The sequence below is a fragment of the Epargyreus clarus genome, unplaced genomic scaffold, assembly GCF_041222505.1.
Source record: "Epargyreus clarus isolate Ecla_fem2 unplaced genomic scaffold, WU_Ecla_fem_2.2 ptg000032l, whole genome shotgun sequence".
In the NCBI taxonomy this organism is placed as follows: Eukaryota; Metazoa; Arthropoda; class Insecta; order Lepidoptera; family Hesperiidae; genus Epargyreus; species Epargyreus clarus.
The window spans coordinates 3861349-3933437 of record NW_027332237.1 but is presented as its reverse complement, the minus strand read 5'-3'; the positions used below and the strand labels follow the sequence as shown (position 1 = coordinate 3933437).

The 72089-nt window shown below is 35.7% G+C and overlaps 3 protein-coding genes and 1 long non-coding RNA gene across 6 annotated transcripts in view; 2 read left to right on the top strand and 2 right to left on the bottom strand.

Moving 5' to 3' along the window:
• The window catches only part of LOC140754932 (uncharacterized), a 15805-nt gene extending 10378 nt beyond the window's left edge, over nucleotides 1–5427 (bottom strand). For both annotated transcript variants that reach the window (XM_073090080.1, XM_073090081.1), the window contains exons 1-5: nucleotides 4751–5427; nucleotides 3366–3513; nucleotides 2651–2780; nucleotides 1501–1676; nucleotides 453–627 (exon numbers count right to left, since the gene is read on the bottom strand). In XM_073090080.1, coding sequence (XP_072946181.1) covers nucleotides 453–627; nucleotides 1501–1676; nucleotides 2651–2780; nucleotides 3366–3513; nucleotides 4751–5037 — 916 coding nt within the window. In that variant the 5' untranslated portion in view covers nucleotides 5038–5427. The remainder of the gene's footprint in view (nucleotides 1–452; nucleotides 628–1500; nucleotides 1677–2650; nucleotides 2781–3365; nucleotides 3514–4750) is intronic.
• A 4970-nt stretch (nucleotides 5428–10397) lies between these two features.
• LOC140755170 (uncharacterized) lies at nucleotides 10398–16743 on the top strand. Of its 2 annotated transcripts, none has more exons than XM_073090380.1 (2): nucleotides 10398–10630; nucleotides 12547–16743. In XM_073090380.1, the coding sequence occupies exon 2, from the start codon at nucleotides 12562–12564 to the stop codon at nucleotides 16078–16080; it is 3519 nt and encodes a 1172-aa protein (XP_072946481.1). In that variant the 5' UTR covers nucleotides 10398–10630; nucleotides 12547–12561; the 3' UTR covers nucleotides 16081–16743. The 2 variants fall into 2 exon arrangements, with proteins under 2 accessions (XP_072946481.1, XP_072946482.1); XM_073090381.1 differs by lacking the exon at nucleotides 10398–10630 and adding an exon at nucleotides 10740–10890.
• Nucleotides 16744–18573: 1830 nt separating this feature from the next.
• Nucleotides 18574–25457, top strand: LOC140755171 (uncharacterized). Its single transcript, XR_012103741.1, has 2 exons — nucleotides 18574–19454; nucleotides 19534–25457. It is a non-coding gene; the product is annotated as an uncharacterized LOC140755171 (long non-coding RNA).
• Nucleotides 25458–30178: 4721 nt separating this feature from the next.
• wwk (anoctamin 8 white walker) lies at nucleotides 30179–62021 on the bottom strand. The gene is made up of 24 exons (XM_073090217.1): nucleotides 61618–62021; nucleotides 60590–60718; nucleotides 55984–56113; nucleotides 55408–55513; nucleotides 50852–50990; nucleotides 50215–50331; nucleotides 49648–49754; nucleotides 48113–48216; nucleotides 47967–48048; nucleotides 47508–47660; nucleotides 46228–46345; nucleotides 44959–45014; nucleotides 43447–43521; nucleotides 43053–43185; nucleotides 42117–42289; nucleotides 40788–40985; nucleotides 37279–37410; nucleotides 36774–36905; nucleotides 36216–36340; nucleotides 32863–32956; nucleotides 32390–32518; nucleotides 31824–31944; nucleotides 31176–31318; nucleotides 30179–30375 (listed from the first exon to the last, which is right to left on the bottom strand). The coding sequence occupies exons 1-24, from the start codon at nucleotides 61736–61738 to the stop codon at nucleotides 30280–30282; spliced, it is 2913 nt and encodes a 970-aa protein (XP_072946318.1). The 5' UTR covers nucleotides 61739–62021; the 3' UTR covers nucleotides 30179–30279.
• Nucleotides 62022–72089: the final 10068 nt, after the last annotated feature.

Genomic DNA, 72089 nt, shown 5'->3' with positions numbered 1-72089 from the left:
TCAGGCTCCATTGAAAAAATAATAATTTAAATGTACACTGTAGTTATTAACAGACTCAAAAGATATTTACATGCAATACAACAATTTATAAAGTACAATCAAACATTGCCCAAAATCATATTGTCCTTTTGAGAGGCCCTCCCTATGCGGTTGGGGCCTAGAATACCCTGTCCTACTCTAAATCCCACGGCGATTACAGCCAGTGGTGCTAGGTTCACAAAATATTATATATAAAAGTAAAAAATTAAGTTAATTAACGTCCACTATGTGTACCCCTACTATGTGTAAGATGCACATCTTTCTTTACTTTAACTGATCTGTTAACATAGTTTTGCGATGCGTATATACATAATTAGATTCATATACATTGACATACAGACAAGCTTTTAATAGTAAAATAAATAATAGTTTTCTACGACTTCCTACTTGTAAAAATTTCAAGCCAAACTCACAATCATCATCAGTATTATCCCCAGAGATAGGCAGGTCCAGATCTTCATCAGGTCCCGGGGAAGGCACGTCCTCGTCTCTCTCGGGGGGCGAAGGCGCCGCGTTCGGCAACGTTGGTATTAACTCGTCTAATTTCCTTTTCAACGCCCGCACTCGGGCTCCGAAATTTTTGTATGCCTGAAAAAAAGAATTAATGACAAAGGCTGATTACACACAATAGTTATTTTCAAATAAATTTAGGGAAAAATAACTGTTATATAGAAATGAATCGTGTCGGCATAATAAATTGTATGACTACTCGCAACAACTTCAGAGCGGACTAGCAGTTTAGCGCGAACTATACTAGCCCGAAATAAACGTAATATGAGCTGGACAGCCTGACTTCAACATAATTAGTATAGTATTTATATGAAAATGAAATGAAATATGTTTTATATATTTTTATACAAACACTTTCTACATCCACAGAATTTCCTGTGACATGGGTGGCATGGATACCTACGTAGTCGAACACACAAACACGCAGACCCAGAACATATCAGCCGGCTAGTGGATGGCCGGGGATCGAACCCGGGACCCTTGACGCACCATAATAGTGTGGAGAAAGATCCGCCACGCGGGTCGTCGAAATACTACAGCGCATTATCAATACGTCTTTCATATAATCACAGGTTAATTGAACTTAATATTACTGCTGACCATTACACCTAATATAAAGCACCTATGGAATGAAAACTATGCATTTTAACAATAATAGCTGACAATGAATATAATCCGATAATGTGTTCGTAAATGCAGAATGGTAGAACATAATTTTAAGGGTTTTATGGAAGTGCATACAAAAATTGTTTGTCAGCATCTTAGGGTGTTCACTACATAGTATTTAAAATAACGCCAATCATAAATTAGCATAAAAATCAAGCATGTACGCAAAATGTCAGCTAATCTTTTGTATTAACCAGTTTAAAATTTCAAGATTTCACATTTGTATACAAATTAACAAAGCAAATTACATGTAAGCCAATTAAATCATCAATACATATTACATACATGTGCAACAACTTTGACTTCTCCCCGTTGCGTTGAGTAGTATTGGTTGGCGGACGTCAGCAGTGCTAATAACGCTTCACGAGCCACTATCTCTCGTTGTAACGCTTGAGTATACCGTTCCACACAGGCAATGCCCTCATTGAGCTCCTTCTCCACGTCATCTTTTAGGCTCCTGTCTGTTGACAAGTATTATTTGTTTGTTATATGCCTATTGGCTATGTTTGAGATAATATAATTGATAAAACAAACATCTCTAAACTTTATTTATTTATGTAGCAGTGACGTCACAAATATCTTAAAGCCTGACCTCACTAGAAGGCGCTAGAAGAAAATCCTGAAGCCGCTTAGTAGTAACCTACCCGTACGTGCATGCTTACTTTTTCATTCATAATGACGCTGGTATGCAAATCTACAATACAATACAACGCTCGGCGACGAGAACTTCAAGCATCGCGACAAGCACGGCGCCAAAATAAGGGTTCTGTTTGGCCAGGCCTCTAGTGTAAGTTTTAAGTTAGACCTTTTTTATACACAACTTGTCAAAAATTCCATTTAAAAAAAATCATAATTCATATTTGTGTTTACATAATGCAATAGTAAAAGAGCTTAACGATGAGTTACCAAAAATAGATCCTTACTAATATTATAAATCCGAAAGTAACTCTGTCTGTCTGTCTCTTCTTTACACCTAAACCACTGAACTTTACAAATTTTAATGAAATATTGTACAAAGATAGTCTGAGACCCGAGAAAGGACATAGGATAGTTTTTATCCCGGAAATCCCACGGGAATTAGGGATGGCGATCTAAGATCGATTAATCGAAATTTAAAAATTGATTTTTTTGGTCCAAAAGATAGATTCTTTTAATCAATATTAGTAAGGATTGACTCGTAAACTATGCATTTGATCAAGTGATGATCTTTAGCAAAGTTGTTGTCCATGAGCCCACGAAGGTTCCAGAGTTGGTACGACCAATTTTCGCCAGATGGTACCGCTGTCATTCCAATGAAGGCACGAATTTTCAGTTTTATGTATGTTAGTATGTCATATTATTTTCTTTTAAACGCGGGCGAAGCCGCGGGCAAATACTAGTAGTTCTTTATATCCATTTTGCTAACGATAATAAAACATGTGATAGTAAACCATACCTTTTAGATTAGAACATAGCGCGTCAGCATCAGACAGTTGCAAGTGGCTGTCATGTATGCACTTTAACCTCATGTCCGTATCTGCTTCCAAAACTGTACATTGCTTTATTTTGTTAACTAGTTGTTGAGGCTGAAACGTACAAAACAATTGTCTATACAACATGACATTAACATAGGAAAACATTAGAAATACAAGTTTGATCATTATGATACATTCGGAAAATTCTCTTATTTTTTTGAGTTTTTTTTTGGTTAATAATGTAAATTAAACAACAAAATTAAAAAAACAGGATTTTCAGATGATAGCAAATCTAATAAATAACAAAGCAAAAGGCTAACATATGCTGGTAACCTAATATTAATGATGGATAGTGATAGTTGATTCTAGAATACAAAATATTGCTAATTAGTAATAATAATTTGATGTATTTATATTTTACAAATAGTTTTAATTAATATGTATCCTTATTCTACACATATTTAATATTTTTATACATAATATGAAAAAATGTTATTGTTCATAGAAATTATTAAAAAAAAATCTCAAAGGTATGTGAAGTTTGCCAATACGCACTAGGCCAACATGGTGGACGATGGTCTAATCCTTCTCATTCTGAGAGGAGACACATGCCCAGCAGTGGGACAGTAATGGGATGATTATGATATTACAACTTTTTTTTCAATGTTTATGAATAATCTTTGTTTCTTAACATACCTGAAAATCCAAAGGATCATCATCAGTCTTTTTAACTGCACCTGCACTGAGCAACCCTGTGAGATCTGATAGGAACTCATCATCGTAAACTGACCTCTGCTCCCAGATTTTGAAAATGCGCAGAATTTTTGACCTTACTTTCTCATCTCTGGAAATATACACATTTATTATTTGAATATTAGAATGAATGGGTGTTTCTTTTAGGGCAAATACACTATATAACCTTACTAATATTACAAATCCGAAAGTAACTCTGTCTGTCTGTCTGTCTCTTCTTCATGCCCAAACCACTGAACCGATTTTAATGAAATTTTGTACAAAGATAGTCTGAGACCCGAGAAAGGACGTAGGATAGTTTTTATCCCAGAAATCCGACAGGAACTAGGGATGGCGATCTAAGATCGATTAATCGGAGAATCTAACTTTTGACTCAAAACATCGATTATTTTAATCAATATTAGTAAGTATTGAATCCTAAACTATGCATTTGATCAAGTGATGATCTTTAGCAAAGTTGAAGGTATGAAATTTCAGTTTTATGTATGTTAGTATGTTATATTATTTTCTTTTAAACGCAGGTGAAGCCGCGGGCAAATACTAGTAAACTATAAAAGTAAATGTTGCATTCCATAATAAACAGGCTTTATTTATAAAATATGTTTCCATTTCTGTTCTTAAACTTTAATAACATTTTTATTAATTCACAATTGAAATATCATCTACATTTTGTATGAAAACAGAAACATTATGGCACATAATTGGAAACAAAGTAATGTTAGTCACTAGTGGGATAAAAATATATATCCAAAAATATTATTAAAGAAATGTAAAGTTGATACATAACTTTAATCAACTCTTAGTTTAAAGGATTACAATTTGATAATATAAAAAAAGGTAAACTGAATATTGTCTCCCAGGATAAGTCAATATTGTCTCCCAAGTGTATACATTTGTCTGACAAACTGCTGTCACAGTTACTCATGGAAGTATACAAACAAACACACAGCAGTGGTACTTAATAACTGCAACTGCAGATAAAATTGCAGCTATGACCAAAACATATTAAGAGTTGCAAAAAACATTCAATCCTTATCCATTCTATATAAATAATATATATTTATTACAAGTATTTTTTTAAAAAGCTTGTTTCATATATTATTTTAGTACGTTTTTTATTAGGTTAATATTGTAAATAATTAAATGTAAATTGTAAATAAATATATTAGTAAATCCTTAATAATATTATCTATAATATCCTATTTAACTTTAAACCTTAGTGTAACTTCCTAGATAGAAGAAATGTAACCAACTACTAGCCTGTTCATTATCTGTCTTATTGGACATAACATATAACCTAAGCACTACAAACGTAAACAACAACTAACCTGACTAGAGGGGTCGCCTTTTGCAAATTAAGACCCCAACTCTCCACAAACTCGTAGTTCTTCCGTTTACTGTACTGAATAACATCGTTCGCTAAATAAAATAGTACTAATCGTTGCTCAACCTTCACTCTCTTCAAAACATTCAACCAACTTGAAACAATCTTCTTATGATACGAACGCTGCTTCAAACACCAAGACGACAACGACTGGATACTCTCCTGCGTATCCTTAAGCTGCATCAACTTCTTCTCGAACGCAAGAGTATTAAATTCTTCCGTTTCTCCCATTGTTATCAAAATAACAAACTCAATAACACATCGTATCGAAACACGTGAAACACAAAGTCACTGGAAATATAACTTTAACGAAACTAAAACTATAAAGAACACCCGGAAAATGTACTAAACATATCAATAACAAACACTAATCACGATATAAAGAAATTCCCAAATAAACGCGGTGCGGCCCGCGATATTTTTATCACTTCAACTACTTTCGTTTTGATGAATTTTCAAATCGTCAATGGTAAAAAATGTGTCAAGACATAGCCAAAGAATAAATTAATGTCTGAATTACAAACATTATAAAAGACACATTTTCATAAACTCTGTAAATAGAATTTAATGGCAAAGTGTATTCCTTATACAACAACCGCCATTTTCTTTACAGCTATGCTTTATGACATGTGTATTGCTGTCAATGATGTGACAAATTAAACTTTTAAAATAGTTCTATCTTGATTAGAACGATATTAAGCCAAAAACTATTATTATGAATAATAATAAAATTTCTATATTTATTTATTTTGAAATAATTCCCCTTCATATTTTGTATTACATAAAATTATTGAGACTAATATGCTAATCGAGACCTTTTAAAATACGTCTTTTTTATAATGCTGATAATAATCGTTCATTGATTTTATGTAATTTTTAAGGACTTTCCTATATGGATTATTATACTCTTTGACTTGGACTATATGTATAGATTACTATACTGTTGGACTTGGAAAAGTATAACATTTAAAATTTAAATTATAAGAGTGTTACAAATGGAAAACTATATAGATGTCACTACTATGTCTAAAATGCTAAGATGGCCGGATAGAAAGAAGAAATGGTTGAGCAAGATGGGACTTCATACCCACCGGTCTCTCACACAGACCTATATCTAAATAGGTGGCATTTGATTTGTATGAAAACCAAGCGTGCCACTTTTTTCCGATTGACTGACACTTGTCCACAGAACACCTATACTCCTAACGGAGCACTTGTCAAGAAGGTTTTAGAGATGATGGACGTAGAATAGGGAATATGCACATTTTTATTTTATTATTTTAAACCACTTATTAAATCGTTTTAACATAGTAAAAAATATAAACAATTTTATTAGTGTTTGAAATATTTTTTTAAAAATTATTTAAAGTATCAATAAAATTTGACACATTTGAACGCCGCCATTTTACGCGCTCTTTGAATGACGTCACGTAGCGTGATTTGTATTGATAATGATGATAACTGTATGCACATAAAGGTATTATGAAACGTTTTCAGGTTTTATCGCTATTTACATCATGGGAAAGGCTAAATGACCACTTTATTAATATTTCCTAGAGTTATTGTGCAAAACCACTACTATAAATACATTATATAGTGTTTTTTCCTTTGCAAAAGATGCGAAAATACGAAAAATGTGGTGCAAGATTATAGGAAACAGATAAAGTATCTCCAAAATCGCATTAACATTTGCATTTACTGTAACAAACAATAATTTTAGGTAAATAATTTTAAAATATTGCATTGATCATCTACTTCGTTAGGTACTTATCGACTTCTACATCAAAGGCTATCATTTGAAACACACAAAATACATTATAATCTATTATAATTTACAATATTATAAAGAACAGAGTGAATCAGTACTTCACTGCGGGGCAACTGCTTCTGCTTTATAAGGCGCAAGTAAGACCCCACATGGAGTACTGCTCACATCTCTAGGCAGGGGCGCCCCAATACCAACTTAACCCACTTGACTCCGTGCAGAAACGCGAAATACGAATCGTCAACGATCCGAGGATCTCCGATCGGCTAGAACCTTTAAGTTTACGGAGGGACATAGGTTCCCTCTGCGTGTTCTACCGGCTTTATAATGGTGAGTGTTCCGAGGAACTATTTAACCTGGTGCCTACGTCACCATTCCTCCATCGCACCACTCGCCGAAGGATGAAGTTCCATCCACACCAACTGGACTCGTGGCGGTCCTCCACGGTTCGGTTTGCACGGACGTTCTTGCCACGGACGTGTAAGATGTGGAATGAGCTTCCTCCCGAGGTATTCCCGGAGCGCTATGACATGGGGCTCTTCAAAAAAGGTGCAAAAAGAGCCCTCCTTCAAAGCCGGCGATGCATTGGCGACTCCTCGGGTGTTGCAAATGTCCATAGGCGACGTTAACTACTTTCCATCAGGTAGCACGTCTGCTTTATCGTCAGGTTCAAATATAAAAAAAAAAAAAAAAGATAGGTGAAGTAAGGTGATAGGCAGTAGCCACTTACCATCAGGTGGACTGTATGCTCGTCTGCTACTCCTATATTATAAATATGAACAAAATAAGTTATGATCAATTAAATATTTCTGAATTAAATAATACCAGTTTATTCATTTTTCATATTTTAGGTGAATAGTCCGATTGTGCTTTGATAAAACTACTTTCAATCATTGTTTTTGATTATTCCTAATAATACTATGTAGAAAAATCGCACTAGGTAATAAATAACACTGTAGGAATATAGACAAAAACAATTTTCCTCTCAAACAGTTTGAATATTGACGCCGATAAACATCGTAACACGCTATGTGACGTCATTTTTCGATTCGACCAATGGGAATGCGTTTTGCAAATTTGAATTACGCGCGCATAATTTACGATTTTTGATTAAAGTTTTAAACAATTTAATACGAAATAAAGAAGAAATAATGGTTTAGATGTAATTTCAGGACCGTAATGTACCAAGGAAAAAAATAACAAGCAAATCTAAATCACATGCATATTCCCTATTCTCCGTCAAAGTCGTGTCGATACTTCTATAAAAATCGATTTTCGAAAAATGTATCGTCTAGATCCGCGTTTCCCAACCTGTGGTCCGCGGACCCCTGGGGGTCCGCGAGTATATCTAAGGGGGTCCGCGGTGTCATCTCCGGACCATACATAAATAGCTCATTAAATGCAAAACAGTCGCTAAACGAAAAATCAGCAAACCAGTTTTATTAGAAAAACGTGATGTGAGCACACGGTATTTTAAAAAAATAAAAAAGATGCATCCAATGATGTATAACACTGTTATAAATCTAAAAAAGAAAAAAAAAACAAAGTAAATAAATCGATCTTTCAAATTATGTTTTGGCGGGGATTGTTTTTTTTTTTTTTTGCTCTTCATTTTATTAAGGGGGTCCGTGAAAAATTTGCTTGATTTCCTAAGGGTCCGTGGACTGAAAAAGGTTGGGAAACGCTGGTCTAGATTTATTTAACTAGTGTCCTGCGAATGTTTTGGTGAAAAATTCGCCGAATCATCATTATCAAAATCTACCGTGTCGTCCATAAATTTAGTCAATAAAAAATATATACGCGACGAATAGATAACCTCTCTTCCTTTGGGAAGTCGGTAAAAAATAAAACAAGATGTCTACAGAAAAAGATTTAATACAAAATAAATATTGCATAAACATTTATTACATACTGGTGTTAAAATTGTCTCTGCATGTCGAAGGACTCCCAGATGCCACGTGTGCGTGCCATGTTATACGAGTAAATGGTTAATAAATAAAAAAATGTTTTTTTTTTCACTTTATCTTATTTTGTACAAAATTGTGGAAGAAAATAGAAAAATCTCTCTAATTACACATTGTAAATAATAAAACCTCACAGTGATTAAGGACTTTGATTTATATAAATTTAATTTACTGATACAAAACATAGATACATCAATACCTTATACAAAGTTGTAAAGATATCGCTATTAGATTGAGATGCGTCGATGTTGCGTTGCAGTACTCGTGATCACGTAACACTTTAAAAATTCCGCCGAAATGACCACGACACTCAGAGGTACCATATTTGATAGTTATGTTTTAAATTAATTGTTTTTTTTATACTAAAAAATAAATCTTCTATCTGACCATGATCCATCCATAATGAATTCATTAAAATGAGCAGAACAAATTCGGTTATATTTGATAGGGAGCAAGGCCTTGGGAGCAATCTTTATGCCCGGTCTTTAATCCATCTCGCTTTAACCTTGGCATCACTTGGAAACCTGTAAATTTAATAGCAAGTATTTTGAAGAAAATAACTAAACATAAACATTATAATTAAAGAATGTAATTAAAAAATACTTAAACGGTACACGTTTAACAATTTAGTTGAATAATTACGAAATCTTTATTAAGCAAACATTATTATTCATTCATTTCCAAAGTTACTCAATTTGAAATCGCTCGCAAGGGTAGGTTCTGCCGTGCCTGGAGACGCTACCGGTTCGACCTAGAGACCAACGCGTACCATGCCGGCGCTGCGTAGAAGAGTCGGGAACGAATATAGGTCTTGTAGATACATAGTTTCGTTCGCAATGGTAACTTGGATGTAAGCACCGGGCGGAACATCGCTCGGGCCACTCGGGCCTTGTGGATCGAGTGCTCCACCTGTAGGGTTATACGCAACGAGCGATCGATGCTACATCCTAGGTATTTAACTTGTGTCTGCCAAGCTACCTCCGTTCCCCGGACCCCTAAGGAAATCCCTTACTCTACCCTGAGAAATTGTTGAGGACCTCCGTAACGATAACAGGAAAGACAGATGAGAGAATGTCTAAAACTATGGCGTGGTTATTGAGAATTGTTTCTTTAGAATTGGCTTATTGTTTATAGAAAAGCGTGTTGGATATGTCAATGTTGTAAAGTACCGCACCATTAAATATTGTTCTGGTTTATGGTCATGTTTCCCCTAATTTATCTTTGATTTTAATAAGATATTTTTGAACCCATAAAAAGCTGTCATCAGTCTGATTATGGTATACGATTATCAAAGGATTATCGTGATCAAAGAGTATAGTAACCTACTGATCATTATATTCACGTCACACACCAATAAAAATAAAAAAATACTAAGCATTTGAGGAGCTTGTCTGTATTAAACAAATTACCGACCATTATTTTGTCAATCATCAATATTTGTGTTTTCTTATCTACTTGATGGAATTTTATAACAAGCAAATTTCGTCAAAGTTGATCCTCAAAGTTGAACCTTGAACTAAGGGTTCGTACACAAAACTGCGATGCGACGTCGCATCGCAAAAATCTGCGAGCTCCCTCGACGCATCGCAAGAACTTGCGAATTGATTCGCATCGCACAGTGGTTGTTGTTGTTCGTCACCCTGAGAGACGCTACGCCGCACGATATCGCATCGCAGCAATTCGCATCGCAATTTTCTGCGTTGCGAATTCGCATCGCGTCGCATCGCAGTTTTGTGTTCGAGCCCTAAGACCTTGAACGAAGCGCATAAACAATACGAAGGAACGCATAGCTATTTTTTAACTTTAGAAAAGATAGTCTGTGTAATTGTGTCAGTAATGTCAGTATTGACAAGTATAAAATGTCAATATTGTCAACGTCAAATTGAAAAGTAAATAATCTTCTATCTTACAAAATGAATAAAATTCGCTCTATGAGTGCGCAAAATTAGGATTAGATTACAGTGAAGTAATGGATTAGACATAGATACGAATATAACACGTATGTTTGTGATAAATATATGGGCGTTGCCCGGTGTTTTTACAAATACAGTAGATATTTCTGAAAAGACTCACAAGTTTCAACATAAACGTTCAGGTATGTGATTAAATATTTTTATATAATCTGTGAGTGTTCGTGAGAATGTGATTCTTAGGGAAGTTTATTTGCATGATCTCATCCAGCGGTTTGATCTTTACCTATCACACTAAACTGTGATTTGAACCTTGCGCCCTCGAATTAAGAATGAGATTTTAATTTGAACGAAACAGTAAAGTGACTGCCATGAGGAAAAACAGTGTGAGCAAAAATGTGGATGAATTGCGACTAATGTTGCACCATGAATAGTTTTACATTTTGTAAGATATGATTTTTTTTTTATAATATAAGAGTAGCAGACGAGCATGCAGTCCACTGATGGTAAGTGGCTACTGCCGCCCATGGACATCTATAATCAACCCCAGATAGGATTAGATATTCCTATTTGAGGTAGGCCACAGATGCGCCGCTACCCATGAGGACTAAGCTGGAACGCCTCGGAAAAGTCTGCCTCACTTACCACACCCTTCAAACCACAACACAGCAGCTCCTAACACTGCTATTATTAGGTAGAAATAGGTGTGCCGCCGGAGTCAAACCACAAAGGGTTCTACCTCCTTCAAAATAAATAAATAAATTACTGAAGGTAAAGGCAGCTATGACCTATTTATGTTTTTTATATATATATTTTATATTGAAATCGCAAATGAGCATGGAGTCCTCCTATTGGCATGTAGCTAAGACTCCCCATGGGCATTTGTATTCAACCCCAGAAAAACTTAGGTTCCTACTTCAGGTTGATCACAGATGCTTTGCTCACCCAAAGGACCGATTCGATATCCAAAGAAACCGATTTTTACGACAAATCAATTAAAAGCCCATATCGTATTGTGTAGAATACTTAATATTTTGTTAACAGATTATTTGTTTAATATCTCTCTAAATCATCTAGTAAAATACAGTAAAAAGGAGAAAAGAAAATAAATTATTTCATAACTTAAAGATTTAATTTCAGAAGTATCAAATTTTTTTTCATTTTATCATTCACTAAGGAACAAAGTCTCGATTATTTTATTGTTGTTATCTTATAAAGGGACAAATAATTAGTGATTGGTAATTCTAAGTTTCGATTATTTAAAAGTTAATCGATTAGGGTTTCTTCCAAATGGTTTGAAGCCGCATGCTGTAGCCGGAAATGAGTGTAAACTTCCAAATTAGTCAAATGATGTAATATTGCAACAACGCCCTATGATAATTTTAACTGAATTAAAATGTGTAATACAATTTATAAATTTTATTAATTATGCTTGTTTACAAATTATTGCGTTATTATATATTTAGAAGAATTTGACTTTCCAATTACATGTTATACGTTCATACAAAGTTAGTTCAAAAATTTTATGGCATTAGGATGGCATAAGTCAAAATGGGCCTATTAAATTGTGACGACTATAGGCAGTAACAGAAGCAGCGGCAGTGACGACAAAGTGTCCTACCACCTTCATTTTACCACTATATACGGAATTAAAACTAAAATTTAATGGAAGAATCTTTTTGCACATTACATATAATTATGTAGTCATTTCTAATATGTCTAAATGATGAGGTTTCTAAAACATAATTGCAGTTTATTTTGCAAAAAAGAAATAGGAAATTATATGTGCTTTTAATTAGTGATACGCATTGATAAGAAAATTGTCAGTAATTCTGAATAATATATATTTTATGGAACTATTCTATTTATTTATCAGAATATCTATGTATTGTTACATAAATTTATGATTATTATATACTTATCGTTGATTAGTATATACTTAACGACTATCTGATTTTGAAATAATTTTCAAGTTTCTTATGCTTATGAGCATATTGATAAACATTTTTAATTGACAACCCTGCTAATTAATAAGCCCTAAAAATAAAAATACATAAATAATAAATTTAATATAATAATGAATTTGTTCAATTTATTACAGAGCAGCATTACCAAGATGGTGGTATTAACAGGAAAGAACTTAGGAGAGAGACATCGAGAGCTTAACTCTAAAGTTGCAGATGTGGTAGCTAACAAACAGGATTTTGGGGATATGAAACACGAAGAAGAGACTACAGATATAGATAAATTGTACAAAATAGATATTGCATCTCAATATAAAGATGTTGATTATATTGTTGAAGTTCTAAAGGCAGGAGACAGTTTATATATTTCAAGAGCTCTCAAATGTGTGTGGTTATATGAAGACACTTACAGTCATGTTATTAATACTGAAAACCTTCATGACAACATTTTTCCTTTCATGTCCTTGAAAATGATAACGAAAACACTATCAACAATATCAATGTATATTAGAAACAAAGATAGAGCTGCTTCCTTTTATACATACTGCATGAACAATAAAATGTCTAGTATGGCTATGAAATTTTTGACTTTCACTTCAGAAGAATTTAAATTAGATACAATAAAAAATCAAGAGGTGAACTTATTTGATTACTTTGATACACAAAAGACTTTAAAAAACTTCATCGGTAATTCTTTTTTGCTGGGTATCAATTACATTGAAGCCAATCAGAGGCAAAAACAATATATTACTCATAACCTGAGATTCTTATACACTGTATGCAATGAAAAGTATTTGGATATCCTGGAAAACTATGAGTCTGTCGATGTAGACAACCCCAATTCGTTAAGTAGGTTTGGAATCAGAATTTCCAAGGATATTATGATGAAACATAAGAACAGAGTTTTGAACAACCCACTACTATATGTAAACAAACTAAACAAGAGCATGTTAACAAAACACAGTACAAGTGATGATGTGAAAAAATTTATACCTCATTTAATGCCTGACAATGTTGCAGAATTTTGGCGAAAAGATTTTTGTGATGCCTATAGTTACGTGTTGGATTTAATTCCAATAAATGAAAAATTTGAATATGTAAAACAAATGTTTAGCTGCAAGTATCCAAATGAAGAATTTGAAATGGCCATCAATTTTTATGACTTAAAGTACTACAATATGTTACCAATAAACGAAAGAGAATTATGGGCTTTTCGTCACATAAACAGCGAAAAAGAGATTCTCGGGAATGGGAATGATTACAATTGGTACAAGTTTGTCGAATTCGACAAAGCTTTCGTAGAAATAAAGAAATGCATCATGATCACACCAGACAAACGTTCAAATATGTTGAACATACTTGTAGAATCCGCTAAAGACCAAAATGATTTGATAAAGTTACTCAACTACTACTATGATAGACACGTAAATGAAAAAAGCTATGAAAAAGAAAATTTTCTAAACAAGGTACTACATAAACATAATGTGTTTGAATTCAATATTGAATGTTGGGAATCACTTAATAAACTTTTCTACAGTTTGAAATTATACAATGTAGGTAACTACAGTAGTAACAAGGTGTTTCAGGCGATAGCTGTAGCTTGTCATATACTACACAACAAGGATTTGCCAAAGGCCTTAAAAGATTTTATTGATCTGGATGTAAATTATTCGTATTTCCAGTTATTATTAGAAAAAATGGGCAAGGATAAGTCTGAAATAGTCTTTCAGTATATACTAAAGTTATTTGTGGATAAACTTGAACCATTCGAACAAGATCTACACAAAAAGAAACTAAGAGAGAAACTTGTACAATATGTGTACAATATTAATAATCTTTTAAGTACTTTTCATAAAAGAGACGAAGATTGTCCAAAAATTGTAACAAAATTTATGGAATTTCATTCACCTGAGTCTAAAATTGAAGAACCTCGAATTGTAACTTCCGAGGATATACTTCGCTTACTAAAAAAAGATGCAAATCTATCGGTACAAATTTTATCTGTCCTGGCAGAGAATATTAATTATTGGCCTAAAAGATTTAACAGAGTTTTCAGGAAACTGAAGGTTTACTTTCCTAACGATGTGGCGAAAGAATATACCAACTTTTTCCATCATTGGCTTCCAAAATTATCAGATAATTACAATAGTTACAATCTTATCAGTACTGCAGTGTATGCTATATTTGTGTTAGGAGATGAAAGTTTAAAAATCAGTTTGATGGAAAAATATCAACCTGTTGCTGCTAAAATTGATCACGGAGCTAATGATAGCAATTTACTTTATATACAAGAAGCCATATGTAGGCTCGTTGGTTATTCCCGACCTCCCGTGCCTTTGCAAAATGTACTACAATATATAAAAGGGGATTATGTACGCTATTGTTTGCCGATGTTCAATATGTATCTGGCAAATTTTCCGTTGTCCAAGGCGATCGAATTTACTGAAGCTACTTTAAACGCACCACTATCCGTGCAAAAACATAGCTTGCGCATAGCTTTCAGATGTTATACCATTAATAATTTAAAGGATCTAGTCGTGAAGGTTTGGAAAAAGTCGAAAAACGTTTCCTTGCGGTTGCTTATTTACAAATCATTATTTAATAAATTAATAGATGCAGACCATGATACGCAGGCAGAACTTTACGAAGTTTTAAAGTTCTTTACATCAGATCTACACAAGGGTTATCATAATGATATATTCAATGTGATATGCTCTTATCAATTGCCAGACAGATTCGTAGACGATTACTTGCAGACTTGCTGGGACATGATAATCAAACTACCTCAGAAGCTACACAACATAAGTCGTCAAATTTTAATAATAAATAAAATCGAAAGAGAGAGTACTTTAGTAAATAGAGAATTTATCTATAAACGAATAATTGAAGAACATATTGACGAAATTCTAGTTAACAAAAGGTTGCGCCCACACGAAATGCATGAGATGGAAATGCTGTGTGATGCAAAATGGAACCTTACAGCAACATATATTTGCCATTACCGGAACAGAGACGAAATGGAAGAAAACTTAAAGTTAATGAGTTACATTTTTGAAAAATGTCGAATAATATGGAATGAATTACATAACGAAAAGTTTATATCCCGAAAATTTTATTTCGGTTTTGTTCAAACTATAAAAGGCAAAAGCCTTGCGTTTTACAAAGAAAACTCTGTACCTATTATTCAACATATTCTTGATACGTTACAGAAAACGTTGCCGATTACTGAAATGTATTTAACTGTCTGGGAATTACAATTAGTAATATACGCTCTAAATAGTGAAATTGGAGAGTACGACCGTGGCGAAAATCATGAAGATGTCACTCCTGAACAAATTTCTGTAAATTTCGCTAAACAAATTGGTACTTTTGTAAAAGAACTTGTAGATAAAAAACAGTTTTACACAGTCTTTCTACGGGACATTGCTAGTTTATTAAAAGCTGGACTGGCGCGTATTAAGCCAAATTCAGTACAATATGCATATTTTAATATGATGTTTTGCGAATCTTTGGCAAACGTAGGAATGAAGGAAACTCATATGCTTACCTTGATTATCCTAAATCCGAAAGCACTGGCAGAATTCAAAGAAATCCATACCAGGATCCTCAAAACAGTACAGAAATTTAAAGATGATGAAGTACAAAGCTTCTTGTACACAAAATTTGTGTAAATAAACAAGGGCATTTTGTAAATACGCTTCAATGCGTATCCTTACAATATCCACCTACATGTTAAAAGTAAATGTATTTGTTATTTTATACACTAATCGTTACAGTATTAAATATTCCTCCTGAAGCATTCTTCAGGAGTTCATTCATTCAGCTTCCTCCCGAGGTATTCCCGGAGCGCTATGAAATCGGGCTCTTCAAAAAAGGTGCAAAAAGAGCTCTCATACTTAGCGGCGATGCATTCGCGACTCCTCTATTGTTGCAAATGTCCATAGACAGCGTTGACTACTTTCTATCAGGTAGCCGTCTGTCTAATCGTTAGGTTTAACAATAAAATAAAATCTTATTTTTATATTAATCGTTAAAATATATAATGTAACGTGTCGTCTTACTACTACGGGTCCATTAATGGGGTTCGATCCGAACCGGCGAAAAATAATTATAATAGTTTCATATTTTGGAACTGGTTGTATGTTCATTTGATTTCTGTACTTATTATCATATCTTGTATTTCTTTCGATGAAGACAGCAAATACAGCTAAATGATGTTTTACTGCATAGTTACAAATTTCAATTTTTGGAAGATTTGACCTTCTTTCCGCCTTATCGCGACACGCCACATTTGTAAATCTCCGCCTTCCAATAAATGTATACGTAGTTTTAAAGTGTTTTTATTAAGTTTTAAAGTAATTTTATTAATTATATATTTTATTAAGTATAATTTTATTCGTATTTACACAATAATATATTTTATGCTTGTACTAAATAAAGCTTTTTTTGCTATTATTATACATTTTATTTTATCCTCTTCTAATTTATTTTTTCTCTATGATATTGTATCGACTTCCAGTAACTCGTCAAGTGATAGCGCCATATGTTACTGAATCACGCTATCCGTTTTCTCAACATGTTCAATATATACAAGCTCCAAAATCCGATTGCTGGAGTATGGCCGCTCCCCACACATGACCACCGAGTCTGAAAGATCTCCCTATGCAGTTAATATCTTATAAATTTAACTTTCCTTATCATTGAATCACTTACCACCACTTTAAATACACACTGGTAGATCTTAGTGGTTCTACCGCATTGGTACAATAATTGAAGTAACCACACCTATTTCTGCCTAATAACAGCAGTGTTAGGCGCTGCTGTGTTCAGTTTTGAAGGGTTTAGTAAAGAAGACATACTTTTCCGAGGCGTTCCAGCTTAGTCCTCAGGGGTAGCGGCGCATCTATGACCTCAGGTAGGAATACCTAATCCTATATGGGGTTGATTACAGATGTCCATGGGCGGCAATGCCCACTTACCATCAGATGGACTGCATGCTCATCTGCTACTCCTATATTATAAAAAAAAGTAACCTATTTTATGTTAGGTCGAGCATCTTATGTTTTTTGAAGTCGGTTAAAAAAAAAAATTCTTAACAATTTCACCGGTCTGATTTTTGGACAAACTACATACCAATCGAAAGAATGCAGCCTATAGAATATGCAAATGTTAGGTTGACTATTCTTTTCCTGTCACAACCCTTGGGTAGGCGGGTGTAAACGGGTAAACAAGTTGGCCTACCCAAGGACTGTGACGATCGTTTGCATATTATTTACAAATTAATTAACGATGGTACACAATGTTTGAATGTGCGTATGTGTGTGTGTACACACATACGCACATTCAAACATCACAAACGCACTGTGGCTATATCAAAATTTGTTATTGTTTTCTACATATATTATTAACTGATTCAATTGTATTCTAGGAGGTTTTTGTTGATTTTTCCATTAACGAAGTGTTTTTTTTTAAGAAAAAAAAAAACTATTCTGGACTGAAATTTTTTAGTCATCCCATTTGCAATATACTTTTTGAGACATTTAATTTGATATAAAAAGCGTTTCATCCATTAAGAAGTTCGGTGAAGGGCGTTTTATATCGGGATCTTCTACCATGGGTACCTATCATAGTACCTATCTACATAAAGAATATTCTAGATAAGTATGTAAGTACGCAGCAAATTAAAATATATAGTCACAAGAAATATCAATATGTATAAATACCTAAAAATAAATATATTCCCGTATATAGGTAATTATATGTAAAAATATTTTCCCCGCGTGAAATACTTTATATTCGCAAGTTCATTACATAAGCAGTAACGTGGTAAGTGCCTACATTTTATTCTCGCTACACGTAATCGCCTCCATTATCGAAGTGAATCTATTTTTATACGTACACATTTACCTAATTTTAAAGTTAACCTTGGAAATACCGTTATTAATACCGCCACCTTTGAGTAAAATGCTAGAATTCCTCGGAAGAGTGTGTATCCCTTTCTGATGATGCCGCTGGAGTCCAACCACAGGGATCTGCCACATTATGGGTGTCAGAGGCCACATACAAACAGATGTTCCACGTGCTCGTTTGTTACTTTTATATTAAAAAAAATATAACAAATATAATTGATGATTTTGACAGATATGTCATGATGTTGAATGTTGATATCTATTTTGAAGTCAATAAACTTCAAAATAGTGTCCAAATACCTAATAAAATGCGTGTTATATACACATGGGACATAATATATCTAAAAGTCACCATTATTTGTGACGTCACAAAAATATATCTCTTATCTGTTAAAATATTTCATAATATTTTGACAGATTGCTTATCATGCCGGGTTAAACCAATGTATGTAAGTATTTAATATACTGTACAGTCACGAAATTAAATATATTGCTATGAATAGATCAGCAATAATATCTGCCCCAAGAATTTATCAGAAAGATACGGATAAAATAAAAATATATAATCCTTCATAAGCAGCATATTAAAGTGATGACATTCGTTCCAAAACAATGTGTTCCTTCTTCAAGAGCAAATATAGGTACCTATGTGGCCGTTAATTGATTATATTACGTTTCTGTAAGCATTTACAATGACAACTCAATTGTATGGATAAATATAGTCAATTCGATAGTTTGCAAAAATATCTGACAAAATATCTTTCTCGTTTTAGGTATCTTTACATATATAATTTGTATGCACATCTATCAGTACACACCTACTAAACAGCTTTGGTTTAGCGCTTTTTTATATTTTTATATGGCAGTGTCAGTTAATTTATGCTTGTGACTGTACGTGTAAGATATATTCGCATATAAATAATTATGAATCATTACACATTAAAATAAATGTCAAGTTGAGGATCAGAGTGTTTCCGTGCGGTTTTTCCTATTTATTAATGTGTAATGTTATTCATCATAAAGTTTATTTCAAATACATTATTTCAAGTGTTATATTGTGTCAACGTTAATGAGTAGTTATTAAACTACTTAGTTACGTATTGAAATAGCACCTATGAAGTCAAATACTTTTCTATGTACGCTCAATTTGTTTTATTATTGTGATAGTTTGGATATGGTGATAACGTTTAAAAAATAATTTATCTTATTTTCTAGGCTCAAAATGTTGAACCTGAGTGGAAAAAATCTCGGAGAAAAACATCGTGAACTCAATCTAAAAGTTATAGAAGCAGAAGGTAATAAAACACATTATAATGATGTAAATGAAGATGAAGAGTCAGACATTGACAAACTGTTTAAAATAGATTTAGCCGCGAAGAATAAAGATTTAGATTACATTATAACAATGCTAAAGAGTGGAAATAACTTGTACGTAACGCGAGCACTTAAAATTCCTTGGATATTTGAAGATAACTTCTCACACATCATAAACCCTACTTACCTGCATTACCATATATTCCCATATATGTCTCAGAGAATGAAAAAGAAGATGCTTACAGCGATATCGTTGTACGTAAGAAACGAAGATAGAGTTATCTGTTTTTATTCCTATTGTATTAATGTGAAACTGGAAATATTTGCATTGAAATTCTTGATGTATACTCCAGAGTCCTTTAAAATGGACCTAATAAAGGGCGATTATTTTTATTATTTCGACGATGCTAAACGTCTTAAATTTTTTATTGGAAATTCAGTCTCGCTTGCTATAGCCTACATTGAAATGCATGACGATGAATATAAACACAATGTAATACACGAACTCCGCTTCTTGTATTTTGTGTCTATGGAAGATTATTTAGACATATTAGAAAAGTACGACATAAATGATGACATACAACCTGGCAGTCTCACAAGATTAGGAATAAGAATCTCAAGAGATATCTTAAAAAGACATAAAGATAGAGTTTGGAAACATGCTTTGTATTATATTAACAAACTAAATATAAGCATGCTAGTAAAATACTTCGTAAGTGAAGATATTAAAAAGATGGCAGTACTATTATTGCCGAGCAAAGCCTCACAGTTTTGGTCGATGGATTTTTATAACTCGTATAAATTCATTTTGGGTGTGATACCACCAACTGAAATATTTGAATTCCTAAAACAACTGTTTTGTTCTAAATATGAAGACGAATTATTTGAAATGAATATTGAGTTTTATAATCTGAATTATTTTGAAATGTTTACAACTGAAGAAAAGGAGGAATGGGCCTTACGTCACATAGAGGGTGAGAAGGAATTATTCGGCAGCGGAAACGACTATATTTGGTACAAATTTGTAAGCTTCGACAAAGCATTTACAGGAATCAAACAATATATATTCATAACTCCAGACAACGATAAGAGATCCGAAATTGTTAACATTCTTGTCGATACTATCAGATGTCAAGAGGACTTGAAGAAATTATTAAATTATTATTATGAAAGGCACATTAACGAAAATGAAGAGCACAAGATGAGTTTTCTAGATGCGGTAATCGCTAAACATGATATTTATGCCTTCGATACTGACTGTTGGACACCACTGAACAGCCTGTTTTATAGCATAGAAGTGTTTTCCTCCCATAGCACAAATTGGAAACTTAAAGAATACACAATGAGAATAATGATATATTACATTCTTAACAGCAAGGAATTTACAAAGGATCTCGAAGAGTATATTGACTACGAACGCGCCTTTTATGATTTTTGTGATATCATAAAGGCACTGTCTGAGAATAGACGTTATGCTGTTATCAAGTATTGGTTGAATTTTTTTGCTAATAAGATCCAAAAATTACTTGAACTACCACTTAATGACAAAGTCAAAGATGATATCCACCAGGAAATATATTATGTGTGGAACATAATTTGGTGCTTTAGAAGAGATGAAAAAGAATGTCCCGAATTAGTCTTAAATTACATGAATTCAAATTTGGATATCTACCAAGATCATCCGGTATTAAGAGAGAAATTTGTACCAATGACTGAAGAAGATTTTGTTCGTTTCCTAAAAAGTGATCCACAAAAGGCTATCGAGAGCGTATCAAAAGTGCAGTGTAATGCATACAGATGGCCGTTCAGGCTAACCTGCTTCTTCAAAAAAATTAAGGTATATTTCCCAAATGATGTCGCAGAAGTGTACTTAAAATATTTTTTGGAATCCTTTGATTCTTTAAAGGCTGCTCCATTCTATATTAGAGTTTATAGAAACTTAAAATTGGCTGTCGTAGGCGTGTTACTGTTAGGTGACGAAAAGTCAAAAATCTCTATGCTAGAAAAGTATGTACCAGAAAACAAAAAAATCGAGTACGGAGAAATAGATAATTTTTTACTACAAGTGCGAAAAGCTATCTGTCGTTTGGCTTATCTTTCAAAACCGGCTGTCCCATTATCAAATATTCTTAAATACATAACAGGAGATTATGTGCGTTTTTGTTTACCGATATTTAACAATTACTTAGTAGAGTTGCCCATGACTGAAGCGTTTAAATTCATTGACGAAATAATAGATTCACCCGTATCTATACAGAAGCACGGTTTGCGGCTGGCTTTTAAGTGTTTCAGCTCACACGATTTAGCAAAAGTCATTCTAATCGTCTGGAACAAAACAAACAATGTATCTTTACGAATGCTTTTGTATAAAAAATTGTTCGATAGAATGGTGAACGAAGACGGTTGTTTACAAAAGGAATTGTATGAGGTGTTAAAATTATATACAGCGGATTTGAATGAACAAGATCATGGAGATGTATTCGATCTTTTGGTGTCTGACGACATGCCTAATACCTTTAGAGGTGATTACATAGAAACCGCTTGGAAAGCTATAAGATGTTTTTCAGATAAGAAAATTAATTTCGTTCGCAAGACCAGAGTGATAAATCACATGAAAGACAACATATATTCGATGGATAGAGAGTTTATGCGAGAACGCATTATTGATGAGCATGTGCGGACCGTACTGTATGAAAACAAACTTGCACTCACTTACGATAAGCAAGAAGTGGGAGATCTTATGAAAGCAAAATGGGACCTTACGGCCACGTATATCGCGACTACTAAGAGTAAGACGTGGAAAGATCCAAGTCTAGAATTAGCCAGAGGTATCCTTAAGAAATGCTTGCAGACGTGGAATGTTCAGGATAAAGATGTTTATACAACTCGTCAATTTTACAGCAACTTTTTGAACACATTTCATAGCGAGACATTAGCTGGTATTGGGACTTATTTGAACGTTATTCGGATATACCGACGAATTTTCACTGAGTTCTCAAAGTCTTTGCCACAAGAAGAATTATACTTACTGACGTGGAAATTAAAATTACACATTAAAAGCAGAAGAGTAATATATTTACACTACTTCGCACACAATAAGTGCTCAAAGTTTCCATATCCATGTGTCGTTGACATAGCCGACGCATTCGCAAAGAAGATAGGAAAACGTGTTCAACAGCTTGTGGATAGAAAACAGTTTTACTATAGTTTTTACGCTGAAGTGGCATGCGAGATAAGATTAGTCTGCTGTGCAATGGCTAAAATAATGAATGTTAATCCAAACGGTTTCAAAATCCTTCTCAGTGGTCATTTAGCCCAGTTTAAAATCAATGAGACGTATACCTTCGCTGTAAAGGTAATGCCGAAGGTTCCGCCCGAGAATTGGGAAAAGAGACATGAAAACGTTCTTAAAATTTTAAAACAATATAAAAGTGACGAGATTCAAAACCAAGTGACGAATAAATTTGTCTTCGCGATGTAATGTAAAGCTTAAAGTAAATTAAGGCAACAATTAATAAAATGTCTTGGTGAAATTCGTACAAAAATTACCATTTCTGTCACCAAAGCCTCTATATAAAAATACAGGTTCTGTGAGTTTGTTTTCGCAAAATGTATCTAGTTATAATAACATTAATAACACGAATAATACAGGACTGATTGTATTTTGGATAGGACAGGGAAATTGTAATTATAGTTGGAAGTTTAGTATTTCGAACGTCAAATTGAAAAACAAATTATCTTGCAAACTTAAAATCTTTAATCTACACAAAAATGCAACATTTATCAATATTCCGTATAAAAATAATTACATAACAACAAATATTCAATCTGCTACGACAAAATTCTATTTAGAACAAAGCTTCTTACAAAATGTATCACCTCCAAATTACATATTTTTAATATACATATTTTTAACTAGATCGAATAACAGCCACATATTACATACTGGTATTGTGATAAATAATAAAATTACAGTTATTGAATCTCTAAACTTTCTATATAGTTTATGGACTGTTTTATTTGGTTCAAAATTATTTTAACGAGTACATAAAACATGAGTACATCGTTATATCTCATTCATATTGTTAATTGTACTGTCTGTTTCAAATAATTATGTAGTATACCGTATCATACTATGACCGTACTATGAACGACACGTCCATTCAACCGCGAATTAATCGAGATAAATATATTAGGAAGAAAAAATACTAATCTCACGGTGCACATGAGTAGAGATAGACACAACGCTTATGTACGTTTACGGTTACGGTCATAGTATGGTACGATACTTTTTAAGATCACGGAAATTGCATATGGAAATAATTTAACTATATGATTTAGTGCATTACTGTCGAGTTCGTTCAAGTTGGAATACTTAATAAAGCGAGAAAATATAACATAAAATCACTTAACGCCGTTAATTTTGTTGTTGGCGTGGTGACAAAGATATAGTTGAATTGAATATTACATAGTGAGAATAAATAATAATTTAAGTTTTGACCAAAAATTGTAAGAGGTACCAAACAAAATTAGATTATTTTTATTATATTGTGTTGTATAAAGTATTGCTATTTTTGTACCATTTTTCCTTCAGTAGGTAAGGTTATCAAATAAACTCCTTAAATATGTCATCTTCATATTGATTGCTCTGTCAAAGTAGTTAAGTACAGAGGACTAGATAACTACACCTGATCTAGCCCAGAAAGTGAGTCAGATAACAGTGTATATGGATTTACACGGAAAGTATGTGAAAATGTTCAAATACTCTTGTCATGTATTAAAAGTCTATTTGCATAATTAATTAATAATCTCAATCATAATTATAAATAATTTAAAATTGAAGTATAGATAGATTATTAGTAGAAGACTATAAATAATTGTTAATACGATTAAGTTAAGTATAATTGTAAACATAACGGACCTTTAATAGATTATTTGTTTGGGGTTTAAACCTCACTTGACTCCACAGAGTGTATATTTTTTTAAATACGGTTGATACTGGTATGAGCATTTAAGCCACATTTTATAAATTTTAGAATTAAAAAAAATATTGTACAAAGTATTGAATAAACGAAAGATTTCATAAGTTTAATTCAAGTTTTATTTTATTTCCAAACTTCATTATTGTATGGTTCAGTTAACAGGGAGAGCAAATGATAAAAAAATCAATTTGAAAATTAAGGGAAATGGATTTATTTATACACGACCCAGCGAAAGTGAATGAGATAAAAACCCCTTTAGCCTATGATTATTTTTGAGTATTGTGTTCAACATAAACATATTTAGTACATAAAAGTAATTACAATAAAACGGGAAGCACGAAGCCTAGTCTATCTTATACAATAAACTAACCTATTTCTCTCAATATAGTACGCTGGACACGCTCCGACAAACAACTTGACGAGCAATAGATCACACACCCATACATACATACAAAGACAAAGTGGAGAATATTATAAAAACAAAAAACCAAACGGCTTGAAAATATAAGACACGCACTCCTTCTATTTACGACGACAACTTATACATATGGGATATATAGGATAAAATTAGTGAAGCCGTCAAATGAGACATATGTACATGCATACGCTCGAAAAACATTACCTTCCGCAGTAAGGTAAAAGTAAGTTTTAAAAGCTGCTGCATCAATCACTAGAATTATTACTGCAGGGGACGTATTCTATAACAAAACTATATAAATACTTATGTTCAGTATATTAAAATCAATAAGATAAAATGAGAAAATTGTAATTTTAATGATGATATTTATGTTTCATAATATGAAATAAAGAGAAAAATAATAATTTAAAGTAAATCAGTTTAAACAATAAAGTTGTTTGTCGGACCATGTACACATGGGTATATACTAATTTGTAGACATTATTCTGTAGTATACAGATGTTACAATAATGTTGAATGTAATCTTTATCAAAAATGTAAAATTATATATAATATAAGTAACTGTTACACTTGTATACAACACACTTGTATACAATAACTGTTACAATAACAAATAATTTGTTTTTAATGTAATATTTATAAGGAAAAATGAAAGAGAATCATATATTTTGTACTATTTGTAACTGTTAAAACATTATTGCTATAATTTCTAACATTTTGTAACTCTGTACACTAGCGTTACCTAGAAAATTACTGTCTAGTATTACTCATTGGTATAGGTCATAAATGGTTTAACTAAATCTAGGATTACAAATTTAAATCTAAGTGTACAGTCAAATTGCTCATTTTTTTGTTTTGTTCGATTAGGCATATAGTTAAATATTTTTCTTTATGTAAATATTTTCTCAAATTAGTAAAGTTTTTTCAAATAGCGAAAGAACAGTATAAATTATAACAGAAAAAAGTGTTAAACTTTTTAGAAAACTTTAATATATTATTTTGATGGTAAGTGGTTACTGCCACCCATGGACATCTGTAATCAACCCCAGATAAGATTAGTATCCTACCTGAGGTCGGCCACAGATGTATTGGTACCTTTCAGGACTAAATTGAAACGCCTCTACCACACAACAAAAAATGAACAATTTCACCGTTATACTAAAAGTTTATAATAATAATACTTACATTACACTATAAAGCACAACAACAATTAAATATTAAATTAATAAATAAAATAAGGGTACAAAGTTATTAAATACTGTTTTAAGTCAATAGGCACTATTATTTGTTAGTTTGTGCAATTCACTTTTATATTGCTCAATATTTTCATATGAGAGTTAGAATAAGTAGACATCACGTGACACACAATAATAATTATGATTATAATTGACTGACTATATTTTCTTTCAAATTGAGCAAGTACAAACGATCTATCGTTTATATTCTAATCTATCCTTAGATTACGTTGCAAGTTTAGGGTCAAATCCTCTTGATTTTTGTATCAAGTAAAGGCCGTTATTAATATTCAATCTACCCCATTATTAAACACGGGCGTAAGCCTTATATTGTGACGTCACAAATGTGTGTAGTTTAAATTGTTTCTTGTATCTTTTTTAATGTAAGATTTTTGTTTATGTACTACACAGATACTTTGTTCATTTATTGTACAGTTAATAACAGAATAACTTACATTTTTATTAGATTAATGTTTTATTACATATAATTTTAATTAAGCGTGACGTCACTACATCCCTTACGCCCTATCAATCATATTTAAACCTTACTCCTTCCCTAAATATGCTACGTAACCTATGGATACAACGGATCATGTTTCGTAAACGTTTGCAGTTATATCTTATTCCACAAATATTACTTATGTATTTCAGATTATTCCAACAAGTTAGTTTTTTAGCATACAAAAACTACGTCATTCTTTTTTAAACATTATACTATGTTTGCCAAATAAAATATATGAAAATTTTATATGTTCTTGTCATCTTTAAAGCCAAGTTTCAATCTAATTAAAAATACGTACTCAATTTCAAGATTTTTAAAAAACGCATCTTATATTTCTACTTTCGTTACGAATCGAATAAAAAATACACATTACATAAAATTATATCAATGAAAGAAAATAAATGTGAAATATACAAGAATAGTATAAAACTTTGCAACAATCCACAACTTACACACACGCACACATAACAAAATAAAAAAAATACATTAAAATTATTTACCTTCATAAAAAGGTCATGAATTGTTGCAAAATTTTGTCCACTTTTTAAATAACATTTTTGCAAAATAACTAAAAAAAACTATCAAATACGAAAGCAAAAGATCACTAACCACGAACTAATCTATTTATTTCTATATAGTACCGCCCGTTATTAATAACCAATCTATCCAAAGATTTGCGAACCTAAAATCGAAATTTAACAATTTCTTCATACTCGACTTCATACTCGAAAAATGACAATTCATTTTTTGATCTTTGTCGCAAAATATGAGACAGATTGATTAATGATAACGGGCCTAAGTCGATTGTAGTCTGTAAGTACTGACGGTAATTACTCACTTTACGTACCTATTACTATGTTAAAACTATTTATAACAATTGAGTAATTTGATGGCAGTTACTTGCCATATTTTGCTGTTATAATTTCGACATTTAACATAAAAATTGTAACTATGATTGAAATATTTTTAAATACATAAAATACCATAGCATCGCTGATATCTTTGTAAAGCTAGATGAGGCCATTACTTTTGCTCTGCTTCTGATTTACTTCAAATAAAGTTTGTAAACATTTAGACAAAGATGGCTAGATCACCTGTTTTTTCTTAAAAGCAAATAAAGCGAAGCGTCACTCTGCGTTGACGCAGCCGTGAAAACAAAATCTTAAATTGTAATAGTAAAACATAAAGGGAGGGACGAACATCTTTTATTTTTACTATGGAAACTAAAAAGCGCTTACTTAAAACTTATATTAAGAGATCAGTGAGTTAAAAGACATCTTGTACACACGTTGTCAAGGGTTCAGAAATTGACATTTGGTACCTTTTACTCAAAAATGTACCGTTCCAGAAGGATAGATAAAAACCGCGGGTAAGTACTAGTTTATAATATGGCAAGAAACTAACCATCTCCTAATCTAAACAACAGGGAAGTTGGAAATCTAGCGGTGTTAGAAAAGACAGAGTTGTGTAACAAATGTTTCACTGGAACTATTAAAATGGAATTACTGTTTAATATAGTCCGCGCCAAACTGCTAGTCCGCTCTGAAGTTACTGCGAGCGGGAGTAGTCATACAATTTGCTATGGCGACGCGATTCATTTCTATATTCAGAGCGGACTAGCAGTTTTACGAGGACTATATCTCCATTGAAATCCAGTAGTTAAGGAAAATAAAAACTATAGAAGTAACGAAACATTGAAATTATTGTCCCATAATTGCTTTTTATTAACACGGAAAGCGTTTTTGAATGGGCCCGGTGTACATTATTAATATTATTTATTACGTCACACATCCAAACAGTATTAATTCTAAGTTGAAATTCATAATATTTGCCATGGTATCAATTAACTGTCAATTTCCTGTCATCTAACTATCAATGAACTGTTAAATTAATGTTAAAAAACTGCATTACTGTCCCACTGCTGGGCACGAGTTTCCTCTTAGAGTTAGAGGTTAGACCATATTCTACCGCGCTGGCCAAATGCAAATTGGTAGAATTCACATGCCCTTAAGAGTTTCGAGCTCCGAGGTAGGTATTCCCCTCACCCTTTAAGTTTAAATAATTAATTTCTAATACGCATATAACTTTAAAAAATCACAGGTTATGGCCTGGCCTGGGATTTAAATCTCGAACCATTGGAATTCGAGGACGAGTTTGGAGAGATTTAACACACTTTAGATAGCTTAAGAGTCCATAACTGGGTTTCACACATGAAATTTCTAGCAATTTCCTGATAATTTTCTACACCGGGCCCATAACAATACAACAATGAAATACAACTAATAACTAATACAACAATTAATTATAACGAAACACGTCAACAACATCGAAAAACACTTTCAAAATGTTCAAAAAACGCTCAAAAAGCAATACGATGCTCTCCACACTCATATCACATAACATTATATTCAAGGCTTCTGTCAACAGATTTGTACTTGAAAATAAAATAATAAATAATAGTTATTGTAGTCAAAGTTCGTTGGTAGATTGAACTAAAGCTATTTTAAAATTTTACATAACAGGCCTAGCAGTTCGCCTGATTTGGTATTTACTGTAGCCGATAAATACGAATTATTTTTGAAAAAAAAAAAAAAATTGTTTTCTTTAATAACAAAAAAATGTTTAATCATTACATACTATATGTTCCTTTTAACAATGCATGATGTTATAAAGGATAAAAAATAAAACCTAAAATCAAAAGTAACTTACCCTAAGGTACCTTAAATCAAAAATTTCAAAAATATTAATAACTAAAATACAATTATGCTAGTTCTCATTTGAGGAAATATTTTGAAAGCATATAATTCAACAGTCAAATTCGCAAATCCGATTAATGCTACATTTAACTAATTTCCCTGCTAATACTAAGCAAAAAAATCAAATCTATCGAAAACAAACACCTCTCATAACAAAGTCCTATATTTTTCAATTGACCACTCAACATCCTAAAATCGCAAATAATCATACATTCCTGATGTTAATCAATCGCTGCAATTGTACTTGTAAATAATTTGGAACCCGTCAAGTTGGCACCTCTGTCACACACATTTCAGTTTCATAGTCTAATCTAGACTATACATTGTCTATGGAGATTTATTATTAATAACGGCCCTAAATCCTCGGGTGTTGCCACGAGACCAATATAATGGATTACACTGCATTAGGCAATAGACATCAGAATGGGCATGGTGACAAATTTATTAAGCCCGCAAAAGAAATATCGTCAATCGCCCCGATTAGCGTTTTAGACAAGATAACCGACTGCAGTATTTCATACTTGTTATTGAAAATATAATAAATCTTATCGTTAACATTTAAAGTGGGTCATTTTTGAGAATTCTTTAAATATATTGTTTTTACTTAAATCAATTATTCTTTGAGTTTTTAATAATGTCATCATGCGTTATATCAGATTCGATAGCGATTCTTTAACATCAGGTGTGACTGTATTGCTGCCTACATAGTATAGATTTAACCTTGGTTATCGCCAGGGGTGTTCAAGCGTGGCCCCTAGAAAGCGTTCCTTGGTTTCACATCGTCCACCTGGATGAGTTGCTCGATCGGGATCAGGGATAGCTCGCCACCGAGCATTGGGGCTGGGGGTCCCTGGAGAATTAAAATATATTTTAATGATACATATTATGAACAAACCCTTAGATACAGGTTTGTACAGTGTACACGGCTGTATGTGAATCTTTTATGAGACATCAGTAGTGTGCAATGCGTTATTGTTTTAAATAATATCGGTACATATTAGATATATCGTAGGATTGGATATAAATCCTCTAAATGAAATGGTACTGTTCATATAGCTTCCTGTATGATATTTAACCATAGCATTTAATACAAAATTTACTAAACCTGATTCTCAGGATGGCTGGACATTTTAACACAAGTGGCAAACAAGTAATGAAATATGTCCGAGTAAAACCTGACATGAGAAACCTCCTAATCCTAGACATATTTGACCTAACTGTCTTATTTTATTTCATGTTCTAACGTAACCCATCTTATAGCGTTTCATAAAGCTTTGCCTAGCAGCGGAATATAATATCAGTTGTAGCACAGGCGTTACACTTATGCGCGTAGTGAGATCTGTTAGATGCATGATACCATTAAAAAAAGCGTCATCTCTTATGAATTGCGAGAGTTAGTATCATAACACAGTACAATCAGGGGCATAGTGTGGGTACTATCAGGTATATGCGGGGCCTGTCTATTCGCTTGAGTAGCCGTCTCTCTAACCCTTCCGATTTCTAACGAGAACCCAACGGGGAGGTCTTAATATGGTCTTTGCAGCGACCTCTATCGCTCTCCGAGCCCGAGTAGAAACACTATAACTGAATAGAGCGCCATCTCTTATGAAGTTTTAATAGCTAACTACGATGTGTAATGTCTGTACTCACGGGTGTAGTGTGTGGCCTGTCGGGTGTGTGCGGAGAGTGTTTATCAGCCTGGGCAGCCGCTTCCCTTGCCCTTCGGAGCCCTAAAGAGAACACCGCTACCGATCGCACCCGCTTTACTAACGCCGCTTTCGCTCGGGAACGACCTGCGGATATCATTAAAATATATATTTATTGATTTCACTTATTGTTATTGTACATCTTATATAAATAATTCAGTTGGAGAACATGTCTTAGAAAAACAGAGATTTAATTACCATTTGAAATCGTCAAAATGAATTATGACGTTTTGTAGATAAATAATTCACCCACTATAGCAGCTAATCCACCCCAGATAAGATTAGATTTCTACCTGAGATCGGCCACAGATGCGCCGCTACACCTGAGGACTAAGCTGGAACGCCTCGGAAAAGTGTGTCTCCCTTACCAAACTAAGACGCATTAGCGTTTAACACTGTTGTTATTAGGTAGAAATAGGAGTGGTGGTGGTGCCGGCGGAGTCGAATCACAAAGGGTGCTACCACCGTCAGAGCCACCACCACTTATCATCAGATGGACTACATGCTCGTCTGCTACTCCTATACACAAAAAAAATCCACGCTAACACAAGCACAGCGTGTTATAAATACAAATTGTGTATATGATACAAACTGCTCTTATCGCGCGGCTTGTCGTCCTCACTAGAAGTGGCGCTGGTGTCGAGCGACGGTGTGACTGAGGGCGCCGCTAGATCTGGCTCCGAACCGCCCGCGCTCACGCTGCCTGACAGCTCCTGTACAATAATAGACTCTTTATAAATAAATCAGCTCCTGAAAAATCAAACGACTCTTTTTTATTACTCGTTTTTGCTTTGTGATTGAAATTGAACTATAATCATTATAGATATTTTGAACATTTTTTTATTTATATATTAAACTAAATATCGTCGATAATTACCAAACAAAATATAAGAATATTGGTTGAGTGAAAGAGAAAAGGTGCAGAAGACAAAATGCTTAAATAAATATATTTTTAATTTTATTTATTTTAAGTGCCTTCGCAATTAAATTGAAAGCGATCAATTTAAAAGGTCAATCAGGGCTCAGCAACCACCATTTTATTTTCAAATTTTAATAGATTGTTATTATAATGTTAACGTTAGTATACCGGAGGGCGTAGTTTTGATTGCTTCCGTTGACGAACGGAGTAGGGGATGTGTTACAAATATCTCAACTGACCTGCAAGGTAGGGTTGACGAGAGGCCTGTGTTGCGTGGGGTGGGGGATGCAGTGCGCGGATCTGTGCAGGGGCTCGTCTCTCAACCCCCTCACCCCTAGCAAGGATAGCGGCGCTCCCGGGGTTCCTTCCTGGAATATAAAATAAGCATTAAAATATTTATATATAAATATAAATATTGACGTATGATATCTATTGTCACAGATTTAATGTATACAACAATATAAGTTTTAGATAACATATTGGTGAATTTATCAAGTTTGTGTGGATGGTCAAATGTGAAAGTATAAGAGATAGCGATAAATGTTTATATGAGTTACGGGCTCGATCTAGATAAATAACACAGAATAACATAACTCAATTTTTCAAAATTCTACTTCCCTGTTACATTTCTTTCCGTATTAAGAGTATTAACATCTTATCTGAAAATACCCTGTGAACTATTTTAAAATAATGACAATACAATGATCCATACCTTACGTCGAATAGGTTTCGTAGGGCTTACATCAGGTAGTATTTGAAGGGAGCCCGTGGTCACTGTAGGTTCCGTTATCGACGCCGCTTTGGGCCTGAAATGTGTGGTACAGTTCCTTAAGGGCTAGTTCCATTCGAAAAAAGGGTATTATAAAGGTCTTGGAAGATAGTAAGCTGTTTTAAGTGATATTATTGACAATCTGGGATATATTTTGATGAAAATAATACGAATTTTGAAATGATAAAAATAAATTTATTACCCACTAAAGGAGTAAAATTAAAAGAAAAACTTATGATACTTATGATTCTTATAGGAATAAATATGTTAACTCTTAATATGAAGAACAATTCATCAATTATTTCTTTGTATAATTTTACGTATAGAGAGTATAAATACTAGGAATTTATTAGTTTAGGTACTTATTGTATGACTATTCTCCAATTGTCAATAATTATTCACTTAATCTAAACACAGTTGTAGAATAAGGAATGTGCAGTGAATGATTCCATATGAAGAAAGTGAAACAGGTAATGATAAAAATATAAATTGTATAAATACAATAAGATAGCAAATAGTAAATAGAAATAAAAAGTATATAAAAGAAATTACCTTATCTACTTCTGGACTACGTTGATAGTGAACTTGGCCTTCTTTTTACAATGTGCTTAAATTGTAATAAAATAATTTTTTTCATTTAATCTTCATACATGTATTAGCTATCGAAAATATTCGTATAATGGGTCGAAATTATTAACAGGACTCTTTTTAGGAAGAAACAATTCATATTATTATTAAATTTTTTATATAAGAAAATTGACGTAAGATTTCCGTGATTATACATATTCAAAAACAACATTGTTATTGTCATACTTGCTAAAACGTATTATATTCATCCAATGACGAATTATAAAGTTTAGAATAAAGTATCATATCATTGATCAGCAAAATTATATTAAAGGCGGTGTCGATTACCTACTCAAATTACTATAAGGCCTTTGAGTTACAAGTCAGTGTTGCAAGCGTAGAAAAAACTACAAAGAATCGAGTAAAATATTTATTGCAAATAAATAAAAAATACAAGATAATTAGAGGTATAATAATAAGCATAATGTTAATAAAATACTGACTGAATGGAAATATCATAAAGACGGAATATACGCTGAAACTACACACCCATCCAGGCTTAATTTACTTGTGTAAATTAACTGAAAACAAAAGAATAAAACAAAATTATAATCTATTCACGCATATCATAACACTATACTAAATCAACTGTTACTATATCGTCACATTTCACCAAAGCATTTTACTAAGTCCTAATTTATTAATGTAAAATAATATTAACTACTATGTGTCGTTTGCAAAACTTGGCTCAGACACTGCCGTGCAGTGTGTATGAAATAAAAAAAATACTTTTATTTATGAAAACTCTTATTTAGTGCATATGTACACTTAACCAACTTTACTATGTCCTATTTTGAAATATTTATGCAATTTAGTAATAACCAATTTTTGCTAACCAAAGTTCAACATTTAAGAGTTATTGCCTTGAAAATTATTGGAAATTAGAAATTTTTAATTTTGATTATAAGCATGTTTCAATATGTATAAATACTAAAAACTGTACACTGCTGCTACAAATGTCATATATAAGAGAATAGCTGTGGTCGCAAAAATAGTATAATTATATCTTACATTAAAAAGTTAGGACTTTATGTATACACCAATCCTTTAATATAGCATACAAATGTTCACCAAAATCAACCAAATTCTGCCTTATCGCCTGTTAATTATACAGTTTCTTTAACGATACAAAACCGAATTCAGTGAATATCGTTCTCATTTTAATACACAATATTAAAGGTCAGGCACTGCTTTCTTCAACATCATGCATAGCAATAAAATACAATGTATATGTATAAAAATATGTATTTATTGTTTCTACAGTATACGTTCAAAATGTTAGCTACATCAATTGCGCATATTAATGATTGTTCTTCTTAACGTTGTGATAATATGATATCATGACTCGATAATTGACACGAACATTTGGATATATTAGCAAAAAAAAATATTGTTACTTTTCATCCTTAGAAAATATTTCATACTCTGAATATAATATGTAATTGCTTATTAGAATACAATTATTGTAAACAGCCCAACCCCTAAGATCTTTAGATTTGGATCCAAGTGACAAAGTGACACAATTTTTTTTAAATATAATATAGGAGTAGCAGACGAGCATACAGTCCACCTGATGGTAAGTGGCTACTGCCGCCCATGGACATCTGTAATCAACCCCAGATAGGATTAGATATTCCTACCTGAGATCGGGCACAAATGCACCGTTACCCCTGAGGACTAAGCTGGAACGGCTCGGAAAAGTCTGTCTCCCTTACCACACCCTTCAAACCGGAACACAGCAGCGCCTAACACTGCCGTTACTGCTGCCGGAGTCGAACCACAAAGGGTTCTACCACCTTCAATGAGGCGTCCCAACTTAGTGCTTAGCAACCACATCCTATGATTCTCCTGAAGTAAACACAATGTTTAATTAGGGGCTGGTCATGTCTATGACTACTTAACATCAAGTTTCAACATCAACAAACATTTGTTTAGTGTTTTCTTATTGTATACATGACTGATATCATCGACGATCTTTACGGAACAATGTATTTCGATGTGACGATGTGGATAAGTGCTGTATGAAGTGTATAATATAATAAAATATTATTATAACATTATTATATCGCTTAAACATCTAGTTAACTCATGTAATATTAGCCTATAAAATGCATTACCAACATTAAGGGCCTTTTCCTATCACGCGGATTGGTGTCCGCAGGCGGATCTATACCCTTCATATGAGTTTTTTACTTTTTACCTTTACTCGATAACGTTCAGCTTGTTCGCGTTCAGTACGTTCGTTCGCGTATTGGCTCATACAGCGCCCCCGTGAATCGTATCGGACCGTATCGGAAAAAAATAGTGTTGCGGCTGCTCGAGCTGCGCACGTGGTCCGCGCTCGTGCAGTCCGCCTTTTTTTTACAATATAGGAGTAGCAGACGAGCATGCAGTCCCCCTGATGGTAGGTGGCTACTGCCGCCCATCGACATCTGTAATCAACCCCAGATAGGATTAGATATACCTACCTGAGGCCGGTCATAGATGCTCCGCTACCCCTGAGGACTAAGCTGGAACGCCTCGGAAAAGTTTGTCTCCCTTACCTTCAAACCGGAACACAGCAGCGCCTTAACACTGCTGTTATTAGGTAGAAATAGGTGTGGCGGTGGTGTCGCCGGAGTCGAACCACAAAGGGTTCTACCACCTGCGACTGCAGGGGGTGTGGTTACCTGAAGGGCGGTATCTCGGGGATCTTGCCGATGTTGATGCGGCGGCGGTCGGGCGGCGCGGCGGGCGACGTCGGCGTGTTGCGGCTGCTCGAGCTGCGCACGTCGTCCGCGCTCGTGCAGTCCGACTGTAGCACGTTGGATGTTAGTGGGTTCGATTCCCGGTCGAACAGTTCGAAATATAATTTTAGATTCCTATTCTGATTTCTGTTTGCGTGCACAATACGAAACGTCAAGTCCCAGGGTTATTTCATTAGTATTAAATTATTATTATTTATATAGTTTCCGCCCAATTGACTTACGTCCCTACATAATCATACTATATTATACTTTCTATACCCCTTCATCCATTTAAAAAAAGTCATGTAGAGATCTATTCATAAACGTCTATTTCGTAATAAAAAAAATGCCGTGTTGACTATATAAAAAAAGTTCCTTTCGCAGCAAATGCACCGATTCCCATTATTCAAACGTGGTAGAATATGCTTCAACAGAGACAACTTTATTTTTTTCTAACCTCAACCAATTAATTACAGCAAAAATAAATGCATAATAACTGACCAATAAAGGAGCGTGCGCGTTCTTAATAGCCTCGCGTCGTTGGAACTCCACCTTGGCCATCTCGGTGGCGAGCCACGCCGGGATCTCCGGGATTCCGATGCGTAGCGCCAACACTATTATCAGGACCACGTGCTGAAACAAACGATGGTATATTCAATTGTGATATTTTAACATGTGATTTATATATTTCGAACCTTAGTTTAATAAAAGGTGAGTGATCGTCTGGAAGTAGTAGTAGGTTATTAATTACTATTGGCCAGTACTAAATATACCGCTGACTACATATGCGGCACCTATGCACTTGGTAGAACTACGAAAATCTCTAATTTTATCGTACAATAGCTTTTTTTACAATATTATAAAGGTTTAAATGCTGCAGTTAAATTAATGCTTTTGCATTTCAATAAAGAACAAGAAGAATTAGATGAACGGAATATTCGTGAATTTTTTATGAGATTTATTGACATGAAAATCAATAAAAAATAGAACACAAAATAGAACTTACCTCCAAAGCTACAATGACAAGGATCCTTTGAGCTGGAGTGGCATCGGGGAGCAATCTATGCACGGGGCCAGAGAGCCCAATGAGAGCGCAGTTTACTAGCACCGCCACGGCTACCATTGCTTCCATTGCGTGCTAAAAAATTAGAAAAAGTAAATAAAATACTTGACCAAATAAATTACACAATAATATTTTTAACTAATGTTGTTTATTGAAATTAGAGATACGAGTGAAATAAACTAAAAGAAATTTATATTGATTGAAATGTCTCACTTCGGATGTCAAGCTCAAAAATAGTGAAAATATTAGTTGAACATTCAACAACTTAATTTTCAAATTATAAACGAACTATTCCATAGAATAAAATGACTAAGACGATCGCTTCATATTTAAGTCAGCCCATGAATGGATTCATCTTCGACGGTGTTTACGCCTCATACTCATGTAATCGCGGCACGACGGGGTGTGGTGTGGCGATAGGTGCGCCAGCATCGGCGACCATTTGCTCGACGGCGAAGCAGTTCACGAGGATAGTAGTCGAGGAAGGTTCGCGTCAATTTATTAGTGGAAAGGGTCGTCGCCCCGCATCCTCAACGGATAGTATGGTAGCGTCATGGAAACGCAGAGATGCTTTAGTTTGAAAATAGCTTTGAAGGTGGTACTTCCTCCTTCGAACTTGTTTTGCGGCTATACAAACCCAGCGCGTGAAGTGGCTCTTGACCAGCTCGTCATGGCCTAATCCTTCTCATTCTCAAAGAAGACACGTGCCCAGCAGTGCGACACTAATGGGTTGTTGATAAAGACGATGACGTGCCTCAGCCGCGTCAGGGCCCCCCAGCACCCACCTGCCAGCTGCCCACGCTGGAGACCCTCTCCCCGAAGGGCCGCTGCGCCACGTGGCACAGCTTGAAGGCGTCGGCGCGCACCTCGCACGCGTTGTTGAGCAGCGCGTCAGGGCCCCCCAGCACCCACCTGCCAGCTGCCCACGCTGGAGACCCTCTCCCCGAAGGGCCGCTGCGCCACGTGGCACAGCTTGAAGGCGTCGGCGCGCACCTCGCACGCGTTGTTGAGCAGCGCGTCAGGGCCCCCCAGCACCCACCTGCCAGCTGCCCACGCTGGAGACCCTCTCCCCGAAGGGCCGCTGCGCCACGTGGCACAGCTTGAAGGCGTCGGCGCGCACCTCGCACGCGTTGTTGAGCAGCGCGTCAGGGCCCCCCAGCACCCACCTGCCAGCTGCCCACGCTGGAGACCCTCTCCCCGAAGGGCCGCTGCGCCACGTGGCACAGCTTGAAGGCGTCGGCGCGCACCTCGCACGCGTTGTTGAGCAGCGCGTCAGGGCCCCCCAGCACCCACCTGCCAGCTGCCCACGCTGGAGACCCTCTCCCCGAAGGGCCGCTGCGCCACGTGGCACAGCTTGAAGGCGTCGGCGCGCACCTCGCACGCGTTGTTGAGCAGCGCGTCAGGGCCCCCCAGCACCCACCTGCCAGCTGCCCACGCTGGAGACCCTCTCCCCGAAGGGCCGCTGCGCCACGTGGCACAGCTTGAAGGCGTCGGCGCGCACCTCGCACGCGTTGTTGAGCAGCGCGTCAGGGCCCCCCAGCACCCACCTGCCAGCTGCCCACGCTGGAGACCCTCTCCCCGAAGGGCCGCTGCGCCACGTGGCACAGCTTGAAGGCGTCGGCGCGCACCTCGCACGCGTTGTTGAGCAGCGCGTCAGGGCCCCCCAGCACCCACCTGCCAGCTGCCCACGCTGGAGACCCTCTCCCCGAAGGGCCGCTGCGCCACGTGGCACAGCTTGAAGGCGTCGGCGCGCACCTCGCACGCGTTGTTGAGCAGCGCGTCAGGGCCCCCCAGCACCCACCTGCCAGCTGCCCACGCTGGAGACCCTCTCCCCGAAGGGCCGCTGCGCCACGTGGCACAGCTTGAAGGCGTCGGCGCGCACCTCGCACGCGTTGTTGAGCAGCGCGTCAGGGCCCCCCAGCACCCACCTGCCAGCTGCCCACGCTGGAGACCCTCTCCCCGAAGGGCCGCTGCGCCACGTGGCACAGCTTGAAGGCGTCGGCGCGCACCTCGCACGCGTTGTTGAGCAGCGCGTCAGGGCCCCCCAGCACCCACCTGCCAGCTGCCCACGCTGGAGACCCTCTCCCCGAAGGGCCGCTGCGCCACGTGGCACAGCTTGAAGGCGTCGGCGCGCACCTCGCACGCGTTGTTGAGCAGCGCGTCAGGGCCCCCCAGCACCCACCTGCCAGCTGCCCACGCTGGAGACCCTCTCCCCGAAGGGCCGCTGCGCCACGTGGCACAGCTTGAAGGCGTCGGCGCGCACCTCGCACGCGTTGTTGAGCAGCGCGTCAGGGCCCCCCAGCACCCACCTGCCAGCTGCCCACGCTGGAGACCCTCTCCCCGAAGGGCCGCTGCGCCACGTGGCACAGCTTGAAGGCGTCGGCACGCACCTCGCACGCGTTGTTGAGCAGCGCGTCAGGGCCCCCCAGCACCCACCTGCCAGCTGCCCACGCTGGAGACCCTCTCCCCGAAGGGCCGCTGCGCCACGTGGCACAGCTTGAAGGCGTCGGCGCGCACCTCGCACGCGTTGTTGAGCAGCGCGTCAGGGCCCCCCAGCACCCACCTGCCAGCTGCCCACGCTGGAGACCCTCTCCCCGAAGGGCCGCTGCGCCACGTGGCACAGCTTGAAGGCGTCGGCGCGCACCTCGCACGCGTTGTTGAGCAGCGCGTCAGGGCCCCCCAGCACCCACCTGCCAGCTGCCCACGCTGGAGACCCTCTCCCCGAAGGGCCGCTGCGCCACGTGGCACAGCTTGAAGGCGTCGGCGCGCACCTCGCACGCGTTGTTGAGCAGCGCGTCAGGGCCCCCCAGCACCCACCTGCCAGCTGCCCACGCTGGAGACCCTCTCCCCGAAGGGCCGCTGCGCCACGTGGCACAGCTTGAAGGCGTCGGCGCGCACCTCGCACGCGTTGTTGAGCAGCGCGTCAGGGCCCCCCAGCACCCACCTGCCAGCTGCCCACGCTGGAGACCCTCTCCCCGAAGGGCCGCTGCGCCACGTGGCACAGCTTGAAGGCGTCGGCGCGCACCTCGCACGCGTTGTTGAGCAGCGCGTCAGGGCCCCCCAGCACCCACCTGCCAGCTGCCCACGCTGGAGACCCTCTCCCCGAAGGGCCGCTGCGCCACGTGGCACAGCTTGAAGGCGTCGGCGCGCACCTCGCACGCGTTGTTGAGCAGCGCGTCAGGGCCCCCCAGCACCCACCTGCCAGCTGCCCACGCTGGAGACCCTCTCCCCGAAGGGCCGCTGCGCCACGTGGCACAGCTTGAAGGCGTCGGCGCGCACCTCGCACGCGTTGTTGAGCAGCGCGTCAGGGCCCCCCAGCACCCACCTGCCAGCTGCCCACGCTGGAGACCCTCTCCCCGAAGGGCCGCTGCGCCACGTGGCACAGCTTGAAGGCGTCGGCGCGCACCTCGCACGCGTTGTTGAGCAGCGCGTCAGGGCCCCCCAGCACCCACCTGCCAGCTGCCCACGCTGGAGACCCTCTCCCCGAAGGGCCGCTGCGCCACGTGGCACAGCTTGAAGGCGTCGGCGCGCACCTCGCACGCGTTGTTGAGCAGCGCGCACAGCGCCGCCAGCGGGAACGCGCACGAGAACAGCACCACGTGGCCCAGCTGCGTCAGCATCTCCAGGTACTCCGCGAACGTGCCCTCGTACTGGACAGGGAGAGAGGTAAGTGTTACTTTTAATGTAATAAGTATAAAATAAAAAACTAACTGACTGAACTGACTTCTATGTGACATAGAAGTAAAACAATTGAAATAAATGTTGGTTTAGTACATATTCCTGAAGATTTTTGAAGTCGGTTAAAAATGAAGGAACCGCCTAACCCCTTCTAGCGGTTAACCAGAGGCGGTTCGCAGAGGCGATTACCCAGTCGCCTCTGCGGACTTGATGCTTGTCGAGCGGGTGCTCGACAAGCATCAAGCAATCGTCTTGATAGTGCGACGATTTTGGTCTTATACTATTCTAATTTTGTGGTTGTTAAGTGTGTGTAATCACAAAAGGTTACGTATTAAACTGGAATAGCAGTTAGCCCCGCGGTAAGCCGCCCCCGCTGTTAACCGCTGCTTTCAAATATAAGGAACATTTTAAACAAACAATATATATATAATGGTATATACTCAGGTGAAATAAAGACGTAATTGCGTTTTCTGAAATAACAAAATCTTTTATTCATCACTTTTGTACACAAGTTTACTACAATTAACATATTTTAAACAGAATAGCTTACCTGAAATAACAAAAACAACATTTAAAGCCTTTACTTCTAGTTTAAATAATATTATACTTCTTTTTACATTAAGCAGGAGAATATTTTCCACGTATTTCTTTTATCTTCTAAAATTGATCGCCGGTGTCACTTACGTCACACTCACAGCTAATAGTTCCGTAGATTATATGATCACTGCATAAATAATAGAAATGGAATGTCACTAGCACAGATAGTGATATCCTTTACATATATAGTTGCAGTGAAATTCAGCCGACCGGTCGATCGCAGTCGGCACGGTTGGAAAGTCCAATATTCGAGCCCTGATCTTTTTCATATATTTATGTTAAAACTCTCAGAAGGAATTTCTTCATTAAATTATATATTTTAAAATTAGATGTCATATAGTAACTCAAAATAAGACTGAATAATCCAACGTTATAAAAAATAGAAAAAATATTTAAAAGTGTCATAAATTATCTATAACCGACAATTATATGATCTATACATGAATATAACCGTGAATATGACTAAAACTTGCTATAACGGCGTAGAATAACACCGAAATTCATACCTTAAACAATTGCGACTCGAGCTCAGCCTGGTGTATAACTTTCTGCCCCAACACAGTTTCAGAGTCCCGCCGCTCCTCCTTCTCCGCGCTGCCGTTGATTAGCATCTCTGGCGGTTCACCAGATGATGACGTCTTCTTATCAAACAGCTCGGTTAACTGAGCTGATGTTGGTACTGTAATTTATAAATATATCAGTAAAATATTAATAAAAACGTGTTTTAAGGGTGATTATAGGACGTTACGGTTGCTTTTGGGTAGCTGGATTTTTATATCTTTGTTGGCGGGAGTATAACCGTCCGCGAGTAGGAGGGGCGACGCGGGCGGGGATGCGGGGAGGGGAGGGGAGCGGGCGCCGGCGCCAGTGTTGACGCGCGCGCGCTCCGTACTTAATTTATCATAAAAAAGACAATAGTGTGTTCTCGATAAAGTGCTGTAACAGTTTTGATAGATCATTTACCGTTTGAGAAACGAATTAGCAGTGTGGCGCGAACCAAGCACAAATTAATTTGTTCAACATAAAACCTGAACAATCTTTATTTGTTAGTTTTAGTGTTATCAAAAGACAAGTGCACTGTATCGTAAACTAAATGTAAAGTTATTACCGTTGTAAATATCACAGAAAGGGTAATACAATGTATTCCAAATGTACTTATAGACGGTAGAACCGGGCAGGTACCTCCAACGGACCTATTTCTAGGTATCCTGCGGTGGCAGTGTGTGGATGCCGGCTGACATATATGAGGCGAACATCTTAGTACTTAGTACCAACGCATCTGTGGTCGGCTTCAGGTAGAATCTGTTCTATGGAGTTGATCACAGATGTTTTCGACACTGGCCATTTACTATCAGAACTGCACGCTTGTCTGGCACTTCAATCCTAAAAGAGAATTGGTTTTATATTCTTTTCGAAAATAATCTAAGTGCTACGTTACTCACTCTTGCTGGGACTCAGAGCACCGAACACGTCAACACATATCTTCGCCAATCGCAGATTTTCAATCAAGTAAGGCAAGGCAGACTCCTTCAGATTACCGATAATTTGTCTTGTGATAAGCAGGACGGCCAGTTGCTAAAATGAAATCCATGATCAAGTCTCATTATTAATCTATTGTGTACTGCTAGGCATAGGTCTCCTCTCAGGATGAGGAAGTTGAGAATATATTATAGTGAATTTAAATATGCAATATACACTAAATATATTTTTTAGCAGTTAGTTGCACCAAAAATCATGTCTGCGTCAAAAACAAAATAATAGAAGTAATATACAATTTAGTTACATCGTTTCATTAGACGAGGTAAATTATAAATATGTAACTTGAACAAAACATACCTCTTTCAACTTTTCCATGTCTTGCAGATAGAACGCAATGTAGAACAAACTCATGAATGAGTTCACGAATTGAAACTGCAATAGAAATTACAAATAGTACTTACACGATACACTAAATATACATTCTTCAAACAATACTAAATTTTCACATAAGCGCGTTATCACAGTGACGATTCACCAACGTATCGTAGGCGTTACGCAGCGGAACCGTCACGTATACGCAAGAGGTCTAAGCAACAATGCCACACAGTTGCTCAGCTTACAACGTTACACATTTCCATGCATTTTTAAGTTTAAACGCGCAACTAAAAAAACGTTAGTAAATCGTGACTCTGACAACGGCCTAAAGTCACTGGAAAATTGAATACAAGGCTTTAGTGTGAAGTTATGTTTAAAATTACTACATTGAAAGTACTACAACAATAACTACTCGTATATAATTTGAATGATGAATTCTGTGTTTGAGGTGAGGATTTGTATCGTGACATGAAAACAGATGGCAATTTTATTTTTGACTTTATAGTTTGTCTGACTGTACAAGATATATAAGATACCTTTTAAGAAATAAATAAAAAACAGATAAATAATACTTACATACGAAATATATGCATGAAGTTGTATGTGGAGTTTGAAGCATATTTTAATGTGGGTGTTATTATTATTATTTTAAATGTAATGTTTAGATTTATAGATGTAAATCCATATTTAACTAATAGTCATAATACAGTGGGAATCATCATTCCCACTTAATTATGACATTCATCAATGTTAATAGACTTTTTCCTGTCACGCAAGCTTTTGTACGCGGACCATTTGCATACAATCGTTTCAAAGATACTTTTCCTGTTACGCGATACACAGTTTGCAAAGTGCAGTGAATTACCGCGTGCAGATGGGACAGGCACGCGGGCGAACACTCGCGTGACAGGAAAGGAGCCCTAAATAAGATTATATCAGTGTATCTACTATGTTGTGATAATGGTGTATGAAGATCTACTGCTTGCAATAATTATAGGTTAGTTGAACCACGCTTATATAAATATAATAATATGTAATATTGTAGTATTACAATATGTATATTCGTGGACAAATGTGTGACGAATGTCCTATATTTTAGTCATTCTAGTATTCTAGTATTATATGTATGTGTGTTTAGTGAAAGTTGATGGATAAAAAATATTATTCTTTTATGAATTATTATTTTTAATATTTACATACAAACCTTCATATTTACTTCGTATACAAGCGTGGTTTAAAACTACATAACAAATTAGGCCATTATTAATTAAGCCTAAAACACGCCTCGCTGTTTACACAGCCTTAATCGTTAAGTCACATCAACATGCCAACTAAATTAAAAAAAAATGCGTGCGTATGCGCCGAAAACACCGTGCGTTTATTATTCCTAGTTAAAACTCGATTAACCGTTTCCATTTAGTCTACGCAGGCAAAGCATGATGTAAAGTTTAGCTTGTTCGTGGCGTTAATTCTCAAAGCTTATCAAATACAAACCAATGCTATTTTCACAATCAGGTGGTTCTCATACTTTGTCTCGAGTCGATAGTTCTCTGTTGAAATTTAAAATATCGGATGTTGCCATAATAGGGAATCAGTGTTGCCATTTTATTAATGCCATTTGTTGTTTTATCACGTCCGGTTCCATTTCGTAAGCAATAAAGAGAAAAAATAATATGCGCTATAGTATATATCGCTACTATACAGTATTATTTATACGCTACAAATATTTCTTAAGATTCTAACACTATTTATTTATACTGGTCATAATTACTGTTTACTTTTTAATTACGTTTTATCAATTTTAAGTTACTTTCTAATAGATCAAAGGGTGCTCCAAATTGTTCATATAATTCTAGAAGAATTCCATAAGATAATGAAGATCAAACATGCAAAAACTCAAATATTCTAATAGTGTTATAATAAATACTTGAAAATGTTGCTATTTAAAAAATCTCACACAAAAATTAACACACCAAATCATTAATTGATATTTTCAATTAGTTTTCAAGCAAACACTCCTATACCATACGAAATATGCAGCTAATTTTTTACATTCATTTATTAATATCATATTAAAGTATTTTAAAATACTTTTTGAACGCAAAATAAAGAGATTTTGGTAGAATATCAGAATAAAATGTCTGTACAAATAGGTAAATACTATATAAGTATTTAATAGAAATATTTTCGTTTCTGTGTATATCTAACGAATTATTATTTATTGTTATGGTGCTGATAAAATTACCTATGTTACTTACAGTGTGAGCACAAAGAAATAATACATAGAATATACGCAGTACAGAACTATTTCATTGGCTCAAGAACAACAAACGATTAATTAATTTTATATTTACCCCTCTTCGGAGGGTAGTATTTTCGAGCATTTGTATGTACGTCTCATTCTTTGTCACTGCCTACAGCCCAAACGGCTCGACGGATTTTAATATATGAGGTGTCGATGGATTCGTCTAAAATTAAGGTACAGCTTCAAAACAGGTCACTCCCACTGTTTTGAAGCTCGTTTTGAACCTGTTGTGTGGGACAGCTGTCAGGATTTTTGTTCTTATAGTATTTTTTATTTATTTATTAATTCTTTATTGACCAATAGAAAGTTGCGGTACAAAGCCGGACTTTTTGTTTTATACTTAAGTTAATTGTATTCAAACAGTTCTCACGCTGTAAGCAACATTTCTATCCTATACAAAGACCATCAAACTCCAAACCATAGACTACAGAACGCACACAGATATTGTATAAGCGTACCTTTGTCGTTGAGCCACCTGGCGATCCGCGCATAGACTTCCTCCTCTAGCGCTATTATGATGGCCAAAAACGCACGCGGTAACCAGCTGAAGTAAACGATATGAGATTCCCACCAGTCCTGTACATTAAAATAATACTTTTTAGTTTTTAACGTTAAATGTATAACTGGAGGAGACTGTTACGCACTAACGTGTGTAACTTACGCGTTATGTGTGGCTTATTTTAAAATGGTTGTCTCATAAACAAGGCAGTCAGTATAGTCACCTTTCCATCAAAATTCGGAATTTTTACGTAACAGAAACGGAATATATTATCCTCCTCGTCGAACCACCGTCTTCGTTGTTCTACCTCATTCCACCTCGTCGTTCCACTCATTGTAAGGCATGTGGGATATATCCCCCGCGCGCTGCTGCTACAGCCGACCCCTTCTGCCCCTGCGCTGCAGCCACGGTGACCCCCAGTTCCCCTGTGCTGGGGCCGCGCGACCCCCTGTCCCCCTGCGCTGCGGCCAAGGTGACCCCCAGTTCCCCTGTGCTGGGGCCGCGCGACCCCCTGTCCCCCTGCGCTGCGGCCACGGTGACCCCCTGTGCTGCGGCCACGGTGACCCCCTGTTCCCCTGCGCTGCGGCCACGGTGACCCCCTGTGCTGCGGCCACGGTGACCCCCTGTCCCCCTGCGCTGCGGCCGCGCGACCCCCGTCCTCCGCACACACGCACCTGCGCCCGCAGCAGCGCGAAGGTGGCCCCGGCGGCGAGGGCGAGGCAGCACAGCATGACGGGCAGCGACACGCAGTGCCGCCGCGCGACCCCCGTCCCCCGCACACACGCACCTGCGCCCGCAGCAGCGCGAAGGTGGCCCCGGCGGCGAGGGCGAGGCAGCACAGCATGACGGGCAGCGACACGCAGTGCCGCCGCGCGACCCCCGTCCTCCGCACACACGCACCTGCGCCCGCAGCAGCGCGAAGGTGGCCCCGGCGGCGAGGGCGAGGCAGCACAGCATGACGGGCAGCGACACGCAGTGCCGCCGCGCGACCCCCGTCCCCCGCACACACGCACCTGCGCCCGCAGCAGCGCGAAGGTGGCCCCGGCGGCGAGGGCGAGGCAGCACAGCATGACGGGCAGCGACACGCAGTGCCGCCGCGCGACCCCCGTCCCCCGCACACACGCACCTGCGCCCGCAGCAGCGCGAAGGTGGCCCCGGCGGCGAGGGCGAGGCAGCACAGCATGACGGGCAGCGACACGCAGTGCCGCCGCGCGACCCCCGTCCCCCGCACACACGCACCTGCGCCCGCAGCAGCGCGAAGGTGGCCCCGGCGGCGAGGGCGAGGCAGCACAGCATGACGGGCAGCGACACGCAGTGCCGCCACACGCGCCGCCGCCACGCCGCGTACTGCGGCTCCGGGCGCCCCGTCACCGGGCTGATGCTCATCTCGCCCTGAGGACATGTGCTTACGTCATCACTTTGCGACGGCCGATAACAGATGGCGCTACGTGTAGCCTGAATCACACTATTGAAGTTTTATACGTTTTTTCACGGGAAACTGATCCGAGTAAATATATTTTATTAACTATATGTCGATTTTAATGTTATGATTCACATGATGAAGTATTTTTATATGATTAATTGAAATTACAAAAGTAAATCACCCATAAAAATACAATTGAACAATATAAATTTAGACATGCAGTAGCGTATCAAACAAGCTAAAAAAAATAGCATCATGTATTATAATTTGATTACCTGAAACAACGGTCGTGGTTCTACTAACAGTTCATCTCTTTGATCCAGCGTTCCCCAGCGATACGCCAACACATTTGAATATCTGAAACAAACATTTTATTGAGAATTCGTAGAATACATAAATAACAATAATATTGAGTACATACCTCTTCCACGTCTCCAAGTAAACGCACGCCCACAACACATTGAACAATGAGAACAGAACGTGGGCTATATCTTTCCAATTGTCATTTGCTGTGCCAAGCCAAACCTGAAAATTATATTAGTATTATTTTTTATTTAAGGATGTTCTTATACAGGGTGAATTTTTAAAACGGGCCTTCAGGGCCAAATCCGAAACTATAAGGATTAGCGAAAAATGCTGAAAGGAGTTACGAGGCCGATTTTGATAAAAACTAAAACTGCATCATTAGTTTTTTTAAATTTTTTTCCTTAGCCGGGAATCGAACGAGATCATTTTGAAAAAAATGACACCTCTATATTATTCCACTATCTGATAGTGTCGCTTATAAGGATCAAATTCTGGGAAGTAATGTTATGTGACAAATCAAAGGAAAAGGAAAATTTTGAATAAAATACGTATTTTTCCATACATTGGCATACTAATCCTTAAGGATTATACATAACAAATGATTTATGTATAATTCTTTAGAAACAGACATAAGTCATACCATTGAAGTTTTGTTGGTTAATCAACTAATTATTCGATGTTATGACTATGACATACGGTTTAGTATGAGAAAGTAATAGTTTGGCAAATAAGTTACCGCCGTTTTTAGGATTTATTTTTTAATGAAAATAGATAACTGATTAAATAGTTAATTCTTATTGTTTGTTGTTTACAACTTCGTTTCAACGTTAAATATGATTTTCTATATTTATTTTTTTAGTAATCACTCGGATTTGACTCTAAAAAGTAATTCTCGCAAATTGTCAACTTTACATCTGTATTAAACGAAACTCCGCCCATACCAAGTAAATCTTATTGGTCCTAAAGATAACCTTAGCTAAGTCGGACATAAAAATATAAATTATTGGGAAACAAAACGTCCATTTCGAATGATTAGAAACATTGAGCCAAAAAAAATGTTAATACACGAAATGTTCAAATTAATGAATGGCGGGAACTTAACTGCCAAATTAATATGAAAAAAATATGTATCTTCTTAAAATTGAGGCTTTTCCTTTAGTTTGTCATTTATCATTACTTTCCAGATTTTGTTCCTTATAAGCAACACTATCAGATAGTGGAATAATATAGAGGGTGCATTTTTTTTCAAAATGAACTCGTTCGATTCCCGGTTAGGAAAAAAGTTATTTAAAAAAAGTAATGATGCAGTTTTAGTTTTTATCATAATCGGCTTCGTAACTCCTTTCAGCATTTTTCGCTAATCCTTATAGTTTCCGATTTGGACCTGAAGGCCCGTTTTAAAAATTCACCCTGTATATTGGTGAAAATAGATTTTTAGAGACTTAGTGAACTAAATCAAATGTTTATGTCTTATTACTGACAGACCCCAATCTTAAATATTTTTATGTATTCATTAAAGTTTGTTTTTTTATATTTTCGTAAACTTTACTATTACTTTAGATAATAACATAGAGACTATAAAATTACGCAAATAACGTAATGTATAATTTCAAAGGTATTTTCCAGAATTGGTTGGCAACAAAAACATACCCAAAATATAAAGCCAACGGCAGCTGGAACTGTCAACGACTGTGTGTAGTGTCCGAGCCAAGCGAAATACATTGCGATCTTAACACCGAAGTATTCTGCTATTTCATCTGCAATTTGGAAATAATATATTACAGAATAACTATAACCTGTTGTAGCATAGGTTAAAAAACGGTTAATAATTGTCCGTTATTAATACACAATTTAACCATTTTTACTGCCAAAGACAATTATGCAGAAAATGTCAAATGTCAATGTTTGCCCGAGTAAACATTTGTTTTGTTTTACATATAAATAATTTGTTATTTTTTTTTCTTATTTCAAAAATGATGGCATTGGATTGATTGCATATTGAAACCAAGCGCTAATATGGCTGGTATTAAATCCCAGGAATGATCTTTGAAATACGATTGCTAGTTTTATGGAGAAGGAAAACATGGCCTGGACAAATCACCTACACAGTAAGTTCTTCGTGTGTTTTGTGATTTTTATTGTGACATGAAATGTATGCCCAATAGGGAGTGAGAAATAGGTTAATGGTAAACACCAGTTGACCAAGCAGTTACTTACCTAAAGGCTGTGGAGTGAAGAGAGTCTTGACCCATTTCTTCCTCAAGTTCTCGAGGGTAGCTCTGTCGTGAAGCGGGAACATGCTCGCCACCACGCCTCTGCTTACACATGCTGGCACTGGAGTCATTCAGATGTGCATTGTCATTTGATTTGATTTTCAGATAATATCTTTCGAGATTTTTATTGCTGCTGGACAGTAAGTTTCTTGATTTTATACCTCAAAGTTAGGATATTATCAAAACAAATGTAAAGTTTTTGTACAGCATTATAAAAATAGAATCAACGTTAAACAACTTCAATTCTAATAAATAGACTGGCAGGTAAATAAATAAATACTTATGTTTATAAGTATTTTTTATTATCTTCACTTAGATATTTTACTGATCTTTGATGCAATAAAAGTATATGGGGAACACTCATTTAAGTTAACATTTAAGGTAAGTTAATTCATATCAGCTTAGTTCTCAGGGGCATGAGCTGATCTATGGTCGACCTCAAGTAAAATAATCTTATCTGGGGTTGATTACAGATGTCCATGGGCAGGAGCCACTTACCATCAGGTGGACTACATGCTTGTCTGCTACTCCTCGCTAAAAGACTCAATGTTGCACCTCTAAAGTAATATTATATAACGTACCTATACTTTGTCCAGGGCGTAAAGTAAGCGCCGGTTCGAGAGCGTGCTCATCGCCGGGTTCCGCACGCGCTGATTCCAACACGTGCTTCACCAGAGCACCCCGCTCTTGTGAGCTCAACAGCTCCGCTGCTGACGAGCCCTGTGGTGAAACGATTTGGTAATGCGAGAATACGTATTAAATATATATCCTTTTAAACCTTTGATTAAATCGTATTTTATTCATCGTATTTTACTCATAGTAAATTGTATTTTGCTCATCTAAGTTTACAACGAAAGAAAACGAAATTGAAATTGGTTCAGAAACGCTACTTATTAAAGGTTAGAAGAAATCGCGATGTTCTAGTTTTCCACGAAAAGTGACAAAATATTCCTTTTGTTTTATAATTATACTAAAACCTTCCTTGTAAAATATGGTTACAGATAACGATAATCTTAACCAAATAGAATCAGTCGTTTTTGAGAAAATCACGGACATACAAACATAAATGCATAACTGAAACTCTTTATTTAGAGTCTGTTAATAAATGAACGCATGAATTAATGAATAAGTAATGTATAGAGGGTAAGAAAAGTACCTGCGTGGTTTTGAAAGAACCCTTCGTGAATAAATAATCAATTCACGTTTAAAAGAGGTGAAGTTCGAAGAGGACAAAAAATTTAAAGTGTCGAGTATGTATTTTTTTTTTATCAAATACGTTGTGACAATTACTTTTCATTATTGACAGTTCATATTTATTTAAAATTTACCCTTATACCGCATATTAAAGTACAAATATTGTCATATAACCAAGTAAATTTAGCTGGTGAAATACTGAGAGCCTAATGACAAAACCACACCATATCGCCATAGACCTTGGGCGCAGTCAATTGTATTCTATTGTAACGGAAACGCGTACTCATTTATTAATGAGAATTGACACATACAGTCGTCCAACTCACAATATTTTATAGGTAAACCAAAAGTATGTATAAACGTATTTCAAAAATGTCTTATTTTGAGCCTATCGTTTCACAACACACAGTTTATCTTTAAATCATTCCCTTAAGCATACTCTTTTATGGATAAACTAAAATAATATAAAAACTTATTTCAATCATGTCTTATTCATTGCCTACAGTTTACAAGTTTACAAAAACTACACAATTTATATCTAAATCTCCCCCTAAAATATACTCTAAGACACATTACATAACTTCAAACAGATAGATACGACCAGCGAAAAAATATTACAGTGGGCGTAAGATGCCCCAGAGAGATAGTCCAAGAATTGAATAAGACGAATAGCGGCGAATTTTTCGCGAGATACCGCCGTGAGCCGTGACCCGAAAGAGTGAGCTGTTAAACGGAATTCTTAAAGACATTCCAAGGTATATTTAAAGATAGTAAAGATCGTTAGCTCCGAATACACCACCGCCACACCTATTTCTACCTAATGAAGGTGGTAGAACCCTTTGTGGTTCGACTCCGGCGGCACCACCGCCACACCTATTTCTACCTAATAACAGTAGCAAACTTATGATTATATGTCAAATCTACTATTAGGCTTCCTCAATTTTCATGACTTAGGTTAGCTCTGGTGGTAATGGGTTGAAAATTGCTATGTTTTTGATATAAGGATTTGAGATAAGTAGCATCTTATACGTCCGAGCTCAGATGGGATACCTATCCTATTTGGGATTGATTGCACTAGTTCTATGGGCGGCAGCGACGACTTACCATCAGTTGAACTACATGCTCCTTTGTTAAATCAATTGCATACAAAAAAAAAAATGCCTTAAGTTAAATATAAACCGCTAGCATTGAAAAGGTGGTAGCTATAAAGACTTTTAATAAATAATTTTTATATCATCATAAAATGTGCGAAATGTTGGTTTCTTTGTTCGAAAAATGTTTGCAATCCCTGCGACAGCGAAACCTGTAAGCAATTGAGATTTACCGCTAAGATTAATGTCAAATGGCTTTTAAGCGCCAGATCGTAAGGGCTCTTGTGGCTGAAGGAAATGTCTTCGGAGGTAATTTTACGTTTTATTTCAAGTCTTGTAATTTTCAAAAATACGTGACATACGTGTTCTTTGCCCGAATTTTGACGGTAATGTTTTTCAAGCAATTTATGTATACATGTACGAGTATGTCTGATTCTTTGAAATGCCTATATTATTACCTTCATTAACTAGCCATTATTGTCCCAAACCTAGGCAAGCGTCTCCTCTCAGAGTAAGGAAGATTAAGCCATAGTCTGCCGCGATGGGAAAGTGCAAATTGGTATAGACACAAATTGCCACAATTGCCGCCACGACGACCCGCGTGGCGGAGCGGTCACCATACCGGTCTGACGCGCAGAGGGTTCCCGGTTCGATCCCCGGCCAGACAGATTTCTAAATGATGAATTCAGATTTCTGTTTCTGGGTCTGGATGTTTGTGTACTTGTCTCTGTGTGTGTCCATAGCACCCACGATACAGGGAATCCTAGTGTGGGGCTGTGAGTGTAGAAAGCGTTTTTTTAATTATAACTATTTTTTAAGTATTTTCAGGTGTTTAAATGCAATAAACTACATAATAACGCAACATTTTGGTTAAATGGCACATACGTGTTTGTAAACGCAATTAATTTCAATAAATGTCATATTACAGCCAAGCGACGCTAAAATACTACGTATGGCATAGCACAAATATGTATGGCGAAAATTGGCACCTTTCCCATTCCTACTTCCCTTGGGCATGAATAATTCACGAAAACTTCAGTCCATTCCTAGATATAACACAACCGGCAATAAAGCATCAAGTTTATTACGGTTTGACGGTAATATTGATACTAGGTTCAACGTACGAATCTACCCGTGTGAGGTTTTAAATTTTTTAAAACCCCCTATATTTTCGGAGTACAAAATACTTTGCACTTTCACACGAAAGTAACATGTAATATTATTAACAGAAAGTCGATGATTTATTTGTGTGAGAAAGTATCAACGTGATGTTTGATACGAGACTTGAGACGGATAATTACTTGGTAATTAATGAACTACTCTTTATATTTTTTTTATCAATAAAAATGAAATGTTTCATGGAAATAAGGACATTGAACTTATAACATGTCAATTATATTTGATATTTCATTCTTTTTCACATTTAATGATGTTTTTTTGTAAGCAATGGAATGTTACAAATTTCGATATTTAACGAAATGCCTAGGCAGATATTAAAATAGCTGATGTGACAAGTGGTATATACTTTTATTCGTATATCTCACTTATCATTGGACATAACGTGACCTAATAATACCGCTATGAGACATAAAAATCCCGCATACCAGCACAGAGGCTCGATCATATGGTTAAATACTCTTACTAGGAAAGTGGAGTATATCTCTAGGCATTTGATCAAATGTCGAATTCCATCACACACCAGTGACATTATAAGTACATATCTTACATATCGACAGGTATAGCCTACCGAGCACTTTGCTTAAGTGGGCCTACGTAGCTGGTTGGGTCAGACATCCTAGGGAGACGGCGAGCACTCTTGACCCCACTTAATATAAGCGTGTGCCGTAAGATCCATAACGACGTTTCGTTGGTAGCATATTGAGTCGTAAAATATTTTTGTATCTCTGGAGGAGTAGCTTTGTTTTAGTGTTCTAGACAACAACATAATAATAAATAGATCAAGTCTGTTTGTCTATCCAATGATTTCTTTATTCATTCGTTAAAATTTATTATATAATAATTAAAAGCTTTAGTCTTAGAAGGTATACAATCTAATAGTAAACGTATTTTTCACACAATGTTTACTTGATTAATGGTAATCACTGAATAATTGTGTTTCAAAATAGAATCGAGTATAGGAACTATAGCCATTTAATTAAATGTCGAATTCCATCACAGGCCAGTGACATCACAAGTACATATCGACAGGTATAGCCTACCGAGCACTTTGCTTAAGTGGGCCTACGTAGCTGGTTGGGTCAGACATCCTAAGGAGAGCACTCTTGACCCCACTTAATATAAGCGTGTGCCGTAAGATCCATAACGACGTTTCGTTGGTAGCATATTGAGTCGTAAAATATTTTTATATTGCTGGAGGAGTAGCTTTGTTTTAGTGTTTTAGGCAACAACAGGAAAAAATGTGTATTTCTGTTTCTCTATCCAATGATATTTTAATTCATTCAAAAATATATTAATAATAGTAAACGTATTTTAAACTTAATGTTTCTTTGATTAATAGCAAAGCATCAGAAAACAAAATCATTAAAAAATCCGAAAAAATCATCAACTCTATGGGTATTAATTTCCGATAATACATTTTTGTATCAATGTTGGACCAATGGATGTGTGTGATAGGTCTTCTACCCATAACTGGAGCATAGCTTCCCTAAAAACTATATAAGCGAGAAGAAAAAGCTAGTATGCTTTGGGGAAACCAGCTAATCCTGCTCACTTTTAAAGGAGAACCGCGCCCAGCAGTGAGACATTAACGGATTCACGAAACCCAAAGTAAGATTTTGGAGATACTAATATATATATATATATATTTTTCAATTAATGTATAATATACATACCCGTTGAAAACAATGCATATCCCGTACAGTGAATTCCTTGTATCCACCTCCAAACTCTGGTTTCAGCAGTTTGGGCAAGTGGATTTCTTCAGCTGTCTGCAGAAGCCTGAACAAATGGAATAATATTGCGTGAGAATTTGCTTTGCTCATGTATGTTTATATAATATGTGTAGCGCCAATACCGAAAAAAAAACTTCAGAATGCCGACGCCAATAGGTGCACAAAAATTTTATTTCGGATACGAAGTATTTAATAAAATTCTAACTAGCGTTAATGAGTACCAAAGTGTATGTGTGTAAAAACATGAAACTAATCTCAGGTTTTAGGTTAAGGGTCAAAATATTTTGACTAATTATTGTGACCCATTCTTGTCTATTATGATTTGCCTTGCATTTCGCTGGCCTTATTTTTGACTCTCTAGCTTCTTTACTCTTTAATTCTTAGCCTTTTTTAAATAGTTTTGAAAAAAGATTATATACGAGTATATTTTTTTAAATACATATCGACGTACAAATCTTCAGTTAATAAGTGATTAATTCAAAAAGCGTTTATCAAAAGTATCAGATCTGAACTCACACGTCATCATCAGCCGTGATATAGAAGGCGGAGCATTGCGACGAGGCGTGTTGGCGCACGTACACTCGGAGACGAGGCCGGCTGCCGCGGAGCTTCTGCAGCAACCATAGCAGCATACTATCCGGGAGACCTGTGGTGGATGGACATAAAATTAATAATGATAGAGAGAACATCATCATCGACCCATTACTGTCCCACTGCTGGGCACGGGTCTCCTCTCAGAATGAGAAGGATTAGGTCATAGTCTACCGCGCTGGCGAAGTGCGTATTGGTAGACTTCACATACTTTTGAAAACTTTTTTTTTTTATTTCTTAGGCATGCAAGTTTCCTCACGATGTTTCCTTCACCGTTTAAGCAAGTTATAATAATTTTTTAATACGCACATAACTTTGAAAATTCAGAGGTACCTGGTATTTGTACCTCGGACCCCTCGATCAAGAAACCGACTATCCCACTAGGCTATCATTGCGTTTTAGAGAAGACAAAACTATTGATTAATTTAAAGTTTTATCTCTATTTTAAGTGTCATTTTTTAACGCTGTCTACACTCACAGCCCCACACTAGGATTCCCTACTGTCGTGGGTGCCATGGGCATACACATAGACTTACACCCAGACCCAGGAACAGAAATCTAAAATCATCAGCATTAGATATCTGCCTGGCCGGGGATCGAACCCGGAAATCTCTACGCGTCAAACCGGTATGGTGACCGCTCTGCCACTTGTGTCGTCGATTTTAATGCTCACGTTTTCTCTCTGCATCTCTATCTCTTCTGAAGTTTAGTGAACAATGGAATTGGAATATGTATTCGTATTATGTTTTGTCTTTACAAAAATAGAAATTCCATGCGCATGCCAGCGGAAATTCGTATACAAAAGTAGTAATTACTTTAATAACTTAGTGGTATTTGACTTTGAACGATAAGAGGGTTCCTACGATATTTCACATTGTTACGTCGTAATTTGTAATTCACGATACGTCACGCCATTTCAGCTGCACGTATCAATTAACTGAGTAAATCGATCAATCATTCACTTACTCTTTTTGTATGAACGATAAAATACAATACCACATTGTCGATACTTCCTAAACGTATAACCGAGGAGGCATTCTGCCAAATTCGTGATCACCGTGGTCGTTACATGGCGAAGCATATTGATTTTCTATTTCTACAACATTAGCTACGAACAAATAGTTGCGTGCCTTGGTAAATAAGAGTATTTATAGTGACGGCAACAAATACTTTTGTTATGGTACCACACGCCGTAGGCTCATTACGGGCTTGATTTGTGGGCATAGACTGTTAATGGTATTAAGGAATGCTAGGAAAACGTAGACTATTTTATAAGTATTAATAAAGAGGAATTCTGCCTGAGCCTATTTTGCCTGTAGTGAGTTACTGTTCTTGAGGCTTGTATTAGAATTTAGAACGTCTCTCCACAACTTTGTAACCATAACACATTTGCGCTTAACACTTGATATAATGAAGAAATAGCTATGGAGGTGGTGCCTCCGGAGCCGAACCACGAAGGATCGTAGCTATTCAATGATATTGCATTGATATTGTGACAGCAGATCCGCAATCGGGCTTATACTCGTACCTTATATCAACCCTCCTAGGTATGATCGCAAAGCCGCAGTAACTTATGTCCAGTCCTTTTAACTTTTGTGTCGAATTAATTTTTTTTTATAATATAGGCAGTAGCAGACGAGCATACAGTCCACCTGATGGCAAGGGGCTACTGCCGCCCATGGACATCTGTAATCAACCCCAGATAGGAATAGATATTCCTACCTGAGGTTGGCCACAGATGCGCTGCTACCCCTGAGGACTAAGCTGGAACGCCTCGAAAAAGTATGTCTCCCTTACCACACCCTTCAAAACGGAACACAGCAGCGCCCAACACTGCTATTATTAGGCAGAAATAGGTGTGGCGGTGGTGGTGCCGGAGTCGAACCACAAAGGGTTCTACCACCTTCTAAATAAAGATATACTCGTACTTAAAGGTGGTAAAACGGCGGCGGTGGTATAAAGTTTAAAAAGTACAACTGGCCTCGGTTGAATTGTTAAAAGTTTCGCCGTTCAACTATAACGGTTTGGAGATTAACTGAATTAGAATACTGAAAGTCACGGTCAAGTCTGTTAGTAGTCTCTCGAGAATCTTGATTAAAATCGCGACTAATTTTAAGTTAAAATTGCTGGTTAAAACGTTTAAAGGAAAAATAGATTTGGCTATATTGTAATAAGTTTCATCAGTCAAGTTAACGGTTATCAAATGAAATAACTTTGTATACCTATCCGACTGTTTCCCCAACTGAGACTTGGATCAAGTATAGATAAGCTAGATATTTATATCCTAGATATTTTGTAGGTACATAAAATTTATGCCCAAGGCGGCACCAATACCCAATATCCACGTACATAAAAAACAAATATAACTGTCTGTTCTTTCCACGTAAGCATTAACTTTAAAAAATGGCGATTCGATATTTCGATAATACATAAATACTTTAACTCTTTCTAAGACTTGGCGAAACTTTGAGTCTTGGCGAGCGCACACGGCTGCAGCCATTTGTAAGAAAACTAGACGACTCATAAAGTTCTCCTGGCGTTAAGCCGATCGCAAACATTGATCTTATGGATGTAGGGAACTTATATCTTTCTAATGTTACGTCGCGAAGTATTCCCGTAGGTGTCATATACTTAATCTTAGTATTTTGTTGTGGGTGTTCACTTGTTAACTTTGGCGATAAAAGCTCATATTTTTAACCGACTGCGGAAGGTAATGCTTTTCGAGCATATGTATACAGTGTATATATGTACATATGTCTCTATGATTTTAAAATATGAGGTGTCGTTGAATTTGCCTAAATTGTGGGAGTGTTTAGGCTATATTTTTAAGCAATCCGGCTTTGTTTTACAATATGTTTCTAGTATAGAAATCTAACCTAAACCATGCGTCTATATATTGCAAAAGAAGAATCTTAGCTACTAATTAGCTTGTCCATTTCTAACAAAATGTAAAGTAACAAAGCAATGAAATTCACAGCACACAAACACTAAAAAGGAAATATTAAATTATTTTTAGAAACTATATTTGTAAGCATAATCGACCATTCCCTTCATGCCTGAACACAACAGTGCAAACACGATTGACCCAGAATATAATATAATATAACACGGCTTATTTAAAAACCACGCAGCCAGGAGAACAGCCTAAATTACAAAACACATTAGTGGGCAACATTTGCCGGCTATCCATTTATATAAATGCTGATGTCGTTTAAGTGACAAGGGGAACATTGGCCTTGGTTCGAACGGAAGGAGTTGCCAAAAGGGGCTTAACACGGGAAATGTTTGTAGGCTTTAGCGGGTATAATTTTGTTAAACGCCACGATTTGTAAAGCGCTTAAAGCTAATTGACGCTAGTTTTTTGAATGATGCTTTTAATTAAGCAGCGCCGAGGTCGATTAGTCATTATATGAGTAACACGTAGCGTCATTTGATTTTGCCAGCTCCCACGTGCATTTTATAAATGGGTAATTTTTCGCTTCATATTCAAGGCTTTAGGATAACAAAGTATTATGGAAAAGAAATACTTAAGGAAAGGAAATAAAGAATAACTTGTGTGTCTCGTATTGAATTCGTTCAATTTTAATTTAGGTATATGAAAAAATGTCATTCACTTTTCCATTAAAATGTTTTACGGGCATTAACTTTTTCTTTAATATTGTAATTGTAAATGAAAGCTAGTCTGCGAAGCTCTGAGCGTATACGCCATACTAATACACTGTGCATAAGAAAAGATTCGGTTAATTGATCAGTCAATTTCCGGAACCTTGTCTCCGCCCGAATGCTGACGACGTAGCGAGTGTTAGGTCGTTAGCTCACAAATTAGGAACACATTCATGTAGAGGACAAAATTGGACCAACCAACTAAAGATGCAGTGTTTTATTCTTCTATTCTCAGTAATATATTTACATGTATTTAATTAATACATACATAGAAACCCCAAATACTATCTGTCAGTGGAGTCTTCTAAAAATGTATATCATTAAAGGTCAACAGATCACATATTTCCTTAAAGAAGTCAGTTAAAAGCACTGCCTTACTTTACTTTCTGTCTGTTATGGCTAACTTTTGCTACTACTTATACATTCCTTCTTAAATTGGTGGTAATTCCAATTAGGAAATTCCTTATGATATTTGAACAAACATTCCTTATGATATTTGAAAGAATAAGTATTGTAGTAAATGTATAACTACCCTAATTTGCATATCCAAATGGGTTAAATAAACTCTGTTTAACTAAGATAAGACATACCCACATACAAGTAACAAACAACTGCTGTATATGATTACTGTAATCAACCCCCCATTAAAATTCAACTCTTACCTGAGGTTAGCTACAAATACATTGCTACCCATGCTCCTTTGGACAGAAGGCAGCAGCAGTTTACACAGCTGTTATTAGGCGGAAATAAATATACCAATGGTGCCGCCAGATTCAAACCACTGAGGGTTTTACTACATACATTGATGCGGTGATAGTGTATTCCTCCACTATTTTAGCATGTGATAATGTATAAATACTAGAATTACCTTTAGGGAAAATGAGAACAACATCTGTTTGTTGTGTCGGTGTAGAATGCAGAAGTAAGCGCCTGGGGTGCATCAGATGAGCTCCCAATTGACCGGCCATCGGTAGGCGCCTCCGGAGCTCCCTTCCCGCTATAAATAACGGAATATGTTAAAATAGTACCATAATTATTTTTCGAAATTGAACCAAGAAGGATTCTATCACCATAATTTATAATTATATAATTACTTAATTAATATTTTTTTAATACATAATAATTTATATTGCTTATGGGTATTGCTTTAGAAATTAAATTAATTATTACCTCATTTAATTACAATAATTAATTAATAATTGTATTAAATTGAGATATTTGATTCTATGCTAGAATGTGATGTCGCTTACGCCATCTTGCTACAGCTTAATAAACTTGTTCGAAATTTTAAAAGAAATAAGAATAACACCCTTTAAAATTATGTAAAAAGGTTTTGGTAAAAACTTTTTTATATTCCATCCATTTAACTCAAATATTTATGAAATAGTCTCCACAATGTGAGCAAGATGAGTTAGTTCACAATTTCAATAATTTTTTAATGCAGTATTTCCAAAAAAAAAGGACATTATTTCAATATTTATGATAATTTTTGTTTTATTGAATATTGTATAACTTGGCTTCCTTTAAATGAATTATTTCAAGCAACTTTTTTTAATAACATAGTTTTTAAACACTTTTTGTTAAGTTATATTTTATTATTATTCGTTGAGAATGAAGGCGGCTTCTCATTGTTTTAATCAAAATAGCAGTAAGTTGAATGAACAATATTTTGACATTGCAATTTGGTATAAATAATGATTAATTACTTTAGATACCTAGAGGAGGTATTAAATTTTTATTTTTATGAAAAATATTAATAACAAAAAGTTTTGATTAAATTAACTGTGAATTAAGTATGAATAAATTATCTTTTATGTTATATTATTTATTAAATAATATCGTGGCAAATAATTATTTTTAAGAGCCAAATATAGTATCTATAAATTTATTACTTACCACTATCCAACTTGTCCTTTGCGAATTCCGCAAAAGACTTGTGCTCTTGAGGGGAGGAATGGGAACTGCTTTCGTAATCATCTTTTTCATGATTTCCCACAACTCGATTTTCATTCTCCATCACTACTTTTTAATAAGTTCCGCGGGAAATTGAGAAACGCGCACAAAGAGTCTTTCGTTCTCCTATAATCTTACATCATCGATCATAATAGCACGCAACAACATAAGTACGCAAATACATTTTCGGAAAATATACTACAACAAATCAAACAATATTGGTAGTAAAACAAGTACTACAATGGACTAATAAACATGTTTTCCGAATGTTTTCACCGGATAACATTACAAGTGACAAAATTCCCCGACAAACAGACAACAACTAGCTGTCATAATTCAAAATTGATTTTTTGGCCGCCATTGTATTATTATTTTGTTGCCATATACAAGAGAGTTTTGAATCAAAACTTTGTTGTTGATTATATTTTCTTGAACTTTATTTCAAATTAAAAATTGCCTTTAGTTTGAAGTGTTAAAAAAATTAATAGTTAATTTGTTCATCACATTAATCAATAATGTTAAGAGTTAACTTGGCTGTAATTATTAGGGTACTTGTACACGTTAATGAAAAAAGAAACAGTATTATCCTATTAAATTTAGAAGACTCATATTTACATATTTCGTCTTTGTTACTTCTATAAGACATATATAGCTCTATCTCGCCACGTCGATAATTAAAGGGATACTTAAACCAGTTGTAGTGTGTTATCTTCGTTTTCCATTATTTTGAAGTAAGACTCAATCTCAAACTCAAAGTCAAAGCAAATCGCAAATTCGTTCTCAAAGCTCGACCGTATCGAAACGATTTATTATTTATTTAATTTGCGGGATGGATGACAGCGGGACATTCAGAATCCCTTTTTTACATCAATATTTACGATACTATGGAGGGGTTATTAACGAGAAAGATATCATCCCTTGTCCTGAAGATTCTCAGGTAAGTGATTTCAACATCCTGACCTTTCTTCCTCATCATTACAAATTTTTCAAAGCTATTGTAATCCATAAGGTATTATATCCGTTAATTGTTTAGCTTTGCCATCCTAGGAACGTAAAAATTACATAAAATACGTTGCAATAACAAAGCGATTAAAATGTTAGTATGTCGGTCAACTTTCGCAAAACAGCTGTTCACCGTCATAAGCGAGATACTTAGTGAAACAGCTGAGTGTGTGTCATCTTGTTTTTTGTTCCGTATTGTTTGTAAAGAAAATAACGTTCTGACAAAAACTTGAAGGTCATATGGTAATGATTTTCGATCGTTAGAAGTATACAGGTTGCTGAATAATGGTATTTCGTTTTTGTATTAAACTGTACTATCTTTTACTATTGTCTTATTTAGATATACAGTATTTTTGTAAGATGAAATAACATTCGTCTTATATTTCTATAATAGAAGCGAACTAATAAATTATAATGTAATAATAATGATGAATTGAATTAAATTATAGATATGAAAAGTCTAAAAAATATAAAAATATATTTTTCAGTTTGTTTGATTTAAAAAATTCCAATGAAAAAAAACCTATTGCAAACATGTTTTTAGTGTAATTAGTCAAACCAAGGCCATAGCTAATTTATCTAATATTTGTCATAAGAACAAATATTTACTTATTAAAAATGTACTTTGTCCTCTTGATAATATATTAAAAAAACTAATATATTGTTGCTTTAGTTCTAATACAGCAAAACTCAGAAAATTGGTATTTTGAGTTATACATACAAAGAATAGAAAATTGAAAGACACATTGTGTATTGACTTGGACAAATACCTTGTGAAAACTATGGGTAAATTAGAGTTACTTAATACTCAAAGAGGTGAAAAGCAAGAAAATTAATAATAACTAAATAAGACTGTTTTTGGCTCTCCTGAAAAGTTGGTAATTTTGAAATCCACGGTGCTAGAACTTAAACAACAATATGTCCATATTGTTGCTATTGACTCACACAAATGAAAACTATATCAATTCATTTATGTTCTGGCTTTTACATTAAAACGTTTATAATCATGTGAAAGGTTGTGAGGTACTAATACTTTATTTATCATGCATTTTAAGCAGTTTTCATGATTCAAAAGTTGCTTATTAGTTCTTATATTCATTTCCTTTCTTAGTAAAAGTACAGTAAAAGTTAGTTATTTTTATGTACACTGAATACAACCTTAACTGGTTATGTAACTCTTTTCATTAGTAATTGAAGCCCCAAAGTGATTTTGTGAAAATTTTCCCGATATACTTATCCAAATTAATTTTACGTGTAGAGTATACTTGTATTATATAATAAATTATATCTATTAAAAAAAGCTTATTTAGTAATTTAAGATTAAATTATAGCAGAGCACAACAATATTTACAAAGTTGTCTTAAATGTTTACAAATCATATATTACATTTCATATGAAAGTCATATACAGGAAGGAAATGCTGATATCACAAGTATAATGTTACAAGTTATCTTAATTGCACAGTAAGTTTGTTTCATGTGCTTAATAGCTGATAAGAAAGGCTTATTGTTCAAACCTGATAGGCAACTTTTTGTGATATTTAGTTTCACCTTTGGTTATTTTGTAGTAATCTCTTTATCTAATAGTTATGTAATGAGTAAAAAAATGTTCTGATTGTTTTCTTAGCAACTATCTGCTTAAATGTGGAAACTTGTGTTACACAAAATATAGGATTCCAACCTAAATTTTTTCTCATATCAAGCCAAATTTTAAACCACTATGATATGACTGTTTTATAAGTTACTAACCCATATTTATTCTTTCAATAAATATTTATCAGGATATTAAATATTTTATTACCAACAGATGAGATGTGATTGGGGCAGCCTACCACTCCTAGCCCTTAAACAGATACTGAAATACCTAAACAGTAGAGATGCCCTCTCGGCCATGTCAACCTGCCGCCACTGGCGCAGCGGGATGCTCATGTATGAAGACAAAAAGTGAGTTGTTTTTTATAATATAGGAGTAGCAGAAGAGCATGCAGTCCACCAGATGGTAAGTGAGTACTGCCACCCATAAACATCTCTAATCAACCCCAGATAGGATAACATATTCCTACCTAAGGTCAGTAAGACACTACCCCTGAGGTCCAAGCTGGAATGTCTTGGAAAGGTATGTCTCCTTTACCACATCCTTCAAACCACAACACAGCAATGCTTAACACTGCTGTTATTAGGCAGAAATAGGTGTGGTGGTGGTCCCGGCACACCTATTTCTGCCTAATAACCTGGTAGGGATCAATATTATCAATTTTACCTAATTTAAATAAATATCAGATAAATTTGCTGTGTAATTAGTAACAATTAATGTTTATTTATAGGGCCTCATTAAAATTGAGGGTTAATGACATAGAGAGGAGTTTATTCATGTCCCGTATATTTAGAAGACAATCGAAGAGGTTACTAGTCATCGTAAACACCTGCAACGAAGAGCAAATTGCCAAATTCTGCAATGTCGTCATGTCAATGTGAGTATTATACATATATGATGGAAAAAATTGGGAGAATAAAGAAAATAATATTCTGGCAAACTTATAAACAAGATGTGTGAAGAAGAATACTTGATTTAATGGTTTTTCAAATTTTTCACATCTCTGTCGTAAAAACGGAAGAGCGTATTTTTCAGCTTTTATCAACTCTAGGAAATTTATCAAACAAATGTGATTTTTTTTAAATTTCATATTAGAAATACTTCTGTCAAATTAAAATTAATGTGCCACATACTTATACTTAAATCTAAATTATTTATTGTACTGAAATTCTCTGGATTAGGATAAGGGATTTTTATCTTCTTGTACCCTTTGTACATTCCCGTGAGAACGAACTCAAAAGAAAAATGAAATAATTACTCTGTCCGCGTACAAAGGATATTACTTTTGGAACGAAACAAAGTTATCAAATATTAAACTGGTTTTCTTGTTTCTTGGGATTTCCTTGGGGTTTTGTCCTTTGAAAGACTTCTTTGAATACGAAGCAAAGGTCACCCTCCGGTAATTATAGGACGTTCTTTTGTATTTATTTTTGAGGTCATTCGAAGTTCCCCTTGTAAATGGCACAAGTAATATACCTACGTGTTTACATAAGTGCTACTGCTAGTAAGATTTAACATTGATTTTTCCTAAAATGGCAGGATATTACGTCATTGTTCCGTCTAAATAAAAATGGTCAAAGTCACACGTTTAGAAAATTTTAAGATTGGTTTCTTCGACGTTAAGTCAACTTATTGATTAATATGCATAATTCGAAAAAATTGAGTTACCGTAAACCAGATTATGCTATCGGGCTACTACTGCTTAATCAACGGAAGATCAAAATAAGGCATGCTTTGTTCCGTGACAAACTAAATTTCCTTGTAAAGATATATAACTCATACGACTTTCCGGCACAGATTAGTACTTTCCGGGTTCATTATCATAATATCCTGAATATCACAAGAAATGAAGAAACTACTTTTTAAGTCCAATGAGACAAGTACAAGTTTGGGAGGGCTATTATATGAAACGATAAATTTAATTACCTATATTTTATACAGATATAATTAAAAAATCTATTATTTAATTTCATATTTATCTGTGCGTGTATCTAAAGTGTCTCATTTAGACCCCTTTCTTTAGTCTTTGCTTCTATTATAAAAAAAGCAAAATAAAAATATTTTCACTGACAATTTTATTGTGTGTAGGAACTAGGAAATATTATCTTTGTGTTATATTTTTCATCACGTTTATTCCTACGACGTGTTAATGAGTTACGTAATAGTTTACGTAAGTTTGATAAACAGTTGGTACATTGTCTTTTGTCATAGTCTCTTTAACAATCGGTCAAACAATAAACATGCTTGTGTTTGTTGTTTGAAAAAACTTACATGCGCGGCTCAATAACTATGAGATGCTATTTCGACGACGAATTGGCAATAACTCGTAACTCAAAAAGCACTACTTTACATAAGAAGAAACGCTACTTTATATAAGAAGAAACGCTACTTTACATAAGAAGAAACGCTACTTTACATAAGAAGAAACGCTAATTTACATAAGAAGAAACGCTACTTTAAAAAGACATAGAGCGTATTGCCACACTTTAATATTTTGCTCAATTTTAGCGTATTGCAACACTTTAATATTTTGCTCAATTTTGAACCAAAGGACCTGGTGTCTTAAGGACGACCTATGATACGTCATTTTAAGTCCACATATGCAAAAATCGCTTTTTCGTAAAAAATTGAGATACGAGTTATTGCTACCACATCGTCGATTTACGGACATAGGACATGCTCGATTGTTTGCAACATTTACTTTGCTGTTAACAACTTAAACAATTTTCACGTAGCAACAGCGATACCGCGATTTCTAAGATTAATCTATATACTTATATATAAAGATCAACAGACAAATGTTAATAGATTCTAAAAGTTGTGTTTATCTAGAATGATACATGATCTATGTCATCATCATTGCTGGGAATGGGTTTCGTCTTACAGTGAGAAGGGTTTCGACCATAGTTCACCACGCTGACTAAGTGCGAATTGGTAGACTTTTTTTTATAATATAGTAGTAGCAGACGAGCATGCAGTCCACCTGATGGTAAGTGGCTACTGCCGCCCATGGACATCTGTAATCAACCCCAGATAGGATTAGATATATCTACCTGAGGTCGGCCACAGATGCGCCGCTGAGGACTAAGCTGGAACGCCTCGGAAAAGTATGTCTCCCTTACCAACTTCAAAACGGAACACAGCAGCGCCTAACACTGCTGTTATTAGGCAGAAATAGGTGTGGCGGTGGTGCCGCCGGAGTCGAACCACAAAGGGTTCTAGCACCTTCAGAGAACTCTTGACGTATAAAATTTCTCACGATATTTTCCTTTAAAGTTATAGAAAGTGACAATTAATTTCTGAGTTAGCGACTTAGATGTGGTGACATACACCGGGTCAGTTAGATCTACATATGCACTGCACCCTCAGATATACTTAATCGGGGCCAAAGAGTTATTTCGTAGAAAGGTTTACGTCCATTTTACGAGCTATGTTATCATCATGACTTACGGTATCGATTGTATTTACTGTCTGAATGTCTAGAGGTTACAGAGCTAATGTAAGCCTAAATATAATTAGAAATTAAACGAACTTACCTAAGTGAAGTTCCAATTTCAATTGTACGAACTGCATAGTCTCGAAATGATAATGTTGACATGTAGTACACCGCCAGTCGTCAGCCTTGTGTCACGTATATTCAGAGCTAAAAACCTCGAATTCAAATAATTTAAAACAATATCCAACCTACTTATAGCGCCCCCTACCGGTAAATGTCATTAAGTTTAGAGATCCTGGGGTCAAGATGTAAGTTCATTAGCTCGATTATTTTACAACATAGATGATATTATGGGTAATACTTATCGTATATAAGTATGGGTGGGTGGGTTATAATATCATTTCGAGACTATGCAGTTCGTACAATTGAAATTGGAACTTCACTTAGGTAAGTTCGTTTAATTTCTAATTGTACTTCACTGCATAGTCTCTTCAATGATAATGTTGACATGTAGATGTTTAGAGATTTGTAAAATAACGAGCCTATTAAACAAAATACAAAAACATTTAAATCCTATTATTTTTAAAATTCCTAATTTAATATATCTATTTATATATTAATTACAGTTATCAAGTATACGTTTGATGTAACGTCTCTACTACAAAATTGAACTTAGATCTGATCCATTCAGCTATCCTTCTAAGAGGGTCTTAACTGACACTCATATGTTTAGACGTCAGCGTAGCAGCGTGGTAATGCGTGCTCTCTAATGGTAAGTATTGTAAAAAATGATATATCAATGCCATCATCCTCCGTGGTTGATAAAATCTAGAAACTGTCGTCTGGGAGGTCACTGTATTATAAGATTACATAAAGGAAATAAACTTATTCTTGTAACTCTCAAGTGTTACTAGGCCTATCTAGGTAATTTTATTAAGGATGTGCTGGACAAATACTATGATTACTATGAAATAATGGTAATACTAGATTGTTTGAACACTGGTTATAGTAAGGTTTAAATTCATGTGGCAATTTAATATACAATATCTTCCGCCAAGCAATTTGGTTAATATACAATAATGTTATTATTATGTTTATGTATACTTTTTAGATGTCTCGACTCAGATGTAGGCGAATCGGTAGTAATAATGGCATTCACGGGCTTACACCAAGTGAACGTCATAATATATACGATATCTATTGTTTTTATATATTACTTATATATTATTATTGTTTTTTTTTTTTTTTTTTTCTTTTTACTATATGAGTAATTACAATAACCAAAAAAAGTAAATAGTATTTTTTCTTCATCTCCATTAAATAATATATAATATTTTACACTTAACTCGCTAAAAATATTTATACATCAGATGTAACTATCCCAAGTAATAGCATACTTGGGATATGGAGGATAGAAAACCTAAATATGCATTTTAAGAACAAAAGTAAATCTAGATATATATACATATATCAAAATGAAAAGAATATTGTAACCAGTCTACAGATAGATCTAGTTATTTACACTGTTTAGGCCAAAATATTATAAGCACCAGCATCACGTTTTCATTATTGCGTCTAACATTGCTTGTAGAGCAACAAAATCTTGAGATTCGTGTATAGAAACGAAACGCTCCTCGAGGAAGCGAGTAACATACAGGGTAAAGCGTTGACGAAAAACAAATGGATTTAGATCTTTTTTTTTTTTTTTTTTTTTTTTTTTTTTAAATTCATATGAGACCCAAAAAACAACCCTTCCAAAATGAAAGGTTTATTTATTTATTAATTTTTTTTTTTTTAACACTTTTTTAGGACTGTCTGGACCAGTCTGGTACTACCACAAACTCCCCAACCGTTCAGAGATAATCTTTAACAACAATTATTTTATTAGAAATAAAATGAATATTTACATTTAAATAGTATAACCTTAGTCATGACATGTAAGTCATACTTCTTGTAGGTTTCCTAGTAAATAAATCTATTTAAAAACCTTCAAAGTGTTAATTCGCAATGTATAATCTTGATTTAGTGATAGCAAATTCATTCTGAAATTATTGAATGTATTAGGGAAATAAAAACATTTTTTGGGTATTCAATAAATCCAATATGTGCCTTGATATTACGGTTAAATGTGGGTATTAAACACCATGCTGTTTCTATATGAAATAACTGTGGAGTTGCCTACACGTATTAGGGTTTCACCGTGTTGAAGATGATTATTGAAAAAATATCTTTAAGCACAAGTAACGCTGCATTTAACTTTAAATAGTTGATCGGATTTGTTATTTAAATCAAATAACAAAAATACCGAGAATAATGACCATATGTTACACAACTGATTGTGTCCCGATAATAAAAATAATATGACAACTACCACCTGTAATTATATCTATCTGTAAGAGGGATAGTATTTTGATAAACATTATTAAAATTGTTATATATATATATATATACATATCGTTGCATTTATTATAATTTTTATTTTTTAATATTATTGTTATATATATATTTTTTTTATTTTTTTTCTTTTTATTTCACCCTTGTGTTGATTTTTAATCTTTTATCTAATGGTAAAGCAATTTGATTTTTTATTTATTTATTGCTTGTATAATACAATGAACAACCTTAACAGTTGTATTATTTCCAATTATCGAACTATCTTTTAAGTAACCATTAAATCGTAAAGAATGATATAGCTTGTTATGTCTATGATCCTAAATTACTAAGTGTCGTTATTGTTCCTTGTCCATTATTATGACATTTCAAATAGGAACTATGTTATATAAATATATAACTGACACAATGTCCCTAGATCTTAATCAGTTATGTATGGTCTTGTATATGTTTAAAAGGTTAGTATTAACATAAATATAGTGTTCTGCTCAAACCAAAGGAAAGAACTTGAAATGCATATAATTTCCATTTAACCATAGACATGTAAACACTGTTTAAGGTAATCATGAATTAGTATCCAAATATGCATTCTTGAAAACAATAGTAAGTAGTGAGTGGAATGCCAGGCTTTATTTAAAGCTCAAGATTAAGACCAAGATATTCAATATAAAACAACATCACCATCATCAGGTGTTGGTAAAGTAAAAATATTGTAAAAAATTGGTTAAGAGTAAACAATATGTTACCACTGATGTGAGAAGTCTTTCTACATACATACCGAGTATATTTTTAACAAAATCTTCATTCCTTGAGAATAATGAGTTTAAGTGTTTATACAAATACTCTTAAAGCTAACCCACTTGCAAAGCTTGGGTCAATAGTTATTTGTTACAACTGGTCTTTAAAATTATAATTATAATCGACCACATTATTAACCACTCACCTAAAAATCTGTTGTGATTGAAGATTTATTCCAAAGGAAACTTCGATCAAGCCTTTCTGTGACACAGGTATTTGTGCATGAGGCTTGTTGTAAGTCAGATAATGACCCTATTTGGTATGAGTATCTCAAACTTTTGGATGAAGTTTATCATAGGATGAAGTGTAAATATCTTCGTTATATTTGTTATTATAAAATATTGTACTATATATATATATGAATTGAACAATCATTGTTTCTTAAACCATTTTGCTGATTATTTGTTCCAGTACTTGTACTATGAAATTTCTTCTTATTATTTATTATACATAATAAATGACCAGCACCAGTAATAAGATAATTGATAGCAAATTATCTTTATAAAGGCAAATAATTTAAAATTATTAAGAAACAATCATGTCAAATGCTCGAGAGCAGTAAGCATTCGCCTGATGTGGCATGGCTTTTGACTCTTTACAGCTACAATAGTAACTGCGACTTGTGCAACTTTTAAAGTCTAATCATGTGTTATCCGTCCCACAGTTTCCTAGAGGCTAGTGTTCTTCCTTTAAACTATTTTTTCCTTTAGTCTATCTATCACCATCTAGATAGATGGATAGTTCCTTTAGTAAATTACTCTTTAATATGCTAATCTACCTAGATACCAAATTCTTATGAATGGTTAAACCAAATTTAGGTTCTTCTAGAGTATTACAAAAGGATATAAATTGTCATCTCTATATCCTGTATCATGTACATTATTAATCTGAATGATTCTTCAATAAAATGTTCATTCATTAAAATCATTACACCCACTCGATGGTAATAGTTGTGTCTATCTACTGATTATTAGTATCTTGTTATATGGGTTATTTACCCAATGTGAAGGACATAATACCCTATTAGAATGGGTGAATATCCGTTGTATCCGTCTACTTAATAGTAGTATCTTGTTATAGTTGTTATATAGGTAAATATCCAATATGTAAGGGTCCCTTATTTGAACGGATGAATATCCATTAGGTATATTCTACTCAATAGTAGATTATTTTATGTGAGTAAATACTCAATATA

What these genes read in the sequence shown, in the direction of transcription:
- wwk (XM_073090217.1), bottom strand. Translation starts at nt 61,738, where the DNA reads ATGGAGAATGAAAATCGAGTTGTGGGAAATCATGAAAAAGATGATTAC. An exon ending in TGTTCTCATTTTCCCTAAAG is followed by an intron (nt 56,114 to 60,589) that starts GTAATTCTAGTA and finishes CATCCACCACAG; the next exon opens with GTCTCCCGGATAGTATGCTG. An exon ending in ATCACGGCTGATGATGACGT is followed by an intron (nt 55,514 to 55,983) that starts GTGAGTTCAGAT and finishes CCATTTGTTCAG; the next exon opens with GCTTCTGCAGACAGCTGAAG.
- LOC140755170 (XM_073090380.1), top strand. Translation starts at nt 12,562, where the DNA reads ATGGTGGTATTAACAGGAAAGAACTTAGGAGAGAGACATCGAGAGCTT.